We start from the raw sequence: 72,089 nt of genomic DNA, 5'->3' as shown, positions 1-72,089 counted from the left end.
GTTCGTTTTGAGTTTTAAACGGAGATTTACAGCTATTTCTGAAATGCTTGGATTTGGGGTGAAAAATGCGTTTTCTGCTTCTTCACAGAAATAGCTTACAAACTCCTGCAAACACACATCTGTTTAACTCTGTAAGTTGAACGCACACATTGAAGGCCGTTCTGTTATGTCGGTCCGTTTTGGTTTTAGAAGCAGATATTTCTCAATACACCATTTACTCCCATTCACTCGGGAATATCAAAACGCAGCTCCTAGAAGAACCCCGCTTCTCACCCTTTGAATCTCAATGCAGATTCAACTCCCGTAGGTAAGCGAACACACAGCAGAGCAGTCTGAAGGATACGTTCGTTTTGAGTTTTAGACGGAGATTTACTGCTATTTTTGAAATGCTTGGATTTGGCTGGTAAAATGCGTTTTCTGCTTCTTCACAGAAAGGGTTTACAAACTCCTGCAAACACACATGAGTTTAACTCTGTAAGTTTAACGCACGCATGGAAGGCCGTTCTGTTAGGTGCTCCGTTTTGGTTTTAGAAGCAGATATTTCTTAATACAGGGTTTGCTCCCATTCACTCGGGAATATCAAAACGCAGCTCCTAGAAGAAAGGCGCTTCTCACCCTCTGAATCTCAAGGCAGATTCAACTCCCGCAGGTAAGGGAGCACACAGAAGAGCAGTCTGAAGGATACGTTGGTTTTGAGTTTTAGACGGAGATTTACAGCTTTTTCTGAAATGCTTGGATTTGGCTGGAAAAATGCGTTTTCTGATTCTTCACAGAAAGGGTTTACAAACTCCTGCAAACACACATCAGTTTAACTCGGTAAGTTGAACGCACACATTGAAGGCCGTTCTGGTAGGTTGCTCCGTTTTGGTTTCAGAAGCAGATATTTATCAATACAGGGTTTACTCCCATTCACTCTGGAATATCAAAACGCAGCTCCTAGAAGAAACGCGCTTCTCACCCTCTGAATCTCAAGGCAGATTCAACTCCCGTAGGTAAGCGAACACACAGCAGAGCAGTCTGAAAGATACGTTCGTTTTGAGTTTTAGACGGAGATTTACTGGTATTTCTGAAATGCTTGGATTTGGCTGGAAAAATGCGTTTTCTGCTTCTTCACAGAAAGGGTTTACAAACTCCTGCAAACACACATCAGTTTAACTCTGTAAGTTGAACGAACACATTTATGGCCGTTCTGTTAGGTTGCTCCGTTTTGGTTTTAGAAGCAGATATTTCTCAATAGCCAGTTTACTCCCATTCACTCGGGAATATCAAAACGCAGCTCCTAGAAGAAACGCGCTTCTCACTCTCTGAATCTCAAGGCAGATTCAACTCCCGTAGGTAAGCGAACACACAGCAGAGCAGTCTCAAAAATACGTTCGTTTTGAGTTTTAAACGGAGATTTACAGCTATTTCAGAAATGCTTGGATTTGGGGTGAAAAATGCGTTTTCTGCTTCTTCACAGAAAAAGCTTACAAACTCCTGCAAACACACATCAGTTTAACTCTGTAAGTTGAACGCACACATTGAAGGCCGTTCTGTTAGGTCGCTTTGTTTTGGTTTTAGAAGCAGATATTTCTCAATACAGCGTTTACTCCCATTCACTCGGGAATATCAAAACGCAGCTCCTAGAAGAACCGCGCTTCTAACCCTCTGAATCTCAATGCAGATTCAACTCCCGTAGGTAAGCGAACACACAGCAGAGCAGTCTGAAGGATACCTTCGTTTTGAGTTTTAGACGGAGATTTACAGCTATTTCTGAAATGCTTGGATTTGGATGGAAAAATGCGTTTTCTGCTTCTTCACAGAAAGGGTTTGCAAACTCCTGCAAACACACAGCAGTTTAAATCTGTAAGTTGAACGCCCACATTGAAGGCCGTTCTGTTAAGTTGCTCCGTTCTGGTTTTTGAAGCAGATATTTCTATATACAGCGTTCACTCCCATTCACTCTGGAATATAAAAACGCAGCTCCAAGAAGAAACGCGCTTCTCACCCTCTGAATCTCAATGCAGATTTAACTCCCATAGGTAAGCGAACACACAGCAGAGCGGTCTGAAGGATAAGTTCGTTTTGAGTTTTAGACGGAGATTTACAGCTATTTCTGAAATGCTTGGATTTGGCTGGAAACATTCCTTTTCTGCTTCTTCACAGAAAGGGTTTGCAAACTCCTGCAAACTCACATCAGTTTAACTCTGTAAGTTGAACGGACACATTGAAGGCCGTTCTGTTAAGTTGCTCCGTTCTGGCTTTAGAAGCAGATATTTCTCAATACAGCGTTTACCTCCATTCACTCGGGAATATCAAAACGCAGCTCCTAGAAGTAAGGCGCTTCTCACCCTCTGAATCTCAAGGCAGATTCAACACCCTCAGGTAAAAGAACACACAGCAGAGCAGTCTGAAGGATACGTTCGTTTTGAGTTTTAGACGGAGATTTACAGCTATTTCTGAAATGCTTGGATTTGGCTGGAAAAATGCGTTTTCTGCTTCTGCACAGAAAGGGTTTGCAAACTCCTGCAAACACACATCAGTTTCACTTTGTAAGTTAAACGCATACATTGAAGGCCGTTCTGTTAGGTTGTTCCGTTTTGGTTTTAGAAGCAGATATTTCTCAATACAGCGTTTGCTCCCATTCACTCGGGAATATCAAGACGCAGCTCCTAGAAGAAAGGCGCTTCTCACCCTCTGAATCTCAAGGCAGATTCAACTCCCGCAGGTTAGCGAACACACAGCAGAGTAGTCTGAAGGATACGGTCGTTTTGAGTTTTAGACGGAGATTTACAGCTTTTTCTGAAAAGCTTGGATTTGGCTGGAAAAATGCGTTTTCTGCTTCTTCACAGAAAAGGTTTACAAACTCCTGCAAACACACATCAGTTTAACTCTGTAAGTTGAACGCATACATTGAAGGCCGTTCTGGTAGGTTGCTCCGTTTTGGTTTTAGAAGCAGATATTTATCAATACAGGGTTTACTCCCATTCACTCTGGAATATCAAAACGCAGCTCCTAGAAGAAACGCGCTTCTCACTCTCTGAATCGCAAGGCAGATTCTACTCCCGTAGGTAAGGGAACACACAGCAGAGCAGTCTGAAGGATACGTTCGTTTTGAGTTTTAAACGGAGATTTACAGCTATTTCTGAAATGCTTGGATTAGGCTGGAAAAATGCTTTTTCTGCTTCGTCACAGAAAAAGCTTACAAACTCCTGCAAACACACATCAGTTTAACTCTGTAAGTTGAACGCACACATTGAAGGCCGTTCTGTTAGGTCGCTCCGTTTTGGTTTTAAAAGCAGATATTTCTCAATACAGCGTTTACTCCCATTCACTCGAAAATATCAAAACGCAGCTCCTAGAAGAACCGCGCTTATCACCCTCTGAATCTCAATGCAGATTCAACTTCCATAGGTAAGCGAACACACAGCAGAGCAGTCTGAAGGACACGTTCGTTTTGAGTTTTAGACTTAGATTTACAGCTATTTCTGAAATGCTTGGATTTGGCTGAAAAAATGCGTTTTCTGCTTCTTCACAGGAAGGGTTTACAAACTCCTGCAAACACACATCAGTTTAACTCTGTAAGTTGAACGCACACTTTTAAGGCCGTTTTGTTAGGTTGCTCCGTTTTGGTTTAAGAAGCAGATATTTCTCAATACACCGTTTACTCCCATTCACTCGGGAATATCAAAACGCAGCTCCTAGAGGAAACGTGCTTCTCACTCTCTGAATCGCAAGGCAGATTCAACTCCCGTAGGTAAGCGAACACACAGCAGAGCAGTCTGAAGGATACGTTCGTTTTGAGTTTTAAACGGAGATTTACAGCTATTTCTGAAATGCTTGGATTTAAGGTGAAAAATGCGTTTTCTGCTTCTTCACAGAAAAAGCTTACAAACTCCTGCAAACACATATCAGTTTAACTCTGTAAGTTGAACGCACACATTGAAGGCCGATCTGTTAGGTCACTCCGTTTTGGTTTTAGAAGCAGATATTTCTCAATACAGCGTTTACTCCCATTCACTCGGGAATATCAAAACGCAGCTCATAGAAGAACCGCGCTTCTCACCCTCTGAATCTCAATGCAGATTCAACTCCCGTAGGTAAGCGAACACACAGCAGAGCAGTCTGAAGGATACGTTCGTTTTGAGTTTTAGACCGAGATTTACAGCTATTTCTGAAATGCTTTGATTTGCCTGGAAAAATTCGTTTTCTGCTTCTTCACAGAAAGGGTTTACAAACTCCTGCCAACACACATCAGTTTACCTCTGTAAGATGAACGCACACATTGAAGGGCGTTCTGTTAGGTTGCTCCGTTTTTGTTTTAGAAGCAGATATTTCTCAATACAGCGTTTATTCCCATTCACTCGGAAATATCAAAACGCAGCTCCTAGAAGAAACGCGCTTCTCACCCTCTGAATCTCAAGGCAGATTAAACTCCCGTAGGTAAGCGAACACACAGCAGAGCAGTCTGAAGTATACGTTCGTTTTGAGTTTTAGACGGAGATTAACAGCTATTTCTGAAATGCTTGGATTTGGCTGGAAAAATGCGTTTTCTGCTTCTGCACAGAAAGGGTTTGCAAACTCCTGCAAACACACATCAGTTTAACTCTGTAGGTTGAACGCACACATTGAAGGCCGTTCTGTTAGGTCGCTCCGTTTTGGTTTTAGAAGCAGATATTTCTCAATACAGCGTTTACTCCCATTCACTCGGGACTATCAAAACGCAGCTCCTAGAAGAAACGCGCTTCTCACTCTCTGAATCTCAAGGCAGATTCAACTCCCGTATGTAAGCGAACACACAGCAGAGCAGTCTGAAGGATACGTTCGTTTTGGGTTTTAGACGGAGATTTCCATCTATTTCTGAAATGCTTGGATTTGGCTGGAAAAATGCGTTTTTTGATTCTTCACAGAAAGGGTTTACAAACTCCTGCAAACACACATAAGTTTAACTCTGTAAGTTTAACGCACACATGGAAGGCCGTTCTGTTAGGTTGCTCCGTTTTGGTTTTAGAAGCAGATATTTCTTAATACAGGGTTTGCTCCCATTCACACGGGAATATCAAAACGCAGCTCCTAGAAGAAATGCGCTTCTCACCCTCTGAATCTCGAGGCAGATTCAACTCCCGCAGGTAAGGGAGCACACAGAAGAGCAGTCTGAAGGATACGTTGGTTTTGAGTTTTAGACGGAGATTTACAGCTTTTTCTGAAATGCTTGGATTCGGCTGGAAAAATGCGTTTTCTGATTCTTCACAGAAAGGGTTTACAAACTCCTGCAAACACACATCAGTTTAACTCTGTAAGTTGAACGCACACATTGAAGGCCGTTCTGGTAGGTTGCTCCGTTTTGGTTTCAGAAGCAGATATTTATCAATACAGCGTTTACTCCCATTCACTCTGGAATATCAAAACGCAGCTCCTAGAAGAAACGCGCTTCTCACCCTCTGAATCTCAAGGCAGATTCAACTCCCGTAGGTAAGCGAACACACAGCAGAGCAGTCTGAAGGATACGTTCGTTTCGAGTTTTAGACGGAGATTTACTGGTATTTCTGAAATGCTGGGATTTGGCTGGAAAAATGCGTTTTCTGCTTCTTCACAGAAAGGGTTTACAAACTCCTGGAAACACACATCACTTTAACTCTGTAAGTTGAACGCACACATTGAAGGCCGTTCTGTTAGGTCGCTCCGTTTTGGTTTCAGAAGCAGATATTTCTCAATACATCGTTTACTCCCATTCACTCGGGATTATCAAAACGCAGCTCCTAGAAGAAACGCGCTTCTCACTCTCTGAATCTCAAGGCAGATTCAACTCCCGTAGGTAAGCGAACACACAGCAGAGCAGTCTGAAGGATACGTTCTTTTTAAGTTTTAGACGGAGATTTACAGCTTTTTCTGAAATGCTTGGATTCGGCTGGAAAAATGCGTTTTCTGCTTCTTCACAGAAAGGGTTTACAAACTCCTGCAAACACACATCAGTTTAACTCTGTAAGTTGAACGAACACATTTAAGGCCGTTCTGTTAGGTGGCTCCGTTTTGGTTTTAGAAGCAGATATATCTCAATACACCGTTTATTCCCATTCACTCGGGAATATCAAAACGCAGCTCCTAGAAGAAACCCGCTTCTCACTCTCTGAATCTCAAGGCAGATTCAACTCCCGTAGGTAAGCAAACACACAGCAGAGCAGTCTGAAGGATACGTTCGATTTGAGTTTTAAACGGAGATTAACAGCTATTTCTGAAATGCTTGGATTTGGGGTGAAATATGCCTTTTCTGCTCCTTCACAGAAAGGTTTACAAACTCCTGCAAACACACATCAGTTTACCTCTGTAAGTTGAACGCACACATTGAAGGCCGTTCTGTTAGGTCGCTCTGTTTTGGTTTTAGAAGCAGATATTTCTCAATACAGCGTTTTCTCACATTCACTCGGGATTACCAAACACAGCTCATAGAAGAAACGCGCTTCTCACCCTCTGAATCTCAAGGCAGATTCAACTCCCGTAGGTAAGCGAACACATAGCAGAGCAGTCTGAAGGATACGTTCGTTTTGAGTTTTAGACGGAGATTTACAGCTATTTCTGAAATGCTTGGCTTTGGCTGGAAAAATGCGTTTCCTGCTTTTTCACAGAAAGGGTTTACAAACTCCTGCCAACACACATCAGTTTAACTCTGTAAGTTGAACGAACACATTTAAGGCCGTTCTGTTATGTTGCTCCGTTTTGGTTTTAGAAGCAGATATTTCTCAATAAACAGTTTACTCCCATTCACTCAGGAATATCAAAACGCAGCTCCTAGAAGAAACGCGCTTCTCACTCTCTGAATCTCAAGGCAGATTCAACTCCCGTAGGTAAGCGAACACACAGCAGAGCAGTCTGAAGGATACGTTCGTTTTGAGTTTTAAACGGAGATTTACAGCTATTTCTGAAATGCTTGGATTTGGGGTGAAAAATGCGTTTTCTGCTTCTTCACAGAAAAAGCTTAAAAACTCCTGCAAACACACATCCGTTTAACTCTGTAAGTTGAACGCACACATTGAAGGCGGTTCTGTTCGGTCGCTCCGTTTTGGTTTTAGAAGCAGATATTTCTCAATACAGCGTTTACTCCCATTCACTCGGGAATATCAAAACGCAGCTCCTAGAAGAACCGCGCTTCTCACCCTCTGAATCTCAATGCAGATTCAACTTTCGTAGGTAAGCGAACACACAGCAGAACAGTCTGAAGGATACGTTCGTTTTGAGTTTTAGACGTAGATTTACAGCTATTTCTCAAATGCTTGGATTTGGCTGGAAAAATTCGTTTTCTGCTTCTTCACAGAAAGGGTTTGCAAACTCCTGCAAACACACATCAGTTTAACTCTGTAAGTTAAACGCACACATTTAAGGCCGTTCTGTTAAGTTGCTCAGTTCTGGTTTATGAAGCAGATATTTCTCAATACAGCGTTTACTCCCATTCACTCGGGAATATCAAAACGCAGCTCCTAGAAGAAACACGCTTCTCACCCTCTGAATATCAAGGCAGATTCAACTCCCGTAGGTAAGGGAACACACAGCAGAGCAGGCTTTAGGATACGTTCGTTTTGGGTTTTAGACGGAGATTTACATCTATTTCTGAAATGCTTGTATTTAGCTGGAAAAATGCGTTTTCTGATTCTTCACAGAAAGGGTTTACAAACTCCTACAAACACACATCAGTTTAACTCTGTATGTCGAACGGACACATTGAAGGCCGTTCTGATAGATTGCTCGGTTTTGGTTTTAGAAGCAGATATTTCTCAAAACAGGGTTTGCTCCCATTAACTCTGGAATATCAAAACGCAACTCCTAAAAGGAACGCGCTTCTCACCCTCTGAATCTCAAGGTAGATTCAACTCCCGTAGGTAAGCGAACACACAGCAGAGCAGTCTGAAGGATACGTTGGTTTTGAGTTTTAGACGGAGATTTACAGCTTTTTCTGAAATGCTTGGACTTGGCTGGAAAAATGCGTTTTCTGCTTCTTCACAGAAAGGGTTTACAAACTCCTGCAAACACACATCAGTTTAACTCTGTAGGTTGAACGCACACATTGAAGGCCGTTCTGTTAGGTCGCTCCGTTTTGGTTTTTGAAGCAGATATTTCTCAATACAGCGTTTACTCTCATTCACTCGGGAATATCAAAACGCAGCTCCTAGAAGAAACGCGCTTCTCACCCTCTGAATCTCAAGGCAGATTCAACTCCCATAGGTAAGCGAACACACAGCAGAGCAGTATGAAAGATACGTTCGTTTTGGGTTTTAGACGGAGATTTACATCTATTTCTGAAATGCTTGGATTTGGCTGGAAAAATGCGTTTTCTGCTTCTTCACAGAAAGCGTTTACAAACTCCTGCAAACACACGTCAGTTTAACTCTGTAATTTGAACGCATACATTGAAGGCCGTTCTGGTAGGTTGCTCCGTTTTGGTTTCAGAAGCAGATATTTATCAATACAGAGTTTACTTCCATTCACTCTGGAATATCAAAACGCAGCTCCTAGAAAAAACGCGCTTCTCACCCTCTGAATCTCAAGGCAGATTCAACTCCCGTAGGTAAGCGAACACACAGCAGATCAGTCTGAAGGATACGTTCGTTTTGAGTTTTAGACGGAGATTTACAGCTATTTCTGAAATGCTTGGATTTGTCTAGAAAAATGCGTTTTCTGCTTCTTCACAGAAAGGGTTTACAAACTCCTGCAAACACACATCAGTTTCCCTCTGTAAGTTGAACGCACACATTGAAGGCCATTCTGTTAGGTCGCTCTGTTTTGGTTTTAGAAGCAGATATTTCTCAATACAGCGTTTTCTCACATTCACTCGGGATTACCAAACGCAGCTCATAGAAGAAACGCGCTTCTCACCCTCTGAATCTCAAGGCAGATTCAACTCCCGTAGGTAAGCGAACACACAGCAGAGTAGTCTGAAGGATACGTTGGTTTTGAGTTTTAGACGGAGATTTACAGCTATTTCTGAAAAGCTTGAATTTGGCTGGAAAAATGCGTTTTCTGCTTCTTCACAGAAAGGGTTTACAAACTCTTGCAAACACCCATCAGTTTTACTCTGTAAGTTGAACGAACACATTTAAGGCCGTTCTGTTAGGTTGTTCCGTTTTGGTTTTAGAAGCAGATATTTCTCAATACACAGTTTACTCCCTTTCACTCGGGAATATCAAAACGCAGCTCCTAGAAGAAACGCGCTTCTCACTCTCTGAATTTCAAGGCAGATTCAACTCCCATAGGTAAGCGAACACACAGCAGAGCAGTCTGAAGGATACGTTCGTTTTGAGTTTTAAACGGAGATTTACAGCTATTTCTGAAATGCTTGGATTTGGCTGAAAAAGTGCTTTTTCTGCGTCTTCACAGAAAAAGCTTACAAACTCCTGCAAACACACATCAGTTTAACTCTGTAAGTTGAATGCATTCATTGAAGGCCGTTCTGGTAGGTTGCTCCGTTTTGGTTTCAGAAGCAGATATTTATCAATACAGCGTTTACTCCCATTCACTCTGGAATATCAAAACGCAGCTCCTAGAAAAAACGCGCTTCTCACCCTCTGAATCTCAAGGCAGATTCAACTCCCGTAGGAAAGCGAACACACAGCAGAGCAGTCTGAAGGATACGTTCGTTTTGAGTTTTAGACGGAGATTTACAGCTATTTCTGAAATGCTTGGATTTGGCTGGAAAAATTTGTTTTCTGCTTTTTCACAGAAAGGGTTTACAAACTCCTGCAAACACACATCAGTTTAACTCTTAAGTTGAACGCACACATTGAAGGCCGTTCTGTTAAGTGGCTCCGTTCTGGTTTTTGAAGCAGATATTTCTCAATACAGCGTTTACTCCCATTCACTCGGGAATATCAAAACGCAGCTCCTAGAAGTAACGCGCTTCTCACCCTCTGAATCTAAAGGCAAATTCAACTCCCGTAGTTAAGCGAACACACAGCAGAGTAGTCTGAAGGATACGTTCGTTTTGGGTTTTAGACGGAGATTTACATCTATTTCTGAAATGCTTGGATTTGGCTGGAAAAATGCGTTTTCTGATTCTTCACAGAAAGGGTTTACAAACTCCTGCAAACACTCATCAGTTTAACTCTGTAAGTTGAATGCATACATTGAAGGCCGTTCTGGTAGGTTGCTCCGTTTTGGTTTCAGAAGCAGATATTTATCAATACAGTGTTTACTCCCGTTCACTCTGGAATATCAAAACGCAGCTCCAAGAAAAAACACGCTTCTCACCCTCTGAATCTCAAGGCAGATTCAACTCCCGTAGGTAAGCGAACACACAGCAGAGATGTCTGAAGGATACGTTCGTTTTGAGTTTTAGACGGAGATTTACAGCTATTACTGAAGTGCTTGGATTTGGCTGGAAAAATGCGTTTTCTGCTTTTTCACAGAAAGGGTTTAAAAACTCCTGCAAACACTCATCACTTTAACTCTGTAAGTTGAACGCACACATTGAAGGCCATTCTCTTAGGTTTCTCCGGTTTGGTTTTAAAATCAGATATTTCTCAATACAGAGTTTACTCCCATTAACTCTGAAATATCAAAACGCAGCTCCTAGAAGAAACGCACTTCTCAACCTCTGAATTTCAAGGCAGATTTAACTCCCGTAGGTAAGCGAACACACAGCAGAGATGTCTGAAGGATACGTTCGTGTTGAGTTTTAGATGGAGATTTACAGCTATTTCTGAAATGCTTGGATTTGCGGTGAAAAATGCGTTTTCTGCTTCTTCACAGAAAGGGTTTGCAAACTCCGGCAAACACACATCAGTTTAACTCTATAAGTTGAACGCACACATTGAAGGCCGTTCTGTTAGGTTGCTCCGTTCTGGTTTTTGAAGCCGATATTTCTCAATACAGCGTTTACTCCCATTCACTCGGGAATATCAAAACGCAGCTCCTAGAAGAAACGCGCTTCTCACCCTCTGAATCTCAAGGCAGATTCAACTCCCTTAGGTAAGCGAACACACAGCAGAGCAGGCTGAAGGATATGTTCGTTTTGGGTTTTAGACGGAGATTTACATCTATTTCTGAAATGCTTGGATTTGGCTGGAAAAATGCGTTTTCTGATTCTTCACAGAATGGGTTTACAAACTCTTGCAAACACACATCAGTTTAACTCTGTAAGTTGAACGCACACATTGAAGGCCGTTCTGTTAGGTTGCTCCGTTTTGGTTTTAGAAGCAGATATTACTCAATACACCGTTTTCTCCCATTCACTCTGGAATATCAAAACGCAGCTCCTAGAAGAAAGGCGCTTCTCACCCTCTGAATCTCAAGGCAGATTCAACTCCCGCAGGTAAGCGAACACACAGCCGAGCAGTTTGAAGGATACGTTCGTTTTGAGTTTTAAACCGAGATTTACAGCTATTTCTGAAATTCTTGGATTTGGGGTGAAAAATGCGTTTTCTGCTTCTTCACAGAAAAAGCTTACAAACTCCTGCAAACACACATCAGTTAAACTCTGTAAGTTGAACGCACACATTGAAGGCCGTTCTGTTAGGTCGCTCCGTTTTGGTTTTAGAAGCAGATATTTCTCAATACAGCGTTTACTCCCATTCACTCGGGAATATCAAAACGCAGCTCCCAGAAGAACCGCGCTTCTCACCCTCTGAATCTCAAGGCAGATTCAACTCCCGTAGGTAAGCGAACACAAAGCAGAGCAGTCTGAAGGATACGTTCGTTTTGGGTTTTACACGGAGATTTACATCTATTTCTGAAATGCTTGGATTTGGATGGAAAAATGCGTTTTCTTATTCTTCACAGAAACGGTTTACAAACTCCTGCAAACACACATCAGTTTAACTCTGTAAGTTGAATGTATACATTGAAGGCCGTTCTGATAGGTTGCTCCGTTTTGGTTTCAGAAGCAGATATTTATCAATACAGCGTTTACTCCCATTAACTCTGGAATATCAAAACGCAGCTCCTAGAAATAACACGCTTCTCACCCTCTGAATCTCAAGGCAGATTCAACTCCCGTAGGTAAGCGAACACACAGCAGAGAAGTCTGAAGGATACGTTCGTTTTGAGTTTTAGACGGAGATTTACAGCTATTTCTGAAATGCTTGGATTTGGCTGGAAAAATGCGTTTTCTGCTTCTTCACAGAAAGGGTTTACAAACTCCTGCAAACACACATCAGTTTAACTCTGTAAGTTGAACGCACACATTGAAGGCCATTCTCTTAGGTTGCTCCGTTTTGGTTTTAGAAGCTGATATGTCTCAATACAGCGTTTGCTCCCATTCACTGTGGAATATCAAAACGCAGCTCCTAGAAGAAAGGCGCTTCTCACCCTCTGAATCTCAAGGCAGATTCAACTCCCGCAGGTAAGGGAACACACAGCAGAGCAGTCTGAAGGATACGTTGGTTTTGAGTTTTAGACGGAGATTTACAGATTTTTCTGAAATGCTTGGATTGGGCTGGAAAGATGCGTTTTCTGCTTCTTCACAGAAAGGGTTTACAAACTCCTGCAAACACACATCAGTTTAACTCTGTAAGTTGAACGCACACATTGAAGGCCGTTCTCTTAGGTTTCTCCGTTTTGGTTTTAGAATCAGATATTTCTCAATACAGCGTTTACTTCCATTCACTCTGGAATATCAAAACGCAGCTCCTAGAAGAAACGCACTTCTCACCCTCTGAATCTCAAGGCAGATTCATCTCCCGTAGGTAAGCGAACACACAGCAGAGATGTCTGAAGGATACGTTCGTTTTGAGTTTTAGACGGAGATTTACAACTATTTCTTAAATGCTTGGATTTGGCTGGAAACATTCGTTTTCTGCTTCTTCACAGAAAGGGTTTGCGAACTCCTGCAAACACATATCAGTTTAACTCTGTAAGTTGAACGGACACATTGAAGGCCGTACTGTTAAGTTGCTCCCTTCTGGTTTTAGAAGCAGATATTTCTCAATACAGCGTTTACTACCATTCACTCGGGAATATCAAAACGCAGCTCCTAGAAGAAACGCGGTTCTCATCCTCTGAATCTCAAGGCAGATTCAACTCCCGTAGGTAAGCGAACACACAGCAGAGCAGTCTGAAGTATACGTTCGTTTTGGGTTTTTGACGGAGATTTACATCTATTTCTGAAATGCTTGGATTTGGCTGGAAAAATGCGTTCTATGATTCTTCACAGAAATGGTTTACAAACTCCTGCAAACACACATCAGTTTATCTCTGTAAGTTGAACGCATACATTGAAGGCCGTTCTGGTAGGTTGCTCCGTTTTGGTTTCAGAAGCAGATATTTATCAATACAGCGTTTACTCCCATTCACTCTGGAATATCAAAACGCAGCTCCTAGAAAAAACGCGGTTCTCACCCTCTGAATCTCAAGGCAGATTCAACTCCCGTAGGTAAGCGAACACACAGCAGAGCAGTCTGAAGGATACGTTCGTTTTGAGTTTTAGACGGAGATTTACAGCTATTTCTGAAATGCTTGGATTTGGCTGGAAACATGCGTTTTCTGCTTCTTCACAGAAAGGGTTTACAAACTCCTGCAAACACACATCAGTTTACCTCTGTAAGTTGAACGCACACATTGAAGGCCGTCCTGTTAGTTTGCTCCGTTTCGGTTTTAGAAGCAGATATTTCTCAATACAGCGTTTACTCCCATTCACTCGGGATTATCAAAACGCAGCTCCTAGAAGAAACGCGGTTCTCATCCTCTGAATCTCAAGGCAGATTCAACTCCCGTAGGTAAGCGAACACACAGCAGAGCAGTCTGAAGAATACGTTCGTTTTGGGTTTTTGACGGAGATTTACATCTATTTCTGAAATGCTTGGATTTGGCTGGAAAAATGCGTTCTCTGATTCTTCACAGAAATGGTTTACAAACTCCTGCAAACACACATCAGTTTATCTCTGTAAGTTGAATGCATACATTGAAGGCCGTTCTGGTAGGTTGCTCCGTTTTGGTTTCAGAAACAGATATTTATCAATACAGCGTTTACTCCCATTCACTCTGGAATATCAAAACGCAGCTCCTAGAAGAAACGCACTTCTCACACTCTGAATCTCAATGCAGATTCAACTGCCATAGGTAAGCGAACACACAGCAGAGATGTCTGAAGGATATGTTCGTTTTGAGTTTTAGACGGAGATTTACAGCTATTTCTGAAATGCTTGGATTTGGCTGGAAAACTGCGTTTTCTGCTTCTTCACAGAAAAGGGTTACAAACTCCTACAAACACACATCAGTTTTACTTTGTAAGTTGAACGAACATATTGAAGGCCGTTCTGGTAGGTTGCTCCGTTTTGGTTTCAGAAGCAGATATTTATCAATACAGCGTTTACTCCCATTCACTCTGGAATATCAAAACGCAGCTCCTAGAAAAAACGCGGTTCTCACCCTCTGAATCTCAAGGCAGATTCAACTCCCGTAGGTAAGCGAACACACAGCAGAGCAGTCTGAAGGATACGTTCGTTTTGAGTTTTAGACGGAGATTTACAGCTATTTCTGAAATGCTTGGATTTGGCTGGAAACATGCGTTTTCTGATTCTTCACAGAAAGGGTTTACAAACTCCTGCAAACACACATCAGTTTACCTCTGTAAGTTGAACGCACACATTGAAGGCCGTCCTGTTAGTTTGCTCCGTTTCGGTTTTAGAAGCAGATATTTCTCAATACAGCGTTTACTCCCATTCACTCGGGATTATCAAAACGCAGCTCCTAGAAGAAATACGCTTCTCACTCTCTGAATCTCAAGTCAGATTCAACTCCCGTAGGTAAGCGAACACACAGCAGAGCAGTCTGAAGGATACGTTCTTTTTGAGTTTTAGACGGAGATTTACAGCTTTTTTGAAATGCTTGGATTCGGCTAAAAAAATGCGTTTTCTGCTTCTTCACAGAAAGGGTTTACAAACTCCTGCAAACACACATCAGTTTAACTCTGTAAGATGAACGCACATATTGAAGGCCGTTCTGTTAGGTTGCTCCGTTTTGATTTTAGAAGCAGATATTTCTCAATATAGAGTTCACTCCGATTCACTCTTGAATATCAAAACGCAGCTCCTAGAAAAAACGCACTTCTAATTCTCTGAATCTCAATGCAGATTCAACTGCCGTAGGTAAGCGAACACACAGCAGAGATGTCTGAAGGATACGTTCGTTTTGAGTTTTAGACGGAGATTTACAGCTATTTATGAAATGCTTGGATTTGGCTGGAAAAATGCGTTTTCTACTTCTTCACAGAAAGGGGTTACAAACTCCTACAAACACACATCAGTTTAAATCTGTAAGTTGAACGAACACATTTAAGGCCGTTCTGGTACGTTGCTCCGTTTTGGTTTTAGAAGCAGATATTTCTAAATACACAGTTTACTCCCATTCACTCGGGAATATCAAAACGCAGCTCCTAGAAGAAACGCGCTTCTCACTCTCTGAATCTCAAGGCAGATTCAACTCCCGTAGGTAAGCGAACACACAGCAGAGCAGTCTGAAGGATACGTTCGTTTTGAGTTTTAAACGGAGATTTACAGCTATTTCTGAAATGCTTGGATTTGGGGTGAAAAATGCGTTTTCTGCTTCTTCACAGAAAAAGCTTACAAACTCCTGCAAACACACATCAGTTTAACTCTATAAGTTGAACGCATACTTTGAAGGCCGTTCTTGTAGGTTGCTCCGATTTTGTTTCAGATGCAGATATTTATCAATACAGCGTTTACTCCCATTCACTCTGGAATATCAACACGCAGGTCCTAGAAGAAACGCGCTTCTCACCCTCTGAATCTCAAGGCAAATTCAACTCCCTTAGGTAAGCGAACACACAGCAGAGCAGTCTGAAGGATACGTTCCTTTTGAGTTTTAGACGGAGATTTACAGCTATTTCTGAAATGCTTGGATTTTGCTGGAAAAATGCGTTTTCTGCTTCTTCACAGAAAGGGTTTAAAAACTCCTTCAAACACACATCAGTTTAACTCTGTAAGTTGAACGCACACATTGAAGGGCGTTCTGTTAGGTTGCTCCGTTTTGGTTTTAGAAGCAGATATTTCTCAATACAGCGTTTGCTCCCATTCACTCTGGAATATCAAAACGCAGCTCCTAGAAGAAAAACTCTTTTCACCCTCTGAATCTCAAAGCAGATTCAAATCCCGCAGGTAAGCGAACACACAGCAGAGCAGTCTGAAGGATACGTTCGTTTTGGGTTTTAGACGGAGATTTCCATCTATTTCTGAAATGCTTGGATTTGGCTGGAAAAATGCGTTTTTTGATTCTTCACAGAAAGGGTTTACAAACTCCTGCAAACACACATCAGTTGAACTCTGTAAGCTGAACGCATACATTGAAGGCCGTTCTGGTAGGTTGCTCCGTTTTGGTTTCAGAAGCAGATATTTATCAATACAGCGATTACTCCCATTCACTCTGGAATATCAAAACGCAGGTCCTAGAATAAACGCGCTTCTCACTCTCTGAATCTCAAGGCAGATTCAACTCCCGTAGATCAGCAAACACACAGCAGAGTAGTCTGAAGGATACGTTCGTTTTGAGTTTTAGACCGAGATTTACTGCTATTTCTGAATTGCTTGGATTTGACTGAAAAAATGCGTTTTCTGCTTCTTCACAGAAAGGGTTTACAAACTCCTGCAAACACACTTCAGTTTAACTCTGTAAGTTGAACGCACACATTGAAGGCCGTTCTGTTAGGTTGCTCCGTTTTGGTTTTAGAAGCAGATATTTCTCAATACAGCGTTTATTCCCACTCACTCAGAAATATCAAAACGCAGCTCCTAGAAGAAACGCGCTTCTCACCCTCTGAATCTCAAGCCAGATTCAACTCCCGTAGGTAAGCGAACACACAGCAGAGCAGTCTGAAGGATACGTTGGTTTTGAGTTTTAGACGGAGATTTACAGCTTTTTCTGAAATGCTTGGATTTGGCTGGAATAATGCGTTTTCTGCTTCTTAACAGAAAGGGTTTACAAACTCCTGCAAACACACATCAGTTTAACTCTGTAAGTTGAACGCACACATTGAAGGCCGTTCTGTTAGGTCGCTCCATTTTGGTTTTAGAAGCAGATATTTCTCAATACAGCGTTTACTCCCATTCACTCGGGACTATCAAAACGCAGCTGCTAGAAGAAACGCGCTTCTCACTCTCTGAATCTCAAGGCAGATTCAACTCCCGTAGGTAAGCGAACACACAGCAGAGCAGTCTGAAGGATACGTTCTTTTTGAGTTTTAGACGGAGATTTACAGCTTCTTCTGAAATGCTTGGATTCGGCTGGAAAAATGCGTTTTCTGCTTCTTCACAGAAAGGGTTTACAAACTCCTGCAAACACACATCAGTTTAACTCTGTAAGTTGAACGAACACATTTAAGGCCGTTCTGTTAGGTGGCTCCGTTTTGGTTTTAGAAGCAGATATTTCTCAATACACCGTTTATTCCCATTCACTCGGGAATATCAAAACGCAGCTCCTAGAAAAAACGCGCTTCTCACTCTCTGAATCTCAAGGCAGATTCAACCCCCGTAGGTAAGCGAACACACAGCAGAGCAGTCTGAAGGATGCGTTCGTTTTGAGTTTTAAACGGAGATTTACTGCTATTTCTGAAATGCTTGGATTTGGGGTGAAAAATGCGTTTTCTGCCTCTTCACAGAAAAAGCTTACAAACTCCTGCAAACACACATCAGTTTAACTCTGTACGTTGAACGCACACATTGAAGGCCGTTCTGTTAGGTCGCTCCGTTTTGGTTTTAGAAGCAGATATTTCTCAATACAGCGTTTACTCCCATTCACTCAGGATTATCAAAACGCAGCTCCTAGAAGAAACGCGCTTCTCACCCTCTGAATCTCAAGGCAGATTCAACTCCCGCAGGTAAGCGAACACACAGCAGAGCAGTCTGAAGGATACGTTTTTTTTGAGTTTTAGACGGAGATTTACACATATTTTTGAAATGCTTGGATTTGGCTGGAAAAATGCGTTTTCTGCTTCTTCACAGAAAGGGTTTACAAACTCCTGCAAACACACGTCAGTTTAAATCTGTAAATTGAACGCAGACATTGAAGGCCGTTCTGTTAGGTTGCTCCGTTTTGGTTTTAGAAGCAGATATTTCTCAATACAGCGTTTACTCCCATTCACTCTGGAATATCAAAACGCAGCTCCTAGAAGAAACGCGCTTCTCACCCTCTGAATCTCAAGGCAGATTCAACTCCCGTAGGTAAGCGAACACACAGCAGAGATGTCTGAATGATACGTTCGTTTTGAGTTTTACACGGAGATTTACAGCTTTTTCTGAAATGCTTGGATTTGGCTGGAAAAATTCGTTTCCTGCTTCTTCACAGAAAGGGTTTGCAAACTCCTTCAAACACACATCAGTTTAACTCTGTAAGTTGAACGCACACATTGAAGGCCGTTCTGTTAAGTTGCTCCGTTTTGGTTTTAGAATCAGATATTTCTCAATACAGCGTTTACTCCCATTCACTCTGGAATATCAAAACGCAGCTCCTAGAAGAAACGCACTTCTCACACTCTGAATGTCAAAGCAGATTCAACTCCCGCAGGTAAGCGAACACACAGCACAACAGTCTGAAGGATATGTTCGTTTTGAGTTTTAAACGGAGATTTACAGCTATTTCTGAAATGCTTGGATTTAGGGTGAAAAATGCGTTTTCTGCTTCTTCACAGAAATAGCTTACAAACTCCTGCAAACACACATCTGTTTAACTCTGTAAGTTTAACGCACACATGGAAGGCCGTTCTGTTAGGTGCTCCGTTTTGGTTTTAGAAGCAGATATTTCTTAATACAGGGTTTGCTCCCATTCACTCGGGAATATCAAAACGCAGCTCCTAGAAGAAAGGCGCTTCTCACCCTCTGAATCTCAAGGCAGATTCAACTCCCGCAGGTAAGGGAGCACACAGAAGAGCAGTCTGAAGGATACGTTGGTTTTGAGTTTTAGACGGAGATTTACAGCTTTTTCTGAAATGCTTGGATTTGGCTGGAAAAATGCGTTTTCTGATTCTTCACAGAAAGGGTTTACAAACTCCTGCAAACACACATCAGTTTAACTCGGTAAGTTGAACGCACACATTGAAGGCCGTTCTGGTAGGTTGCTCCGTTTTGGTTTCAGAAGCAGATATTTATCAATACAGCGTTTACTCCCATTCACTCTGGAATATCAAAACGCAGCTCCTAGAAGAAACGCGCTTCTCACCCTCTGAATCTCAAGGCAGATTCAACTCCCGTAGGTAAGCGAACACACAGCAGAGCAGTCTGAAAGATACGTTCGTTTTGAGTTTTAGACGGAGATTTACTGGTATTTCTGAAATGCTTTGATTTGGCTGGAAAAATGCGTTTTCTGCTTCTTCACAGAAAGGGTTTACAAACTCCTGCAAACACACATCAGTTTAACTCTGTAAGTTGAACGAACACATTTATGGCCGTTCTGTTAGGTTGCTCCGTTTTGGTTTTAGAAGCAGATATTTCTCAATAGCCAGTTTACTCCCATTCACTCGGGAATATCAAAACGCAGCTCCTAGAAGAAACGCGCTTCTCACTCTCTGAATCTCAAGGCAGATTCAACTCCCGTAGGTAAGCGAACACACAGCAGAGCAGTCTCAAAAATACGTTCGTTTTGAGTTTTAAACGGAGATTTACAGCTATTTCAGAAATGCTTGGATTTGGGGTGAAAAATGCGTTTTCTGCTTCTTCACAGAAAAAGCTTACAAACTCCTGCAAACACACATCAGTTTAACTCTGTAAGTTGAACGCACACATTGAAGGCCGTTCTGTTAGGTCGCTTTGTTTTGGTTTTAGAAGCAGATATTTCTCAATACAGCGTTTACTCCCATTCACTCGGGAATATCAAAACGCAGCTCCTAGAAGAACCGCGCTTCTAACCCTCTGAATCTCAATGCAGATTCAACTCCCGTAGGTAAGCGAACACACAGCAGAGCAGTCTGAAGGATACCTTCGTTTTGAGTTTTAGACGGAGATTTACAGCTATTTCTGAAATGCTTGGATTTGGATGGAAAAATGCGTTTTCTGCTTCTTCACAGAAAGGGTTTGCAAACTCCTGCAAACACACAGCAGTTTAAATCTGTAAGTTGAACGCCCACATTGAAGGCCGTTCTGTTAAGTTGCTCCGTTCTGGATTTTGAAGCAGATATTTCTATATACAGCGTTCACTCCCATTCACTCTGGAATATAAAAACGCAGCTCCAAGAAGAAACGCGCTTCTCACCCTCTGAATCTCAAGGCAGATTCAACTCCCGTAGGTAAGCGAACACACAGCAGAGCAGTCTGAAGGATACGTTCGTTTCGGTTTTAGACGGAGACTTACATCTATTTCTGAAATGCTTGGATTTGGCTGGAAAAATGCGTTTTCTGCTTCTTCACAGAAAGAGTTTACAAACTCCTGCAAACACACATCAGTTTAACTCTGTACGTTGAACGCATACATTGAAGGCCGTTCTGGTAGGTTGCTCCGTTTTGGTTTCAGAAGCAGATATTTATCAATACAGCGTTTACTCCCATTCACTCTGGAATATCAAAACGCAGGTCCTAGAAAAAAAGCGCTTCTCACCCTCTGAATCTCAAGGCAGATTCAACTCCCGTAGGTAAGCGAACACACAGCAGAGCAGTCTGAAGGATACGTTCTTTTTGAGTTTTAGACGGAGATTTACAGCTATTTCTGAAATGCTTGGATTTGGCTGGAAAAATGCGTTTTCTGCTGTTTCACAGAAAGGGTTTACAAACTCCTGCAAACACACGTCAGTTTAAATCTGTAAATTGAACGCAGACATTGAAGGCCGTTCTGTTAGGTTGCTCCGTTTTGGTTTTAGAAGCAGATATTTCTCAATACAGCGTTTACTCCCATTCACTCTGGAATATCAAAACGCAGCTCCTAGAAGAAACGCGCTTCTCACCCTCTGAATCTCAAGGCAGATTCAACTCCCGTAGGTAAGCGAACACACAGCAGAGATGTCTGAATGATACGTTCGTTTTGAGTTTTACACGGAGATTTACAGCTATTTCTGAAATGCTTGGATTTGGCTGGAAAAATTCGTTTCCTGCTTCTTCACAGAAAGGGTTTGCAAACTCCTTCAAACACACATCAGTTTAACTCTGTAAGTTGAACGCACACATTGAAGGCCGTTCTGTTAAGTTGCTCCGTTTTGGTTTTAGAAGCAGATATTTCTCAATACAGCGTTTACTCCCATTCACTCGGGAATATCAAAACGCAGCTCCTAGAAGAAACGCACTTCTCACACTCTGAATGTCAAAGCAGATTCAACTCCCGCAGGTAAGCGAACACACAGCACAACAGTCTGAAGGATATGTTCGTTTTGAGTTTTAAACGGAGATTTACAGCTATTTCTGAAATGCTTGGATTTGGGGTGAAAAATGCGTTTTCTGCTTCTTCACAGAAATAGCTTACAAACTCCTGCAAACACACATCTGTTTAACTCTGTAAGTTGAACGCACACATTGAAGGCCATTCTGTTAGGTCGGTCCGTTTTGGTTTTAGAAGCAGATATTTCTGAATACACCATTTACTCCCATTCACTCGGGAATATCAAAACGCAGCTCCTAGAAGAAACCCGCTTCTCACTCTCTGAATCTCAAGGCAGATTCAACTCCCGTAGGTAAGCGAACACACAGCAGAGCAGTCTGAAAAATACGTTCGTTTTGAGTTTTAAACGGAGATTTACAGCTATTTCTGAAATGCTTGGATTTGGGGTGAAAAATGCGTTTTCTGCTTCTTCACAGAAAAAGCTTACAAACTCCTTCAAAAACACATCAGTTTAACTCTGTAAGTTGAACGCACACATTGAAGGCCGTTCTGTTAAGTTGCTCCGTTTTGGTTTTAGAAGCAGATATTTCTCAATACAGCGTTTACTCCCATTCACTCGGGAATATCAAAACGCAGCTCCTAGAAGAAACGCACTTCTCACACTCTGAATGTCAAAGCAGATTCAACTCCCGCAGGTAAGCGAACACACAGCACAACAGTCTGAAGGATATGTTCGTTTTGAGTTTTAGACGGAGATTTACAGCTATTTCTGAAATGCTTGGATTTGGCTGGAAAAATGCGTTTTCTGCTTCTTCACAGAAATAGCTTACAAACTCCTGCAAACACACATCTGTTTAACTCTGTAAGTTGAACGCACACATTGAAGGCCGTTCTGTTAGGTCGGTCCGTTTTGGTTTTAGAAGCAGATATTTCTGAATAAACCGTTTACTCCCATTCACTCGGGAATATCAAAACGCAGCTCCTAGAAGAAACCCGCTTCTCACTCTCTGAATCTCAAGGCAGATTCAACTCCCGTAGGTAAGCGAACACACAGCAGAGCAGTCTGAAAAATACGTTCGTTTTGAGTTTTAGACGGAGATTTACAGCTATTTCAGAAATGCTTGGATTTGGGGTGAAAAATTCGTTTTCTGCTTCTTCACAGAAAAAGCTTACAAACTCCTGCAAACACACATCAGTTTAACTCTGTAAGTTGAACGCACACATTGAAGGCCGTTCTGTTAAGTTGCTCCGTTCTTGTTTTTGAAGCAGATATTTCTATATACAGCGTTTACTCCCATTCACTCTGGAATATAAAAACGCAGCTCCTAGAAGAACCGCGCTTCTAACCCTCTGAATCTCAATGCAGATTCAACTCCCGTAGGTAAGCGAACACACAGCAGAGCAGTCTGAAGGATACCTTCGTTTTGAGTTTTAGACGGAGATTTACAGCTATTTCTGAAATGCTTGGATTTGGCTGGAAAAATTCGTTTTCTGCTTCTTCACAGAAAGGGTTTGCAAACTCCTGCAAACACACAGCAGTTTAACTCTGTAAGTTGAACGAACACATTTAAGGCCGTTCTGTTAAGTTGCTCCGTTCTTGTTTTTGAAGCAGATATTTCTATATACAGCGTTTACTCCCATTCACTCTGGAATATAAAAACGCAGCTCCAAGAAGAAACGCGCTTCTCACCCTCTGAATCTCAAGGCAGATTCAACTCCCGTAGGTAAGCGAACACACAGCAGAGCAGTCTGAAGGATACGATCGTTTTGGGTTTTAGACGGAGACTTACATCTATTTCTGAAATGCTTGGATTTGGCTGGAAAAATGCGTTTTCTGATTCTTCACAGAAAGGGTTTACAAACTCCTGCAAACACACATCAGTTTAACTCTGTACGTTGAACGCATACATTGAAGGCCGTTCTGGTAGGTTGCTCCGTTTTGGTTTCAGAAGCAGATATTTATCAATACAGCGTTTACTCCCATTCACTCTGGAATATCAAAACGCAGGTCCTAGAAAAAAAGCGCTTCTCACCCTCTGAATCTCAAGGCAGATTCAACTCACTTAGGTAAGCGAACACACAGCAGAGCAGTCTGAAGGATACGTTCGTTTTGAGTTTTAGACGGAGATTTACAGCTATTTCTGAAATGCTTGGATTTGGCTGGAAACATGCGTTTTCTGCTTCTTCACAGAAAGGGTTTACAAACTCCTGCAAACACACATCAGTTTACCTCTGTAAGTTGAACGCACACATTGAAGGCCGTCCTGTTAGTTTGCTCCGTTTCGGTTTTAGAAGCAGATATTTCTCAATACAGCGTTTACTCCCATTCACTCGGGATTATCAAAACGCAGCTCCTAGAAGAAATACGCTTCTCACTCTCTGAATCTCAAGGCAGATTCAACTCCCGTAGGTAAGCGAACACACAGCAGAGCAGTCTGAAGGATACGTTCTTTTTGAGTTTTAGACGAAGATTTACAGCTTTTTTGAAATGCTTGGATTCGGCTAAAAAAATGCGTTTTCTGCTTCTTCACAGAAAGGGTTTACCAACTCCTGCAAACACACATCAGTTTAACTCTGTAAGTTGAACGACCAGATTTAAGGCCGTTCTGTTAGTTTGCTCCGTTTTAATTTTAGAAGCACATATTTCTCAATACACCGTTTATTCCCATTCACTCGGGAATATCAAAACGCAGCTCCTAGAAGAAACCCGCTTCTCACTCTCTGAATCTCAAGGCAGATTCAACTCCCGTAGGTAAGCAAACACACAGCAGAGCAGTCTGAAGGATACGTTCGATTTGAGTTTTAAACGGAGATTAACAGCTATTTCTGAAATGCTTGGATTTGGGGTGAAATATGCCTTTTCTGCTTCTTCACAGAAAGGGTTTACAAACTCCTGCAAACACACATCAGTTTAACTCTGTAAGTTGAACGCACACATTGAAGGCCGTTCTGTTAGGTCGCTCCGTTTTGGTTTTAGAAGCAGATATTTCTCAATACAGCGTTTACTCCCATTCACTTTGGAATATCAAAACGCAGCTCCTAGAAGAAACGCGCTTCTCACTCTCTGAATCTGAAGGCAGATTCAACTCCCGTAGGTAAGCGAACACACAGCAGAGCAGTCTGAAGGATACGTTCGTTTTGGGTTTTAGACGGAGATTTCCATCTATTTCTGAAATGCTTGGATTTGGCTGGAAAAATGCGTTTTTTGATTCTTCACAGAAAGGGTTTACAAACTCCTGCAAACACACATCAGTTGAACTCTGTAAGCTGAACGCATACATTGAAGGCCGTTCTGGTAGGTTGCTCCGTTTTGGTTTCAGAAGCAGATATTTATCAATACAGCGATTACTCCCATTCACTCTGGAATATCAAAACGCAGGTCCTAGAATAAACGCGCTTCTCACTCTCTGAATCTCAAGGCAGATTCAACTCCCGTAGATCAGCAAACACACAGCAGAGCAGTCTGAAGGATACGTTCGTTTTGAGTTTTAGACCGAGATTTACTGCTATTTCTGAATTGCTTGCATTTGACTGAAAAAATGCGTTTTCTGCTTCTTCACAGAAAGGGTTTACAAACTCCTGCAAACACACTTCAGTTTAACTCTGTAAGTTGAACGCACACATTGAAGGTTGTTCTGTTAGGTTGCTCCGTTTTGGTTTTAGAAGCAGATATTTCTCAATACAGCGTTTATTCCCACTCACTCAGAAATATCAAAACGCAGCTCCTAGAAGAAACGCGCTTCTCACCCTCTGAATCTCAAGCCAGATTCAACTCCCGTAGGTAAGCGAACACACAGCAGAGCAGTCTGAAGGATACGTTGGTTTTGAGTTCTAGACGGAGATTTACAGCTTTTTCTGAAATGCTTGGATTTGGCTGGAATAATGCGTTTTCTGCTTCTTAACAGAAAGGGTTTACAAACTCCTGCAAACACACATCAGTTTAACTCTGTAAGTTGAACGCACACATTGAAGGCCGTCCTGTTAGTTTACTCCGTTTTGGTTTTAGAAGCAGATATTTCTCAAAACAGCGTTTATTCCCATTCACTCGGAAATATCAAAACGCAGCTCCTAGAAGAAACGCGCTTCTCACTCTCTGAATCTCAAGGCAGATTCAACTCCCGTAGGTAAGCGAACACACAGCAGAGCAGTCTGAAGGATACGTTCGTTTTGAGTTTTAGACGGAGATTAACAGCTATTTCTGAAATGCTTGGATTTGGCTGGAAAAATGCGTTTTCTTCTTCTGCACAGAAAGGGTTTGCAAACTCCAGCAAACACACATCAGTTTAACTCTGTAGGTTGAACGCACACATTGAAGGCCGTTCTGGTAGGTTGCTCCGTTTTGGTTTTAGAAGCAGATATTTCTCAATAAAGCGTTTACTCACATTCACTCGGGATTATCAAAACGCAGCTCCTAGAATAAATGCGCTTCTCACTCTCTGAATCTCAAGGCAAATTCAACTCCCATAGGTAAGCGGACACACAGCAGAGCAGTCTGAAGGATACGTTCATTTTTAGTTTTAGACGGAGATTTACAGCTATTTCTGAAAAGCCTGAATTTGCCTGGAAAAATGCGTTTTCTGCTTCTTCACAGAAAGGGTTTACAAACTCCTGCAAACACACATCAGTTTAACTCTGTAAGTTGAACGAACACATTGAAGGCCGTTCTGTTAGGTCGCTCCGTTTTGGTTTTAGAAGCAGATATTTCTCAATACAGCGTTTACTCCCATTCACTCGGGACTATCAAAACGCAGCTCCTAGAAAAAACGCGCTTCTCACTCTCTGAATCTCAAGGCAGATTCAACTCCCGTAGGTAAGCGAACACACAGCAGAGCAGTCTGAAGGATACGTTCGTTTTGGGTTTTAGACGGAGATTTCCATCTATTTCTGAAATGCTTGGATTTGGCTGGAAAAATGCGTTTTTTGATTCTTCACAGAAAGGGTTTACAAACTCCTGCAAACACATGAGTTTAACTCTGTAAGTTTAACGCACACATGGAAGGCCGTTCTGTTAGGTTGCTCCGTTTTGGTTTTAGAAGCAGATATTTCTTAATACAGGGTTTGCTCCCATTCACACGGGAATATCAAAACGCAGCTCCTAGAAGAAAGGCGCTTCTCACCCTCTGAAACTCAAGGCAGATTCAACTTCCTCAGGTAAGGGAGTACACAGAAGAGCAGTCTAAAGGATACGTTGGTTTTGAGTTTTAGACGGAGATTTACAGCTTTTTCTGAAATGCTTGGATTTGGCTGGAAGAATGCGTTTTCTGATTCTTCACAGAAAGGGTTTACAAACTCCTGCAAACACACATCAGTTTAACTCTGTAAGTTGAACGCACACATTGAAGGCCGTTCTGGTACGTTGCTCCGTTTTGGTTTCAGAAGCAGATATTTATCAATACAGCGTTTACTCCCATTCACTCGGGAATATCAAAACGCAGCTCCTAGAAGAAACGCGCTTCTCACCCTCTGAATCTCAAGGCAGATTCAACTCCCGTAGGTAAGCGAACACACAGCAGAGCAGTCTGAAGGATACGTTCGTTTTGAGTTTTAGACGGAGATTTACTGGTATTTCTGAAATGCTGGGATTTGGCTGGAAAAATGCGTTTTCTGCTTCTTCAGAGAAAGGTTTTGCAAACTCCTGCAAACACACATCAGTTTAACTCTGTAAGTTGAACGCACACATTGAAGGCCGTTCTGTTAAGTTGCTCCGTTCTGGTTTTTGAAGCAGATATTTCTCAATACAGCGTTTACTCCCATTCACTCGGGAATATCAAAACGCAGCTCCTAGAAGAAACGCGCTTCTCACACTCTGAATCTCAAGGCAGATTCAACTCCCGTAGGTAAGCGAACACACAACAGAGCAGTCTGAAGGATACGTTCGTTTTTGGTTTTAGACGGAGATTTACATCTATTTCTGAAATGCTTGGATTTGGCTGGAAAATGCGTTTTCTGATTCTTCACAGAAAGGGTTTACAAACTCCTGCAAACACACATCAGTTTAACTCTGTACGTTGAACGCATACATTGAAGGCCGTTCTGGTAGGTTGCTCCGTTTTGGTTTCAGAAGCAGATATTTATCAATACAGCGTTTACTCCCATTCACTCTGGAATATCAAAACGCAGGTCCTAGAAAAAAAGCGCTTCTCACCCTCTGAATCTCAAGGCAGATTCAACTCCCGTAGGTAAGCGAACACACAGCAGAGCAGTCTGAAGGATACGTTCGTTTTGAGTTTTAGACGGAGATTTACAGCTATTTCTGAAATGCTTGGATTTGGCTGGAAAAATGCGTTTTCTGCTTCTTCACAGAAAGGGTTTACAAACTCCTGGAAACACACATCACTTTAACTCTGTAAGTTGAACGCACACATTGAAGGCCGTTCTGTTAGGTCGCTCCGTTTTGGTTTCAGAAGCAGATATTTCTCAATACATCGTTTACTCCCATTCACTCGGGATTATCAAAACGCAGCTCCTAGAAGAAACGCGCTTCTCACTCTCTCAATCTCAAGGCAGATTCAACTCCCGTAGGTAAGCGAACACACAGCAGAGCAGTCTGAAGGATACGTTCTTTTTGAGTTTTAGACGGAGATTTACAGCTTCTTCTGAAATGCTTGGATTCGGCTGGAAAAATGCGTTTTCTGCTTCTTCACAGAAAGGGTTTACAAACTCCTGCAAACACACATCAGTTTAACTCTGTAAGTTGAACGAACACATTTAAGGCCGTTCTGTTAGGTGGCTCCGTTTTGGTTTTAGAAGCAGATATTTCTCAATACACCGTTTATTCCCATTCACTCGGGAATATCAAAACGCAGCTCCTAGAAAAAACGCGCTTCTCACTCTCTGAATCTCAAGGCAGATTCAACCCCCGTAGGTAAGCGAACACACAGCAGAGCAGTCTGAAGGATGCGTTCGTTTTGAGTTTTAAACGGAGATTTACTGCTATTTCTGAAATGCTGGGATTTGGGGTGAAAAATGCGTTTTCTGCCTCTTCACAGAAAAAGCTTACAAACTCCTGCAAACACATATCAGTTTAACTCTGTACGTTGAACGCACACATTGAAGGCCGTTCTGTTAGGTCGCTCCGTTTTGGTTTTAGAAGCAGATATTTCTCAATACAGCGTTTACTCCCATTCACTCAGGATTATCAAAACGCAGCTCCTAGAAGAAACGCGCTTCTCACCCTCTGAATCTCAAGGCAGATTCAACTCCCGCAGGTAAGCGAACACACAGCAGAGCAGTCTGAAGGATACGTTTTTTTTGAGTTTTAGACGGAGATTTACACATGTTTTTGAAATGCTTGGATTTGGCTGGAAAAATGCGTTTTCTGCTTCTTCACAGAAAGGGTTTACAAACTCCTGCAAACACACATCAGTTTAACTCTGTAAGTTGAACGCACACATTGAAGGCCGTTCTGTTAGGTCGCTTTGTTTTGGTATTAGAAGCAGATATTTCTCAATACAGCGTTTACTCCCATTCACTCGGGAATATCAAAACGCAGCTCCTAGAAGAACCGCGCTTCTAACCCTCTGAATCTCAATGCAGATTCAACTCCCGTAGGTAAGCGAACACACAGCAGAGCAGTCTGAAGGATACCTTCGTTTTGAGTTTTAGACGGAGATTTACAGCTATTTCTGAAATGCTTGGATTTGGCTGGAAAAATTCGTTTTCTGCTTCTTCACAGAAAGGGTTTGCAAACTCCTGCAAACACACAGCAGTTTAAATCTGTAAGTTGAACGCCCACATTGAAGGCCGTTCTGTTAAGTTGCTCCGTTCTGGTTTTTGAAGCAGATATTTCTATATACAGCGTTTACTCCCATTCACTCTGGAATATAAAAACGCAGCTCCAAGAAGAAACGCGCTTCTCACCCTCTGAATCTCAAGGCAGATTCAACTCCCGTAGGTAAGCGAACACACAGCAGAGCAGTCTGAAGGATACGATCGTTTTGGGTTTTAGACGGAGACTTACATCTATTTCTGAAATGCTTGGATTTGGCTGGAAAAATGCCTTTTCTGCTTCTTCACAGAAAAAGGTTACAAACTCCTGCAAACACACATCAGTTTAACTCTGTAAGTTGAACGCACACATTGAAGGCCGTTCTGTTAGGTCGCTCCGTTTTGGTTTTAGAAGCAGATATTTCTCAATACAGCGTTTACTCCCATTCACTCTGGAATATCAAAACGCAGCTCCTAGAAGAAACGCGCTTCTCACACTCTGAATGTCAAGGCAGATTCAACTCCCGCAGGTAAGCGAACACACAGCACAACAGTCTGAAGGATATGTTCGTTTTGAGTTTTAGACGGAGATTTACAGCTTTTTCTGAAATGCTTGGATTCGGCTGTAAAAATGCGTTTTCTGCTTCTTCACAGAAAGGGTTTACAAACTCCTGCAAACACACATCAGTTTAACTTTGTAAGTTGAATGCACACATTGAAGGCCGTTCTGTTAGGTCGCTCCGTTTTGGTTTTAGAAGCAGATATTTCTCAATACAGCGTTTACTCCCATTCACTCGGGATTATCAAAACGCAGCTCCAAGAAGAAACGCGCTTCTCACCCTCTGAATCTCAAGGCAGATTCAACTCCCGTACGTAAGCGAACACACAGCAGAGGAGTCTGAAGGATACGTTCGTTTTGAATTTTAAACGGAGATTTACAGCTATTTCTGAAATGCTTGGATTTGGGGTGAAAAATGCGTTTTCTGCTTCTTCACAGAAAAAGCCTACAAACTCCTGCAAACACACATCAGTTTAACTCTGTAAGTTGAACGCACACATTTAAGGCCGTTCTGTTAGGTCGCTCCGTTTTGGTTTTAGAAGCAGATATTTCTCAATACAGCGTTTACTCCCATTCACTCAGGATTATCAAAACGCAGCTCCTAGAAGAAACCCGCTTCTCACCCTCTGAATCTCAAGGCAGATACAAGTCCCGTAGGTAAGCAAACACACAGCAGAGCAGTCTGAATGATACGTTCTTCTTGAGTTTTAGACGGAGATATACAGCTATTTCTGAAATGCTTGGATTTTTCTGGAAAAATGCGATTTCTGCTTCTTCACAGAAAGGGTTTACAAACTCCTGCAAACACACATCAGTTTACCTCTGTAAGTCGAACGCACACATTGAAGGCCGTTCTGTTAGGTTGCTCCGTTTTGGTATTAGAAGCAGATATTTCTCAATACAGCGTTTACTCCCATTCACTCTAGAATATCAAAACGCAGCTCCTAGAAGAAACGCGCTTCTCACCCTCTGAATCTCAAGGCAGATTCAACTCCCGTAGGTAAGCGAACACACAGCAGAGCAGTCTGAATGATACGTACATTTTGAGGTTTAGACGGAGATTTACAGCTGTTTCTGAAATGCTTGGATTTGGCTGGAAAAATGCGTTTTCTGCTTCTTTACAGAAAGGGTTTACAAACTCCTGCAAACACACATCAGTTTAACTCTGTAAGTTGAACGCACATATTGAAGGCCGTTCTGTTAGGTTGCTCCGTTTTGATTTTAGAAGCAGATATTTCTCAATATAGAGTTCACTCCGATTCACTCTTGAATATCAAAACGCAGCTCCTAGAAAAAACGCACTTCTAATTCTCTGAATCTCAATGCAGATTCAGCTGCCGTAGGTAAGCGAACACACAGCAGAGATGTCTGAAGGATACGTTCGTTTTGAGTTTTAGACGGAGATTTACAGCTATTTATGAAATGCTTGGATTTGGCTGGAAAAATGCGTTTTATACTTCTTCACAGAAAGGGGTTACAAACTCCTACAAACACACATCAGTTTAAATCTGTAAGTTGAACGAACACATTAAAGGCCGTTCTGGTACGTTGCTCCGTTTTGGTTTTAGAAGCAGATATTTCTCAATACACAGTTTACTCCCATTCACTCGGGAATATCAAAACGGAGCTCCTAGAAGAAACGCGCTTCTCACTCTCTGAATCTCAAGGCAGATTCAACTCCCGTAGGTAAGCGAACACACAGCAGAGCAGTCTGAAGGATACGTTCGTTTTGAGTTTTAAACGGAGATTTACAGCTATTTCTGAAATGCTTGGATTTGGGGTGAAAAATGCGTTTTCTGCTTCTTCACAGAAAAAGCTTACAAACTGCTGCAAACACACATCAGTTTAACTCTGCAAGTTGAACGCACACATTGAAGGCCGTTCTGTTAAGTCGCTCCGTTTTGGTTTTAGAAGCAGATATTTATCAATACAGCGTTTACTCCCATTCACTCGGGAATATCAAAACGCAACTCCAAGAAGAACCACGCTTCTCACCCTCTGAATCTCAATGCAGATTCAACTCCCGTAGGTAAGCGAACACACAGCAGAGCGGTCTGACGGATACGTTCGTTTTGAGTTTTAGACGGAGATTTACAGCTATTTCTGAAATGCCTGGATTTGGCTGGAAACATTCGTTTTCTGCTTCTTCACAGAAAGGGTTTGCAAACTCCTGCAAACACACATCAGTTTAACTCTGTAAGTTGAACCGACACATTGAAGGCCGTTCTGTTAAGTTGCTCCGTTCTGGTTTTAGAAGCAGATATTTCTCAATACACCGTTTACTCCCATTCACTCGGGAATATCAAAACGCAGGTCCTAGAATAAACGCGCTTCTCACCCTCTGAATCTCAAGGCAGAATCAACTCCCGTAGGTAAGCGAACACACAGCAGAGCAGTCTGAAGGATACGTTCGTTTTGGGTTTTAGACGGAGATTTACATCTATTTCTGGAATGCTTGGATTTGGCTGGAAAAATGCGTTTTCTGATTCTTCACAGAAAGGGTTTGAAAACTCCTGCAAACACACATCAGTTTAACTGTGTAAGTTGAATGCATACATTGAAGGCCGTTCTCTTAGGTTGCTCCGTTTTGGTTTTAGAATCAGATATTTCTCAATACAGCGTTTACTTCCATTCACTCTGGAATATCAAAACGCAGCTCCTAGAAGAAACGCACTTCTCACCCTCTGAATCTCAAGGCAGATTCATCTCCCGTAGGTAAGCGAACACACAGCAGAGATGTCTGAAGGATACGTTCGTTTTGAGTTTTAGACGGAGATTTACAACTATTTCTTAAATGCTTGGATTTGGCTGGAAACATTCGTTTTCTGCTTCTTCACAGAAAGGGTTTGCGAACTCCTGCAAACACATATCAGTTTAACTCTGTAAGTTGAACGGACACATTGAAGGCCGTACTGTTAAGTTGCTCCGTTCTGGTTTTAGAAGCAGATATTTCTCAATACAGCGTTTACTACCATTCACTCGGGAATATCAAAACGCAGCTCCTAGAAGAAACGCGGTTCTCATCCTCTGAATCTCAAGGCAGATTCAACTCCCGTAGGTAAGCGAACACACAGCAGAGCAGTCTGAAGAATACGTTCGTTTTGGGTTTTTGACGGAGATTTACATCTATTTCTGAAATGCTTGGATTTGGCTGGAAAAATGCGTTCTCTGATTCTTCACAGAAATGGTTTACAAACTCCTGCAAACACACATCAGTTTATCTCTGTAAGTTGAATGCATACATTGAAGGCCGTTCTGGTAGGTTGCTCCGTTTTGGTTTCAGAAACAGATATTTATCAATACAGCGTTTACTCCCATTCACTCTGGAATATCAAAACGCAGCTCCTAGAAGAAACGCACTTCTCACACTCTGAATCTCAATGCAGATTCAACTGCCATAGGTAAGCGAACACACAGCAGAGATGTCTGAAGGATACGTTCGTTTTGAGTTTTAGACGGAGATTTACAGCTATTTCTGAAATGCTTGGATTTGGCTGGAAAACTGCGTTTTCTGCTTCTTCACAGAAAAGGGTTACAAACTCCTACAAACACACATCAGTTTTACTTTGTAAGTTGAACGAACATATTGAAGGCCGTTCTGGTAGGTTGCTCCGTTTTGGTTTCAGAAGCAGATATTTATCAATACAGCGTTTACTCCCATTCACTCTGGAATATCAAAACGCAGCTCCTAGAAAAAACGCGGTTCTCACCCTCTGAATCTCAAGGCAGATTCAACTCCCGTAGGTAAGCGAACACACAGCAGAGCAGTCTGAAGGATACGTTCGTTTTGAGTTTTAGACGGAGATTTACAGCTATTTCTGAAATGCTTGGATTTGGCTGGAAACATGCGTTTTCTGATTCTTCACAGAAAGGGTTTACAAACTCCTGCAAACACACATCAGTTTACCTCTGTAAGTTGAACGCACACATTGAAGGCCGTCCTGTTAGTTTGCTCCGTTTCGGTTTTAGAAGCAGATATTTCTCAATACAGCGTTTACTCCCATTCACTCGGGATTATCAAAACGCAGCTCCTAGAAGAAATACGCTTCTCACTCTCTGAATCTCAAGTCAGATTCAACTCCCGTAGGTAAGCGAACACACAGCAGAGCAGTCTGAAGGATACGTTCTTTTTGAGTTTTAGACGGAGATTTACAGCTTTTTTGAAATGCTTGGATTCGGCTAAAAAAATGCGTTTTCTGCTTCTTCACAGAAAGGGTTTACAAACTCCTGCAAACACACATCAGTTTAACTCTGTAAGATGAACGCACATATTGAAGGCCGTTCTGTTAGGTTGCTCCGTTTTGATTTTAGAAGCAGATATTTCTCAATATAGAGTTCACTCCGATTCACTCTTGAATATCAAAACGCAGCTCCTAGAAAAAACGCACTTCTAATTCTCTGAATCTCAATGCAGATTCAACTGCCGTAGGTAAGCGAACACACAGCAGAGATGTCTGAAGGATACGTTCGTTTTGAGTTTTAGACGGAGATTTACAGCTATTTATGAAATGCTTGGATTTGGCTGGAAAAATGCGTTTTCTACTTCTTCACAGAAAGGGGTTACAAACTCCTACAAACACACATCAGTTTAAATCTGTAAGTTGAACGAACACATTTAAGGCCGTTCTGGTACGTTGCTCCGTTTTGGTTTTAGAAGCAGATATTTCTAAATACACAGTTTACTCCCATTCACTCGGGAATATCAAAACGCAGCTCCTAGAAGAAACGCGCTTCTCACTCTCTGAATCTCAAGGCAGATTCAACTCCCGTAGGTAAGCGAACACACAGCAGAGCAGTCTGAAGGATACGTTCGTTTTGAGTTTTAAACGGAGATTTACAGCTATTTCTGAAATGCTTGGATTTGGGGTGAAAAATGCGTTTTCTGCTTCTTCACAGAAAAAGCTTACAAACTCCTGCAAACACACATCAGTTTAACTCTATAAGTTGAACGCATACATTGAAGGCCGTTCTTGTAGGTTGCTCCGATTTTGTTTCAGATGCAGATATTTATCAATACAGCGTTTACTCCCATTCACTCTGGAATATCAACACGCAGGTCCTAGAAGAAACGCGCTTCTCACCCTCTGAATCTCAAGGCAAATTCAACTCCCTTAGGTAAGCGAACACACAGCAGAGCAGTCTGAAGGATACGTTCCTTTTGAGTTTTAGACGGAGATTTACAGCTATTTCTGAAATGCTTGGATTTTGCTGGAAAAATGCGTTTTCTGCTTCTTCACAGAAAGGGTTTAAAAACTCCTTCAAACACACATCAGTTTAACTCTGTAAGTTGAACGCACACATTGAAGGGCGTTCTGTTAGGTTGCTCCGTTTTGGTTTTAGAAGCAGATATTTCTCAATACAGCGTTTGCTCCCATTCACTCTGGAATATCAAAACGCAGCTCCTAGAAGAAAAACTCTTTTCACCCTCTGAATCTCAAAGCAGATTCAAATCCCGCAGGTAAGCGAACACACAGCAGAGCAGTCTGAAGGATACGTTCGTTTTGGGTTTTAGACGGAGATTTCCATCTATTTCTGAAATGCTTGGATTTGGCTGGAAAAATGCGTTTTTTGATTCTTCACAGAAAGGGTTTACAAACTCCTGCAAACACACATCAGTTGAACTCTGTAAGCTGAACGCATACATTGAAGGCCGTTCTGGTAGGTTGCTCCGTTTTGGTTTCAGAAGCAGATATTTATCAATACAGCGATTACTCCCATTCACTCTGGAATATCAAAACGCAGGTCCTAGAATAAACGCGCTTCTCACTCTCTGAATCTCAAGGCAGATTCAACTCCCGTAGATCAGCAAACACACAGCAGAGTAGTCTGAAGGATACGTTCGTTTTGAGTTTTAGACCGAGATTTACTGCTATTTCTGAATTGCTTGGATTTGACTGAAAAAATGCGTTTTCTGCTTCTTCACAGAAAGGGTTTACAAACTCCTGCAAACACACTTCAGTTTAACTCTGTAAGTTGAACGCACACATTGAAGGCCGTTCTGTTAGGTTGCTCCGTTTTGGTTTTAGAAGCAGATATTTCTCAATACAGCGTTTATTCCCACTCACTCAGAAATATCAAAACGCAGCTCCTAGAAGAAACGCGCTTCTCACCCTCTGAATCTCAAGCCAGATTCAACTCCCGTAGGTAAGCGAACACACAGCAGAGCAGTCTGAAGGATACGTTGGTTTTGAGTTTTAGACGGAGATTTACAGCTTTTTCTGAAATGCTTGGATTTGGCTGGAATAATGCGTTTTCTGCTTCTTAACAGAAAGGGTTTACAAACTCCTGCAAACACACATCAGTTTAACTCTGTAAGTTGAACGCACACATTGAAGGCCGTCCTGTTAGTTTACTCCGTTTTGGTTTTAGAAGCAGATATTTCTCAAAACAGCGTTTATTCCCATTCACTCGGAAATATCAAAACGCAGCTCCTAGAAGAAACGCGCTTCTCACTCTCTGAATCTCAAGGCAGATTGAACTCCCGTAGGTAAGCGAACACACAGCAGAGCAGTCTGAAGGATACGTTCGTTTTGAGTTTTAGACGGAGATTAACAACTATTTCTGAAATGCTTGGATTTGGCTGGAAAAATGCGTTTTCTTCTTCTGCACAGAAAGGGTTTGCAAACTCCAGCAAACACACATCAGTTTAACTCTGTAGGTTGAACGCACACATTGAAGGCCGTTCTGGTAGGTTGCTCCGTTTTGGTTTTAGAAGCAGATATTTCTCAATAAAGCGTTTACTCACATTCACTCGGGATTATCAAAACGCAGCTCCTAGAATAAATGCGCTTCTCACTCTCTGAATCTCAAGGCAAATTCAACTCCCATAGGTAAGCGGACACACAGCAGAGCAGTCTGAAGGATACGTTCATTTTTAGTTTCAGACGGAGATTTACAGCTATTTCTGAAAAGCCTGGATTTGGCTGGAAAAATGCGTATTCTGCTTCTTCACAGAAAGGGTTTACAAACTCCTGCAAACACACATCAGTTTAACTCTGTAAGTTGAACGAACACATTTAAGGCCGTTCTGTTAGGTTGCTCCGTTTTGGTTTTAGAAGCAGATATTTCTCAATACACCGTTTACTCCCATTCACTCGGAAATATCAAAACGCAGCTCGTAGAAAAAACGCGCTTCTCACCCTCTGAATCTCAAGGCAGATTCAACTCCCGTAGGTAAGCGAACACACAGCAGAGATGTCTGAAGGATACGTTCGTTTTGAATTTTAGACGGAGATTTACAGCTATTTCTGAAATGCTTGGATTTGGCTGGAAAAATGGGTTTTCTGCTTCTTCACAGAAAGGGTTTACAAACTCCTGCAAACACATATCAGTTTAACTCTGTAAGTTGAACGCACACATTGAAGGCCGTTCTGTTAGGTCGCTCCATTTTGGTTTTAGAAGCAGATATTTCTCAATACAGCGTTTACTCCCATTCACTCGGGACTATCAAAACGCAGCTCCTAGAAGAAACGCGCTTCTCACTCTCTGAATCTCAAGGCAGATTCAACCCCCGTAGGTAAGCGAACACACAGCAGAGCAGTCTGAAGGATGCGTTCGTTTTGAGTTTTAAACGGAGATTTACTGCTATTTCTGAAATGCTTGGATTTGGGGTGAAAAATGCGTTTTCTGCCTCTTCACAGAAAAAGCTTACAAACTCCTGCAAACACACATCAGTTTAACTCTGTACGTTGAACGCACACATTGAAGGCCGTTCTGTTAGGTCGCTCCGTTTTGGTTTTAGAAGCAGATATTTCTCAATACAGCGTTTACTCCCATTCACTCAGGATTATCAAAACGCAGCTCCTAGAAGAAACGCGCTTCTCACCCTCTGAATCTCAAGGCAGATTCAACTCCCGCAGGTAAGCGAACACACAGCAGAGCAGTCTGAAGGATACGTTTTTTTTGAGTTTTAGACGGAGATTTACACATATTTTTGAAATGCTTGGATTTGGCTGGAAAAATGCGTTTTCTGCTTCTTCACAGAAAGGGTTTACAAACTCCTGCAAAGACACATCAGTTTAACTCTGTAAGTTGAACGCACACAACGAAGGCCGTTCTGTTAAGTTGCTCCGTTTTGGTTTTAGAATCAGATATTTCTCAATACAGCGTTTACTCCCATTCACTCTGGAATATCAAAACGCAACTCCTAGAAGAAACGCGCTTCTCACACTCTGAATGTCAAGGCAGATTCAACTCCCGCAGGTAAGCGAACACACAGCACAACAGTCTGAAGGATATGTTCGTTTGGAGTTTTAGACGGAGATTTACAGCTTTTTCTGAAATGCTTAGATTCGGCTAAAAAAATCCGTTTACTGCTTCTTCACAGAAAGGGTTTACAAACTCCTGCAAACACACATCAGTTTAACTCTGTAAGTTGAACGCACATATTGAAGGCCGTTCTGTTAAGTTGCTAGGTTTTTTGTATAGAAGCAGATATTTCTCAATACAGCGTTTTCTTTCATTCACTCTGGAATATCAAAACGCAGCTCCTAGAGGAAACGCACTTCTCACCCTCTGAATCTCAATGCAGATTCAACTGCCGTAGGTTAGCGAACACACAGCAGAACAGTCTGAAGGATACGTTCGTTTTGAGTTTTAGACGGAGATTTACAGCTATTTCTGAAATGCTTGGATTTGGCTGGAAAAATGCGATTTCTGCTGCTTCACAGAAAGGGTTTACAAACTCCTGCAAACACACATCACTTTAACTCTGTAAGTTGAACGCACACATTGAAGGTCGTTCTGTTAGGTCGTTCCGTTTTCGTTTTAGAAGCAGATATTTCTCAATACAGCGTTTACTCCCATTTACTCGGGATTATCAAAACGCAGCTCCTAGTAGAAACGCGCTTCTCACTCTCTGAATCTCAAGGCAGATTCAACTCCCGTAGGTAAGCGAACACACAGCAGAGCAGTCTGAAGGATACGTTCTTTTTGAGTTTTAGACGGAGATTTACACCTTTTTCTGAAATGCTTGGATTCGGCTGGAAAAATGCGTTTTCTGCTCCTTCACAGAAAGGGTTTACCAACTCCTGCAAACACACATCAGTTTAACACTGTAAGTTGAACGAACAGATTTAAGGCCGTTCTGTTAGGTTGCTCCGTTTTGGTTTTAGAAGCAGATATTTCTCAATACACCGTTTATTCCCATTCACTCGGGAATATCAAAACGCAGCTCCTAGAAAAAACGCGCTTCTCACTCTCTGAATCTCAAGGCAGATTCAACTCCCGTAGGTAAGCGAACACACAGCAGAGCAGTCTGAAGGATACGTTCGTTTTGAGTTTTAAACGGAGATTTACAGCTATTTCTGAAATGCTTGGATTTGGGGTGACAAATGCGTTTTCTGCTTCTTCACAGAAAAAGCTTACAAACTCCTGCAAACACACATCAGTTTAACTCTGTATGTTGAACGCACACATTGAAGGCCGTTCTGTTAGGTCGCTCCGTTTTGGTTTTAGAAGCAGATATTTCTCAATACAGCGTTTACTCCCACTCAGGATTATCAAAACGCAGCTCCTAGAAGAAACGCGCTTCTCACCCTCTGAATCTCAAGGCAGATTCAACTCCCGTAGGTAAGCGAACACACAGCAGAGCAGTCTGAAGGATACGTTCTTTTTGAGTTTTAGACGGAGATTTACAGCTATTTCTGAAATGCTTGGATTTGGCTGGAAAAATGCGTTTTCTGCTGTTTCACAGAAAGGGTTTACAAACTCCTGCAAACACACGTCAGTTTAAATCTGTAAATTGAACGCAGACATTGAAGGCCGTTCTGTTAGGTTGCTCCGTTTTGGTTTTAGAAGCAGATATTTCTCAATACAGCGTTTACTCCCATTCACTCTGGAATATCAAAACGCAGCTCCTAGAAGAAACGCGCTTCTCACCCTCTGAATCTCAAGGCAGATTCAACTCCCGTAGGTAAGCGAACACACAGCAGAGATGTCTGAATGATACGTTCGTTTTGAGTTTTACACGGAGATTTACAGCTTTTTCTGAAATGCTTGGATTTGGCTGGAAAAATTCGTTTCCTGCTTCTTCACAGAAAGGGTTTGCAAACTCCTTCAAACACACATCAGTTTAACTCTGTAAGTTGAACGCACACATTGAAGGCCGTTCTGTTAAGTTGCTCCGTTTTGGTTTTAGAATCAGATATTTCTCAATACAGCGTTTACTCCCATTCACTCTGGAATATCAAAACGCAGCTCCTAGAAGAAACGCACTTCTCACACTCTGAATGTCAAAGCAGATTCAACTCCCGCAGGTAAGCGAACACACAGCACAACAGTCTGAAGGATATGTTCGTTTTGAGTTTTAAACGGAGATTTACAGCTATTTCTGAAATGCTTGGATTTAGGGTGAAAAATGCGTTTTCTGCTTCTTCACAGAAATAGCTTACAAACTCCTGCAAACACACATCTGTTTAACTCTGTAAGTTGAACGCACACATTGAAGGCCGTTCTGTTATGTCGGTCCGTTTTGGTTTTAGAAGCAGATATTTCTCAATACACCATTTACTCCCATTCACTCGGGAATATCAAAACGCAGCTCCTAGAAGAACCCCGCTTCTCACCCTTTGAATCTCAATGCAGATTCAACTCCCGTAGGTAAGCGAACACACAGCAGAGCAGTCTGAAGGATACGTTCGTTTTGAGTTTTAGACGGAGATTTACTGCTATTTTTGAAATGCTTGGATTTGGCTGGTAAAATGCGTTTTCTGCTTCTTCACAGAAAGGGTTTACAAACTCCTGCAAACACACATGAGTTTAACTCTGTAAGTTTAACGCACACATGGAAGGCCGTTCTGTTAGGTGCTCCGTTTTGGTTTTAGAAGCAGATATTTCTTAATACAGGGTTTGCTCCCATTCACTCGGGAATATCAAAACGCAGCTCCTAGAAGAAAGGCGCTTCTCACCCTCTGAATCTCAAGGCAGATTCAACTCCCGCAGGTAAGGGAGCACACAGAAGAGCAGTCTGAAGGATACGTTGGTTTTGAGTTTTAGACGGAGATTTACAGCTTTTTCTGAAATGCTTGGATTTGGCTGGAAAAATGCGTTTTCTGATTCTTCACAGAAAGGGTTTACAAACTCCTGCAAACACACATCAGTTTAACTCGGTAAGTTGAACGCACACATTGAAGGCCGTTCTGGTAGGTTGCTCCGTTTTGGTTTCAGAAGCAGATATTTATCAATACAGCGTTTACTCCCATTCACTCTGGAATATCAAAACGCAGCTCCTAGAAGAAACGCGCTTCTCACCCTCTGAATCTCAAGGCAGATTCAACTCCCGTAGGTAAGCGAACACACAGCAGAGCAGTCTGAAAGATACGTTCGTTTTGAGTTTTAGACGGAGATTTACTGGTATTTCTGAAATGCTTTGATTTGGCTGGAAAAATGCGTTTTCTGCTTCTTCACAGAAAGGGTTTACAAACTCCTGCAAACACACATCAGTTTAACTCTGTAAGTTGAACGAACACATTTATGGCCGTTCTGTTAGGTTGCTCCGTTTTGGTTTTAGAAGCAGATATTTCTCAATAGCCAGTTTACTCCCATTCACTCGGGAATATCAAAACGCAGCTCCTAGAAGAAACGCGCTTCTCACTCTCTGAATCTCAAGGCAGATTCAACTCCCGTAGGTAAGCGAACACACAGCAGAGCAGTCTCAAAAATACGTTCGTTTTGAGTTTTAAACGGAGATTTACAGCTATTTCAGAAATGCTTGGATTTGGGGTGAAAAATGCGTTTTCTGCTTCTTCACAGAAAAAGCTTACAAACTCCTGCAAACACACATCAGTTCAACTCTGTAAGTTGAACGCACACATTGAAGGCCGTTCTGTTAGGTCGCTTTGTTTTGGTTTTAGAAGCAGATATTTCTCAATACAGCGTTTACTCCCATTCACTCGGGAATATCAAAACGCAGCTCCTAGAAGAACCGCGCTTCTAACCCTCTGAATCTCAATGCAGATTCAACTCCCGTAGGTAAGCGAACACACAGCAGAGCAGTCTGAAGGATACCTTCGTTTTGAGTTTTAGACGGAGATTTACAGCTATTTCTGAAATGCTTGGATTTGGATGGAAAAATGCGTTTTCTGCTTCTTCACAGAAAGGGTTTGCAAACTCCTGCAAACACACAGCAGTTTAAAACTGTAAGTTGAACGCCCACATTGAAGGCCGTTCTGTTAAGTTGCTCCGTTCTGGATTTTGAAGCAGATATTTCTATATACAGCGTTCACTCCCATTCACTCTGGAATATAAAAACGCAGCTCCAAGAAGAAACGCGCTTCTCACCCTCTGAATCTCAAGGCAGATTCAACTCCCGTAGGTAAGCGAACACACAGCAGAGCAGTCTGAAGGATACGTTCGTTTCGGTTTTAGACGGAGACTTACATCTATTTCTGAAATGCTTGGATTTGGCTGGAAAAATGCGTTTTCTGCTTCTTCACAGAAAGAGTTTACAAACTCCTGCAAACACACATCAGTTTAACTCTGTACGTTGAACGCATACATTGAAGGCCGTTCTGGTAGGTTGCTCCGTTTTGGTTTCAGAAGCAGATATTTATCAATACAGCGTTTACTCCCATTCACTCTGGAATATCAAAACGCAGGTCCTAGAAAAAAAGCGCTTCTCACCCTCTGAATCTCAAGGCAGATTCAACTCCCGTAGGTAAGCGAACACACAGCAGAGCAGTCTGAAGGATACGTTCTTTTTGAGTTTTAGACGGAGATTTACAGCTATTTCTGAAATGCTTGGATTTGGCTGGAAAAATGCGTTTTCTGCTGTTTCACAGAAAGGGTTTACAAACTCCTGCAAACACACGTCAGTTTAAATCTGTAAATTGAACGCAGACATTGAAGGCCGTTCTGTTAGGTTGCTCCGTTTTGGTTTTAGAAGCAGATATTTCTCAATACAGCGTTTACTCCCATTCACTCTGGAATATCAAAACGCAGCTCCTAGAAGAAACGCGCTTCTCACCCTCTGAATCTCAAGGCAGATTCAACTCCCGTAGGTAAGCGAACACACAGCAGAGATGTCTGAATGATACGTTCGTTTTGAGTTTTACACGGAGATTTACAGCTATTTCTGAAATGCTTGGATTTGGCTGGAAAAATTCGTTTCCTGCTTCTTCACAGAAAGGGTTTGCAAACTCCTTCAAACACACATCAGTTTAACTCTGTAAGTTGAACGCACACATTGAAGGCCGTTCTGTTAAGTTGCTCCGTTTTGGTTTTAGAAGCAGATATTTCTCAATACAGCGTTTACTCCCATTCACTCGGGAATATCAAAACGCAGCTCCTAGAAGAAACGCACTTCTCACACTCTGAATGTCAAAGCAGATTCAACTCCCGCAGGTAAGCGAACACACAGCACAACAGTCTGAAGGATATGTTCGTTTTGAGTTTTAAACGGAGATTTACAGCTATTTCTGAAATGCTTGGATTTGGGGTGAAAAATGCGTTTTCTGCTTCTTCACAGAAATAGCTTACAAACTCCTGCAAACACACATCTGTTTAACTCTGTAAGTTGAACGCACACATTGAAGGCCATTCTGTTAGGTCGGTCCGTTTTGGTTTTAGAAGCAGATATTTCTGAATACACCATTTACTCCCATTCACTCGGGAATATCAAAACGCAGCTCCTAGAAGAAACCCGCTTCTCACTCTCTGAATCTCAAGGCAGATTCAACTCCCGTAGGTAAGCGAACACACAGCAGACCAGTCTGAAAAATACGTTCGTTTTGAGTTTTAAACGGAGATTTACAGCTATTTCTGAAATGCTTGGATTTGGCTGGAAAAATGCGTTTTCTGCTTCTTCACAGAAATAGCTTACAAACTCCTGCAAACACACATCTGTTTAACTCTGTAAGTTGAACGCACACATTGAAGGCCGTTCTGTTAGGTCGGTCCGTTTTGGTTTTAGAAGCAGATATTTCTGAATAAACCGTTTACTCCCATTCACTCGGGAATATCAAAACGCAGCTCCTAGAAGAAACCCGCTTCTCACTCTCTGAATCTCAAGGCAGATTCAACTCCCGTAGGTAAGCGAACACACAGCAGAGCAGTCTGAAAAATACGTTCGTTTTGAGTTTTAGACGGAGATTTACAGCTATTTCAGAAATGCTTGGATTTGGGGTGAAAAATGCGTTTTCTGCTTCTTCACAGAAAAAGCTTACAAACTCCTGCAAACACACATCAGTTTAACTCTGTAAGTTGAACGCACACATTGAAGGCCGTTCTGTTAAGTTGCTCCGTTCTTGTTTTTGAAGCAGATATTTCTATATACAGCGTTTACTCCCATTCACTCTGGAATATAAAAACGCAGCTCCTAGAAGAACCGCGCTTCTAACCCTCTGAATCTCAATGCAGATTCAACTCCCGTAGGTAAGCGAACACACAGCAGAGCAGTCTGAAGGATACCTTCGTTTTGAGTTTTAGACGGAGATTTACAGCTATTTCTGAAATGCTTGGATTTGGCTGGAAAAATTCGTTTTCTGCTTCTTCACAGAAAGGGTTTGCAAACTCCTGCAAACACACAGCAGTTTAAATCTGTAAGTTGAACGCCCACATTAAAGGCCGTTCTGTTAAGTTGCTCCGTTCTTGTTTTTGAAGCAGATATTTCTATATACAGCGTTTACTCCCATTCACTCTGGAATATAAAAACGCAGCTCCAAGAAGAAACGCGCTTCTCACCCTCTGAATCTCAAGGCAGATTCAACTCCCGTAGGTAAGCGAACACACAGCAGAGCAGTCTGAAGGATACGATCGTTTTGGGTTTTAGACGGAGACCTACATCTATTTCTGAAATGCTTGGATTTGGCTGGAAAAATGCGTTTTCTGATTCTTCACAGAAAGGGTTTACAAACTCCTGCAAACACACATCAGTTTAACTCTGTACGTTGAACGCATACATTGAAGGCCGTTCTGGTAGGTTGCTCCGTTTTGGTTTCAGAAGCAGATATTTATCAATACAGCGTTTACTCCCATTCACTCTGGAATATCAAAACGCAGGTCCTAGAAAAAAAGCGCTTCTCACCCTCTGAATCTCAAGGCAGATTCATCTCACTTAGGTAAGCGAACACACAGCAGAGCAGTCTGAAGGATACGTTCGTTTTGAGTTTTAGACGGAGATTTACAGCTATTTCTGAAATGCTTGGATTTGGCTGGAAACATGCGTTTTCTGCTTCTTCACAGAAAGGGTTTACAAACTCCTGCAAACACACATCAGTTTACCTCTGTAAGTTGAACGCACACATTGAAGGCCGTCCTGTTAGTTTGCTCCGTTTCGGTTTTAGAAGCAGATATTTCTCAATACAGCGTTTACTCCCATTCACTCGGGATTATCAAAACGCAGCTCCTAGAAGAAATACGCTTCTCACTCTCTGAATCTCAAGGCAGATTCAACTCCCGTAGGTAAGCGAACACACAGCAGAGCAGTCTGAAGGATACGTTCTTTTTGAGTTTTAGACGAAGATTTACAGCTTTTTTGAAATGCTTGGATTCGGCTAAAAAAATGCGTTTTCTGCTTCTTCACAGAAAGGGTTTACCAACTCCTGCAAACACACATCAGTTTAACTCTGTAAGTTGAACGACCAGATTTAAGGCCGTTCTGTTAGTTTGCTCCGTTTTAATTTTAGAAGCACATATTTCTCAATACACCGTTTATTCCCATTCACTCGGGAATATCAAAACGCAGCTCCTAGAAGAAACCCGCTTCTCACTCTCTGAATCTCAAGGCAGATTCAACTCCCGTAGGTAAGCAAACACACAGCAGAGCAGTCTGAAGGATACGTTCGATTTTAGTTTTAAACGGAGATTAACAGCTATTTCTGAAATGCTTGGATTTGGGGTGAAATATGCCTTTTCTGCTTCTTCACAGAAAAAGGTTACAAACTCCTGCAAACACACATCAGTTTAACTCTGTAAGTTGAACGCACACATTGAAGGCCGTTCTGTTAGGTCGCTCCGTTTTGGTTTTAGAAGCAGATATTTCTCAATACAGCGTTTACTCCCATTCACTTTGGAATATCAAAACGCAGCTCCTAGAAGAAACGCGCTTCTCACTCTCTGAATCTGAAGGCAGATTCAACTCCCGTAGGTAAGCGAACACACAGCAGAGCAGTCTGAAGGATACGTTCGTTTTGGGTTTTAGACGGAGATTTCCATCTATTTCTGAAATGCTTGGATTTGGCTGGAAAAATGCGTTTTTTGATTCTTCACAGAAAGGGTTTACAAACTCCTGCAAACACACATCAGTTGAACTCTGTAAGCTGAACGCATACATTGAAGGCCGTTCTGGTAGGTTGCTCGGTTTTGGTTTCAGAAGCAGATATTTATCAATACAGCGATTACTCCCATTCACTCTGGAATATCAAAACGCAGGTCCTAGAATAAACGCGCTTCTCACTCTCTGAATCTCAAGGCAGATTCAACTCCCGTAGATCAGCAAACACACAGCAGAGCAGTCTGAAGGATACGTTCGTTTTGAGTTTTAGACCGAGATTTACTGCTATTTCTGAATTGCTTGCATTTGACTGAAAAAATGCGTTTTCTGCTTCTTCACAGAAAGGGTTTACAAACTCCTGCAAACACACTTCAGTTTAACTCTGTAAGTTGAACGCACACATTGAAGGCCGTTCTGTTAGGTTGCTCCGTTTTGGTTTTAGAAGCAGATATTTCTCAATACAGCGTTTATTCCCACTCACTCAGAAATATCAAAACGCAGCTCCTAGAAGAAACGCGCTTCTCACCCTCTGAATCTCAAGCCAGATTCAACTCCCGTAGGTAAGCGAACACACAGCAGAGCAGTCTGAAGGATACGTTGGTTTTGAGTTCTAGACGGAGATTTACAGCTTTTTCTGAAATGCTTGGATTTGGCTGGAATAATGCGTTTTCTGCTTCTTAACAGAAAGGGTTTACAAACTCCTGCAAACACACATCAGTTTAACTCTGTAAGTTGAACGCACACATTGAAGGCCGTCCTGTTAGTTTACTCCGTTTTGGTTTTAGAAGCAGATATTTCTCAAAACAGCGTTTATTCCCATTCACTCGGAAATATCAAAACGCAGCTCCTAGAAGAAACGCGCTTCTCACTCTCTGAATCTCAAGGCAGATTCAACTCCCGTAGGTAAGCGAACACACAGCAGAGCAGTCTGAAGGATACGTTCGTTTTGAGTTTTAGACGGAGATTAACAGCTATTTCTGAAATGCTTGGATTTGGCTGGAAAAATGCGTTTTCTTCTTCTGCACAGAAAGGGTTTGCAAACTCCAGCAAACACACATCAGTTTAACTCTGTAGGTTGAACGCACACATTGAAGGCCGTTCTGGTAGGTTGCTCCGTTTTGGTTTTAGAAGCAGATATTTCTCAATAAAGCGTTTACTCACATTCACTCGGGATTATCAAAACGCAGCTCCTAGAATAAATGCGCTTCTCACTCTCTGAATCTCAAGGCAAATTCAACTCCCATAGGTAAGCGGACACACAGCAGAGCAGTCTGAAGGATACGTTCATTTTTAGTTTTAGACGGAGATTTACAGCTATTTCTGAAAAGCCTGAATTTGGCTGGAAAAATGCGTTTTCTGCTTCTTCACAGAAAGGGTTTACAAACTCCTGCAAACACACATCAGTTTAACTCTGTAAGTTGAACGAACACATTTAAGGCCGTTCTGTTAGGTTGCTCCGTTTTGGTTTTAGAAGCAGATATTTCTCAATACACCGTTTACTCCCATTCACTCGGAAATATCAAAACGCAGCTCCTAGAAAAAACGCGCTTCTCACCCTCTGAATCTCAAGGCAGATTCAACTCCCGTAGGTAAGCGAACACACAGCAGAGATGTCTGAAGGATACGTTCGTTTTGAATTTTAGACGGAGATTTACAGCTATTTTTGAAATGCTTGGATTTGGCTGGAAAAATGGGTTTTCTGCTTCTTCACAGAAAGGGTTTACAAACTCCTGCAAACACATATCAGTTTAACTCTGTAAGTTGAACGCACACATTGAAGGCCGTTCTGTTAGGTCGCTCCGTTTTGGTTTTAGAAGCAGATATTTCTCAATACAGCGTTTACTCCCATTCACTCGGGACTATCAAAACGCAGCTCCTAGAAAAAACGCGCTTCTCACTCTCTGAATCTCAAGGCAGATTCAACTCCCGTAGGTAAGCGAACACACAGCAGAGCAGTCTGAAGGATACGTTCGTTTTGGGTTTTAGACGGAGATTTCCATCTATTTCTGAAATGCTTGGATTTGGCTGGAAAAATGCGTTTTTTGATTCTTCACAGAAAGGGTTTACAAACTCCTGCAAACACATGAGTTTAACTCTGTAAGTTTAACGCACACATGGAAGGCCGTTCTGTTAGGTTGCTCCGTTTTGGTTTTAGAAGCAGATATTTCTTAATACAGGGTTTGCTCCCATTCACACGGGAATATCAAAACGCAGCTCCGAGAAGAAAGGCGCTTCTCACCCTCTGAAGCTCAAGGCAGATTCAACTTCCTCAGGTAAGGGAGTACACAGAAGAGCAGTCTGAAGGATACGTTGGTTTTGAGTTTTAGACGGAGATTTACAGCTTTTTCTGAAATGCTTGGATTTGGCTGGAAGAATGCGTTTTCTGATTCTTCACAGAAAGGGTTTACAAACTCCTGCAAACACACATCAGTTTAACTCTGTAAGTTGAACGCACACATTGAAGGCCGTTCTGGTAGGTTGCTCCGTTTTGGTTTCAGAAGCAGATATTTATCAATACAGCGTTTACTCCCATTCACTCTGGAATATCAAAACGCAGCTCCTAGAAGAAACGCGCTTCTCACCCTCTGAATCTCAAGGCAGATTCAACTCCCGTAGGTAAGCGAACACACAGCAGAGCAGTCTGAAGGATACGTTCGTTTTGAGTTTTAGACGGAGATTTACTGGTATTTCTGAAATGCTGGGATTTGGCTGGAAAAATGCGTTTTCTGCTTCTTCAGAGAAAGGTTTTGCAAACTCCTGCAAACACACATCAGTTTAACTCTGTAAGTTGAACGCACACATTGAAGGCCGTTCTGTTAAGTTGCTCCGTTCTGGTTTTTGAAGCAGATATTTCTCAATACAGCGTTTACTCCCATTCACTCGGGAATATCAAAACGCAGCTCCTAGAAGAAACGCGCTTCTCACACTCTGAATGTCAAGGCAGATTCAACTCCCGCAGGTAAGCGAACACACAGCACAACAGTCTGAAGGATATGTTCGTTTGGAGTTTTAGACGGAGATTTACAGCTTTTTCTGAAATGCTTGGATTCGGCTAAAAAAACCCGTTTACTGCTTCTTCACAGAAAGGGTTTACAAACTCCTGCAAACACACATGAGTTTAACTCTGTAAGTTGAACGCACATATTGAAGGCCGTTCTGTTAAGTTGCTAGGTTTTTTGTATAGAAGCAGATATTTCTCAATACAGCGTTTTCTTTCATTCACTCTGGAATATCAAAACGCAGCTCCTAGAGGAAACGCACTTCTCACCCTCTGAATCTCAATGCAGATTCAACTGCCGTAGGTTAGCGAACACACAGCAGAGCAGTCTGAAGGATACGTTCGTTTTGAGTTTTAGACGGAGATTTACAGCTATTTCTGAAATGCTTGGATTTGGCTGGAAAAATGCGATTTCTGCTGCTTCACAGAAAGGGTTTACAAACTCCTGCACACACACATCACTTTAACTCTGTAAGTTGAACGCACACATTGAAGGTCGTTCTGTTAGGTCGTTCCGTTTTCGTTTTAGAAGCAGATATTTCTCAATACAGCGTTTACTCCCATTTACTCGGGATTATCAAAACGCAGCTCGTAGTAGAAACGCGCTTCTCACTCTCTGAATCTCAAGGCAGATTCAACTCCCGTAGGTAAGCGAACACACAGCAGAGCAGTCTGAAGGATACGTTCTTTTTGAGTTTTAGACGGAGATTTACACCTTTTTCTGAAATGCTTGGATTCGGCTGGAAAAATGCGTTTTCTGCTTCTTCACAGAAAGGGTTTACCAACTCCTGCAAACACACATCAGTTTAACACTGTAAGTTGAACGAACAGATTTAAGGCCGTTCTGTTAGGTTGCTCCGTTTTGGTTTTAGAAGCAGATATTTCTCAATACACCGTTTATTCCCATTCACTCGGGAATATCAAAACGCAGCTCCTAGAAAAAACGCGCTTCTCACTCTCTGAATCTCAAGGCAGATTCAACTCCCGTAGGTAAGCGAACACACAGCAGAGCAGTCTGAAGGATACGTTCGTTTTGAGTTTTAAACGGAGATTTACAGCTATTTCTGAAATGCTTGGATTTGGGGTGACAAATGCGTTTTCTGCTTCTTCACAGAAAAAGCTTACAAACTCCTGCAAACACACATCAGTTTAACTCTGTATGTTGAACGCACACATTGAAGGCCGTTCTGTTAGGTCGCTCCGTTTTGGTTTTAGAAGCAGATATTTCTCAATACAGCGTTTACTCCCATTCACTCAGGATTATCAAAACGCAGCTCCTAGAAGAAACGCGCTTCTCACCCTCTGAATCTCAAGGCAGATTCAACTCCCGTAGGCAAGCGAACACACAGCAGAGCAGTCTGAAGGATACGTTCTTTTTGAGTTTTAGACGGAGATTTACAGCTATTTCTGAAATGCTTGGATTTGGCTGGAAAAATGCGTTTTCTGCTGTTTCACAGAAAGGGTTTACAAACTCCTGCAAACACACGTCAGTTTAAATCTGTAAATTGAACGCAGACATTGAAGGCCGTTCTGTTAGGTTGCTCCGTTTTGGTTTTAGAAGCAGATATTTCTCAATACAGCGTTTACTCCCATTCACTCTGGAATATCAAAACGCAGCTCCTAGAAGAAACGCGCTTCTCACCCTCTGAATCTCAAGGCAGATTCAACTCCCGTAGGTAAGCGAACACACAGCAGAGATGTCTGAATGATACGTTCGTTTTGAGTTTTACACGGAGATTTACAGCTTTTTCTGAAATGCTTGGATTTGGCTGGAAAAATTCGTTTCCTGCTTCTTCACAGAAAGGGTTTGCAAACTCCTTCAAACACACATCAGTTTAACTCTGTAAGTTGAACGCACACATTGAAGGCCGTTCTGTTAAGTTGCTCCGTTTTGGTTTTAGAATCAGATATTTCTCAATACAGCGTTTACTCCCATTCACTCTGGAATATCAAAACGCAGCTCCTAGAAGAAACGCACTTCTCACACTCTGAATGTCAAAGCAGATTCAACTCCCGCAGTTAAGCGAACACACAGCACAACAGTCTGAAGGATATGTTCGTTTTGAGTTTTAAACGGAGATTTACAGCTATTTCTGAAATGCTTGGATTTGGGGTGAAAAATGCGTTTTCTGCTTCTTCACAGAAATAGCTTACAAACTCCTGCAAACACACATCTGTTTAACTCTGTAAGTTGAACGCACACATTGAAGGCCGTTCTGTTATGTCGGTCCGTTTTGGTTTTAGAAGCAGATATTTCTCAATACACCATTTACTCCCATTCACTCGGGAATATCAAAACGCAGCTCCTAGAAGAACCCCGCTTCTCACCCTTTGAATCTCAATGCAGATTCAACTCCCGTAGGTAAGCGAACACACAGCAGAGCAGTCTGAAGGATACGTTCGTTTTGAGTTTTAGACGGAGATTTACTGCTATTTTTGAAATGCTTGGATTTGGCTGGTAAAATGCGTTTTCTGCTTCTTCACAGAAAGGGTTTACAAACTCCTGCAAACACACATGAGTTTAACTCTGTAAGTTTAACGCACGCATGGAAGGCCGTTCTGTTAGGTGCTCCGTTTTGGTTTTAGAAGCAGATATTTCTTAATACAGGGTTTGCTCCCATTCACTCGGGAATATCAAAACGCAGCTCCTAGAAGAAAGGCGCTTCTCACCCTCTGAATCTCAAGGCATATTCAACTCCCGCAGGTAAGGGAGCACACAGAAGAGCAGTCTGAAGGATACGTTGGTTTTGAGTTTTAGACGGAGATTTACAGCTTTTTCTGAAATGCTTGGATTTGGCTGGAAAAATGCGTTTTCTGATTCTTCACAGAAAGGGTTTACAAACTCCTGCAAACACACATCAGTTTAACTCGGTAAGTTGAACGCACACATTGAAGGCCGTTCTGGTAGGTTGCTCCGTTTTGGTTTCAGAAGCAGATATTTATCAATACAGGGTTTACTCCCATTCACTCTGGAATATCAAAACGCAGCTCCTAGAAGAAACGCGCTTCTCACCCTCTGAATCTCAAGGCAGATTCAACTCCCGTAGGTAAGCGAACACACAGCAGAGCAGTCTGAAGGATACGTTCTTTTTGAGTTTTAGACGGAGATTTACAGCTATTTCTGAAATGCTTGGATTTGGCTGGAAAAATGCGTTTTCTGCTTCTTCACAGAAATAGCTTACAAACTCCTGCAAACACACATCTGTTTAACTCTGTAAGTTGAACGCACACATTGAAGGCCGTTCTGTTAGGTCGGTCCGTTTTGGTTTTAGAAGCAGATATTTCTGAATAAACCGTTTACTCCCATTCACTCGGGAATATCAAAACGCAGCTCCTAGAAGAAACCCGCTTCTCACTCTCTGAATCTCAAGGCAGATTCAACTCCCGTAGGTAAGCGAACACACAGCAGAGCAGTCTGAAAAATACGTTCGTTTTGAGTTTTAGACGGAGATTTACAGCTATTTCAGAAATGCTTGGATTTGGGGTGAAAAATGCGTTTTCTGCTTCTTCACAGAAAAAGCTTACAAACTCCTGCAAACACACATCAGTTTAACTCTGTAAGTTGAACGCACACATTGAAGGCCGTTCTGTTAAGTTGCTCCGTTCTTGTTTTTGAAGCAGATATTTCTATATACAGCGTTTACTCCCATTCACTCTGGAATATAAAAACGCAGCTCCTAGAAGAACCGCGCTTCTAACCCTCTGAATCTCAATGCAGATTCAACTCCCGTAGGTAAGCGAACACACAGCAGAGCAGTCTGAAGGATACCTTCGTTTTGAGTTTTAGACGGAGATTTACAGCTATTTCTGAAATGCTTGGATTTGGCTGGAAAAATTCGTTTTCTGCTTCTTCACAGAAAGGGTTTGCAAACTCCTGCAAACACACAGCAGTTTAAATCTGTAAGTTGAACGCCCACATTAAAGGCCGTTCTGTTAAGTTGCTCCGTTCTTGTTTTTGAAGCAGATATTTCTATATACAGCGTTTACTCCCATTCACTCTGGAATATAAAAACGCAGCTCCAAGAAGAAACGCGCTTCTCACCCTCTGAATCTCAAGGCAGATTCAACTCCCGTAGGTAAGCGAACACACAGCAGAGCAGTCTGAAGGATACGATCGTTTTGGGTTTTAGACGGAGACCTACATCTATTTCTGAAATGCTTGGATTTGGCTGGAAAAATGCGTTTTCTGATTCTTCACAGAAAGGGTTTACAAACTCCTGCAAACACACATCAGTTTAACTCTGTACGTTGAACGCATACATTGAAGGCCGTTCTGGTAGGTTGCTCCGTTTTGGTTTCAGAAGCAGATATTTATCAATACAGCGTTTACTCCCATTCACTCTGGAATATCAAAACGCAGGTCCTAGAAAAAAAGCGCTTCTCACCCTCTGAATCTCAAGGCAGATTCATCTCACTTAGGTAAGCGAACACACAGCAGAGCAGTCTGAAGGATACGTTCGTTTTGAGTTTTAGACGGAGATTTACAGCTATTTCTGAAATGCTTGGATTTGGCTGGAAACATGCGTTTTCTGCTTCTTCACAGAAAGGGTTTACAAACTCCTGCAAACACACATCAGTTTACCTCTGTAAGTTGAACGCACACATTGAAGGCCGTCCTGTTAGTTTGCTCCGTTTCGGTTTTAGAAGCAGATATTTCTCAATACAGCGTTTACTCCCATTCACTCGGGATTATCAAAACGCAGCTCCTAGAAGAAATACGCTTCTCACTCTCTGAATCTCAAGGCAGATTCAACTCCCGTAGGTAAGCGAACACACAGCAGAGCAGTCTGAAGGATACGTTCTTTTTGAGTTTTAGACGAAGATTTACAGCTTTTTTGAAATGCTTGGATTCGGCTAAAAAAATGCGTTTTCTGCTTCTTCACAGAAAGGGTTTACCAACTCCTGCAAACACACATCAGTTTAACTCTGTAAGTTGAACGACCAGATTTAAGGCCGTTCTGTTAGTTTGCTCCGTTTTAATTTTAGAAGCACATATTTCTCAATACACCGTTTATTCCCATTCACTCGGGAATATCAAAACGCAGCTCCTAGAAGAAACCCGCTTCTCACTCTCTGAATCTCAAGGCAGATTCAACTCCCGTAGGTAAGCAAACACACAGCAGAGCAGTCTGAAGGATACGTTCGATTTTAGTTTTAAACGGAGATTAACAGCTATTTCTGAAATGCTTGGATTTGGGGTGAAATATGCCTTTTCTGCTTCTTCACAGAAAAAGGTTACAAACTCCTGCAAACACACATCAGTTTAACTCTGTAAGTTGAACGCACACATTGAAGGCCGTTCTGTTAGGTCGCTCCGTTTTGGTTTTAGAAGCAGATATTTCTCAATACAGCGTTTACTCCCATTCACTTTGGAATATCAAAACGCAGCTCCTAGAAGAAACGCGCTTCTCACTCTCTGAATCTGAAGGCAGATTCAACTCCCGTAGGTAAGCGAACACACAGCAGAGCAGTCTGAAGGATACGTTCGTTTTGGGTTTTAGACGGAGATTTCCATCTATTTCTGAAATGCTTGGATTTGGCTGGAAAAATGCGTTTTTTGATTCTTCACAGAAAGGGTTTACAAACTCCTGCAAACACACATCAGTTGAACTCTGTAAGCTGAACGCATACATTGAAGGCCGTTCTGGTAGGTTGCTCGGTTTTGGTTTCAGAAGCAGATATTTATCAATACAGCGATTACTCCCATTCACTCTGGAATATCAAAACGCAGGTCCTAGAATAAACGCGCTTCTCACTCTCTGAATCTCAAGGCAGATTCAACTCCCGTAGATCAGCAAACACACAGCAGAGCAGTCTGAAGGATACGTTCGTTTTGAGTTTTAGACCGAGATTTACTGCTATTTCTGAATTGCTTGCATTTGACTGAAAAAATGCGTTTTCTGCTTCTTCACAGAAAGGGTTTACAAACTCCTGCAAACACACTTCAGTTTAACTCTGTAAGTTGAACGCACACATTGAAGGCCGTTCTGTTAGGTTGCTCCGTTTTGGTTTTAGAAGCAGATATTTCTCAATACAGCGTTTATTCCCACTCACTCAGAAATATCAAAACGCAGCTCCTAGAAGAAACGCGCTTCTCACCCTCTGAATCTCAAGCCAGATTCAACTCCCGTAGGTAAGCGAACACACAGCAGAGCAGTCTGAAGGATACGTTGGTTTTGAGTTCTAGACGGAGATTTACAGCTTTTTCTGAAATGCTTGGATTTGGCTGGAATAATGCGTTTTCTGCTTCTTAACAGAAAGGGTTTACAAACTCCTGCAAACACACATCAGTTTAACTCTGTAAGTTGAACGCACACATTGAAGGCCGTCCTGTTAGTTTACTCCGTTTTGGTTTTAGAAGCAGATATTTCTCAAAACAGCGTTTATTCCCATTCACTCGGAAATATCAAAACGCAGCTCCTAGAAGAAACGCGCTTCTCACTCTCTGAATCTCAAGGCAGATTCAACTCCCGTAGGTAAGCGAACACACAGCAGAGCAGTCTGAAGGATACGTTCGTTTTGAGTTTTAGACGGAGATTAACAGCTATTTCTGAAATGCTTGGATTTGGCTGGAAAAATGCGTTTTCTTCTTCTGCACAGAAAGGGTTTGCAAACTCCAGCAAACACACATCAGTTTAACTCTGTAGGTTGAACGCACACATTGAAGGCCGTTCTGGTAGGTTGCTCCGTTTTGGTTTTAGAAGCAGATATTTCTCAATAAAGCGTTTACTCACATTCACTCGGGATTATCAAAACGCAGCTCCTAGAATAAATGCGCTTCTCACTCTCTGAATCTCAAGGCAAATTCAACTCCCATAGGTAAGCGGACACACAGCAGAGCAGTCTGAAGGATACGTTCATTTTTAGTTTTAGACGGAGATTTACAGCTATTTCTGAAAAGCCTGAATTTGGCTGGAAAAATGCGTTTTCTGCTTCTTCACAGAAAGGGTTTACAAACTCCTGCAAACACACATCAGTTTAACTCTGTAAGTTGAACGAACACATTTAAGGCCGTTCTGTTAGGTTGCTCCGTTTTGGTTTTAGAAGCAGATATTTCTCAATACACCGTTTACTCCCATTCACTCGGAAATATCAAAACGCAGCTCCTAGAAAAAACGCGCTTCTCACCCTCTGAATCTCAAGGCAGATTCAACTCCCGTAGGTAAGCGAACACACAGCAGAGATGTCTGAAGGATACGTTCGTTTTGAATTTTAGACGGAGATTTACAGCTATTTTTGAAATGCTTGGATTTGGCTGGAAAAATGGGTTTTCTGCTTCTTCACAGAAAGGGTTTACAAACTCCTGCAAACACATATCAGTTTAACTCTGTAAGTTGAACGCACACATTGAAGGCCGTTCTGTTAGGTCGCTCCGTTTTGGTTTTAGAAGCAGATATTTCTCAATACAGCGTTTACTCCCATTCACTCGGGACTATCAAAACGCAGCTCCTAGAAAAAACGCGCTTCTCACTCTCTGAATCTCAAGGCAGATTCAACTCCCGTAGGTAAGCGAACACACAGCAGAGCAGTCTGAAGGATACGTTCGTTTTGGGTTTTAGACGGAGATTTCCATCTATTTCTGAAATGCTTGGATTTGGCTGGAAAAATGCGTTTTTTGATTCTTCACAGAAAGGGTTTACAAACTCCTGCAAACACATGAGTTTAACTCTGTAAGTTTAACGCACACATGGAAGGCCGTTCTGTTAGGTTGCTCCGTTTTGGTTTTAGAAGCAGATATTTCTTAATACAGGGTTTGCTCCCATTCACACGGGAATATCAAAACGCAGCTCCGAGAAGAAAGGCGCTTCTCACCCTCTGAAGCTCAAGGCAGATTCAACTTCCTCAGGTAAGGGAGTACACAGAAGAGCAGTCTGAAGGATACGTTGGTTTTGAGTTTTAGACGGAGATTTACAGCTTTTTCTGAAATGCTTGGATTTGGCTGGAAGAATGCGTTTTCTGATTCTTCACAGAAAGGGTTTACAAACTCCTGCAAACACACATCAGTTTAACTCTGTAAGTTGAACGCACACATTGAAGGCCGTTCTGGTAGGTTGCTCCGTTTTGGTTTCAGAAGCAGATATTTATCAATACAGCGTTTACTCCCATTCACTCTGGAATATCAAAACGCAGCTCCTAGAAGAAACGCGCTTCTCACCCTCTGAATCTCAAGGCAGATTCAACTCCCGTAGGTAAGCGAACACACAGCAGAGCAGTCTGAAGGATACGTTCGTTTTGAGTTTTAGACGGAGATTTACTGGTATTTCTGAAATGCTGGGATTTGGCTGGAAAAATGCGTTTTCTGCTTCTTCAGAGAAAGGTTTTGCAAACTCCTGCAAACACACATCAGTTTAACTCTGTAAGTTGAACGCACACATTGAAGGCCGTTCTGTTAAGTTGCTCCGTTCTGGTTTTTGAAGCAGATATTTCTCAATACAGCGTTTACTCCCATTCACTCGGGAATATCAAAACGCAGCTCCTAGAAGAAACGCGCTTCTCACACTCTGAATGTCAAGGCAGATTCAACTCCCGCAGGTAAGCGAACACACAGCACAACAGTCTGAAGGATATGTTCGTTTGGAGTTTTAGACGGAGATTTACAGCTTTTTCTGAAATGCTTGGATTCGGCTAAAAAAACCCGTTTACTGCTTCTTCACAGAAAGGGTTTACAAACTCCTGCAAACACACATGAGTTTAACTCTGTAAGTTGAACGCACATATTGAAGGCCGTTCTGTTAAGTTGCTAGGTTTTTTGTATAGAAGCAGATATTTCTCAATACAGCGTTTTCTTTCATTCACTCTGGAATATCAAAACGCAGCTCCTAGAGGAAACGCACTTCTCACCCTCTGAATCTCAATGCAGATTCAACTGCCGTAGGTTAGCGAACACACAGCAGAGCAGTCTGAAGGATACGTTCGTTTTGAGTTTTAGACGGAGATTTACAGCTATTTCTGAAATGCTTGGATTTGGCTGGAAAAATGCGATTTCTGCTGCTTCACAGAAAGGGTTTACAAACTCCTGCACACACACATCACTTTAACTCTGTAAGTTGAACGCACACATTGAAGGTCGTTCTGTTAGGTCGTTCCGTTTTCGTTTTAGAAGCAGATATTTCTCAATACAGCGTTTACTCCCATTTACTCGGGATTATCAAAACGCAGCTCGTAGTAGAAACGCGCTTCTCACTCTCTGAATCTCAAGGCAGATTCAACTCCCGTAGGTAAGCGAACACACAGCAGAGCAGTCTGAAGGATACGTTCTTTTTGAGTTTTAGACGGAGATTTACACCTTTTTCTGAAATGCTTGGATTCGGCTGGAAAAATGCGTTTTCTGCTTCTTCACAGAAAGGGTTTACCAACTCCTGCAAACACACATCAGTTTAACACTGTAAGTTGAACGAACAGATTTAAGGCCGTTCTGTTAGGTTGCTCCGTTTTGGTTTTAGAAGCAGATATTTCTCAATACACCGTTTATTCCCATTCACTCGGGAATATCAAAACGCAGCTCCTAGAAAAAACGCGCTTCTCACTCTCTGAATCTCAAGGCAGATTCAACTCCCGTAGGTAAGCGAACACACAGCAGAGCAGTCTGAAGGATACGTTCGTTTTGAGTTTTAAACGGAGATTTACAGCTATTTCTGAAATGCTTGGATTTGGGGTGACAAATGCGTTTTCTGCTTCTTCACAGAAAAAGCTTACAAACTCCTGCAAACACACATCAGTTTAACTCTGTATGTTGAACGCACACATTGAAGGCCGTTCTGTTAGGTCGCTCCGTTTTGGTTTTAGAAGCAGATATTTCTCAATACAGCGTTTACTCCCATTCACTCAGGATTATCAAAACGCAGCTCCTAGAAGAAACGCGCTTCTCACCCTCTGAATCTCAAGGCAGATTCAACTCCCGTAGGCAAGCGAACACACAGCAGAGCAGTCTGAAGGATACGTTCTTTTTGAGTTTTAGACGGAGATTTACAGCTATTTCTGAAATGCTTGGATTTGGCTGGAAAAATGCGTTTTCTGCTGTTTCACAGAAAGGGTTTACAAACTCCTGCAAACACACGTCAGTTTAAATCTGTAAATTGAACGCAGACATTGAAGGCCGTTCTGTTAGGTTGCTCCGTTTTGGTTTTAGAAGCAGATATTTCTCAATACAGCGTTTACTCCCATTCACTCTGGAATATCAAAACGCAGCTCCTAGAAGAAACGCGCTTCTCACCCTCTGAATCTCAAGGCAGATTCAACTCCCGTAGGTAAGCGAACACACAGCAGAGATGTCTGAATGATACGTTCGTTTTGAGTTTTACACGGAGATTTACAGCTTTTTCTGAAATGCTTGGATTTGGCTGGAAAAATTCGTTTCCTGCTTCTTCACAGAAAGGGTTTGCAAACTCCTTCAAACACACATCAGTTTAACTCTGTAAGTTGAACGCACACATTGAAGGCCGTTCTGTTAAGTTGCTCCGTTTTGGTTTTAGAATCAGATATTTCTCAATACAGCGTTTACTCCCATTCACTCTGGAATATCAAAACGCAGCTCCTAGAAGAAACGCACTTCTCACACTCTGAATGTCAAAGCAGATTCAACTCCCGCAGTTAAGCGAACACACAGCACAACAGTCTGAAGGATATGTTCGTTTTGAGTTTTAAACGGAGATTTACAGCTATTTCTGAAATGCTTGGATTTGGGGTGAAAAATGCGTTTTCTGCTTCTTCACAGAAATAGCTTACAAACTCCTGCAAACACACATCTGTTTAACTCTGTAAGTTGAACGCACACATTGAAGGCCGTTCTGTTATGTCGGTCCGTTTTGGTTTTAGAAGCAGATATTTCTCAATACACCATTTACTCCCATTCACTCGGGAATATCAAAACGCAGCTCCTAGAAGAACCCCGCTTCTCACCCTTTGAATCTCAATGCAGATTCAACTCCCGTAGGTAAGCGAACACACAGCAGAGCAGTCTGAAGGATACGTTCGTTTTGAGTTTTAGACGGAGATTTACTGCTATTTTTGAAATGCTTGGATTTGGCTGGTAAAATGCGTTTTCTGCTTCTTCACAGAAAGGGTTTACAAACTCCTGCAAACACACATGAGTTTAACTCTGTAAGTTTAACGCACGCATGGAAGGCCGTTCTGTTAGGTGCTCCGTTTTGGTTTTAGAAGCAGATATTTCTTAATACAGGGTTTGCTCCCATTCACTCGGGAATATCAAAACGCAGCTCCTAGAAGAAAGGCGCTTCTCACCCTCTGAATCTCAAGGCAGATTCAACTCCCGCAGGTAAGGGAGCACACAGAAGAGCAGTCTGAAGGATACGTTGGTTTTGAGTTTTAGACGGAGATTTACAGCTTTTTCTGAAATGCTTGGATTTGGCTGGAAAAATGCGTTTTCTGATTCTTCACAGAAAGGGTTTACAAACTCCTGCAAACACACATCAGTTTAACTCGGTAAGTTGAACGCACACATTGAAGGCCGTTCTGGTAGGTTGCTCCGTTTTGGTTTCAGAAGCAGATATTTATCAATACAGGGTTTACTCCCATTCACTCTGGAATATCAAAACGCAGCTCCTAGAAGAAACGCGCTTCTCACCCTCTGAATCTCAAGGCAGATTCAACTCCCGTAGGTAAGCGAACACACAGCAGAGCAGTCTGAAAGATACGTTCGTTTTGAGTTTTAGACGGAGATTTACTGGTATTTCTGAAATGCTTGGATTTGGCTGGAAAAATGCGTTTTCTGCTTCTTCACAGAAAGGGTTTACAAACTCCTGCAAACACACATCAGTTTAACTCTGTAAGTTGAACGAACACATTTATGGCCGTTCTGTTAGGTTGCTCCGTTTTGGTTTTAGAAGCAGATATTTCTCAATAGCCAGTTTACTCCCATTCACTCGGGAATATCAAAACGCAGCTCCTAGAAGAAACGCGCTTCTCACTCTCTGAATCTCAAGGCAGATTCAACTCCCGTAGGTAAGCGAACACACAGCAGAGCAGTCTCAAAAATACGTTCGTTTTGAGTTTTAAACGGAGATTTACAGCTATTTCAGAAATGCTTGGATTTGGGGTGAAAAATGCGTTTTCTGCTTCTTCACAGAAAAAGCTTACAAACTCCTGCAAACACACATCAGTTTAACTCTGTAAGTTGAACGCACACATTGAAGGCCGTTCTGTTAGGTCGCTTTGTTTTGGTTTTAGAAGCAGATATTTCTCAATACAGCGTTTACTCCCATTCACTCGGGAATATCAAAACGCAGCTCCTAGAAGAACCGCGCTTCTAACCCTCTGAATCTCAATGCAGATTCAACTCCCGTAGGTAAGCGAACACACAGCAGAGCAGTCTGAAGGATACCTTCGTTTTGAGTTTTAGACGGAGATTTACAGCTATTTCTGAAATGCTTGGATTTGGATGGAAAAATGCGTTTTCTGCTTCTTCACAGAAAGGGTTTGCAAACTCCTGCAAACACACAGCAGTTTAAATCTGTAAGTTGAACGCCCACATTGAAGGCCGTTCTGTTAAGTTGCTCCGTTCTGGTTTTTGAAGCAGATATTTCTATATACAGCGTTCACTCCCATTCACTCTGGAATATAAAAACGCAGCTCCAAGAAGAAACGCGCTTCTCACCCTCTGAATCTCAATGCAGATTTAACTCCCATAGGTAAGCGAACACACAGCAGAGCGGTCTGAAGGATAAGTTCGTTTTGAGTTTTAGACGGAGATTTACAGCTATTTCTGAAATGCTTGGATTTGGCTGGAAACATTCCTTTTCTGCTTCTTCACAGAAAGGGTTTGCAAACTCCTGCAAACTCACATCAGTTTAACTCTGTAAGTTGAACGGACACATTGAAGGCCGTTCTGTTAAGTTGCTCCGTTCTGGCTTTAGAAGCAGATATTTCTCAATACAGCGTTTACCTCCATTCACTCGGGAATATCAAAACGCAGCTCCTAGAAGTAAGGCGCTTCTCACCCTCTGAATCTCAAGGCAGATTCAACACCCTCAGGTAAAAGAACACACAGCAGAGCAGTCTGAAGGATACGTTCGTTTTGAGTTTTAGACGGAGATTTACAGCTATTTCTGAAATGCTTGGATTTGGCTGGAAAAATGCGTTTTCTGCTTCTGCACAGAAAGGGTTTGCAAACTCCTGCAAACACACATCAGTTTCACTTTGTAAGTTAAACGCATACATTGAAGGCCGTTCTGTTAGGTTGTTCCGTTTTGGTTTTAGAAGCAGATATTTCTCAATACAGCGTTTGCTCCCATTCACTCGGGAATATCAAGACGCAGCTCCTAGAAGAAAGGCGCTTCTCACCCTCTGAATCTCAAGGCAGATTCAACTCCCGCAGGTTAGCGAACACACAGCAGAGTAGTCTGAAGGATACGGTCGTTTTGAGTTTTAGACGGAGATTTACAGCTTTTTCTGAAAAGCTTGGATTTGGCTGGAAAAATGCGTTTTCTGCTTCTTCACAGAAAAGGTTTACAAACTCCTGCAAACACACATCAGTTTAACTCTGTAAGTTGAACGCATACATTGAAGGCCGTTCTGGTAGGTTGCTCCGTTTTGGTTTTAGAAGCAGATATTTATCAATACAGGGTTTACTCCCATTCACTCTGGAATATCAAAACGCAGCTCCTAGAAGAAACGCGCTTCTCACTCTCTGAATCGCAAGGCAGATTCTACTCCCGTAGGTAAGGGAACACACAGCAGAGCAGTCTGAAGGATACGTTCGTTTTGAGTTTTAAACGGAGATTTACAGCTATTTCTGAAATGCTTGGATTAGGCTGGAAAAATGCTTTTTCTGCTTCGTCACAGAAAAAGCTTACAAACTCCTGCAAACACACATCAGTTTAACTCTGTAAGTTGAACGCACACATTGAAGGCCGTTCTGTTAGGTCGCTCCGTTTTGGTTTTAAAAGCAGATATTTCTCAATACAGCGTTTACTCCCATTCACTCGAAAATATCAAAACGCAGCTCCTAGAAGAACCGCGCTTATCACCCTCTGAATCTCAATGCAGATTCAACTTCCATAGGTAAGCGAACACACAGCAGAGCAGTCTGAAGGACACGTTCGTTTTGAGTTTTAGACTTAGATTTACAGCTATTTCTGAAATGCTTGGATTTGGCTGAAAAAATGCGTTTTCTGCTTCTTCACAGGAAGGGTTTACAAACTCCTGCAAACACACATCAGTTTAACTCTGTAAGTTGAACGCACACTTTTAAGGCCGTTTTGTTAGGTTGCTCCGTTTTGGTTTAAGAAGCAGATATTTCTCAATACACCGTTTACTCCCATTCACTCGGGAATATCAAAACGCAGCTCCTAGAGGAAACGTGCTTCTCACTCTCTGAATCGCAAGGCAGATTCAACTCCCGTAGGTAAGCGAACACACAGCAGAGCAGTCTGAAGGATACGTTCGTTTTGAGTTTTAAACGGAGATTTACAGCTATTTCTGAAATGCTTGGATTTAAGGTGAAAAATGCGTTTTCTGCTTCTTCACAGAAAAAGCTTACAAACTCCTGCAAACACATATCAGTTTAACTCTGTAAGTTGAACGCACACATTGAAGGCCGATCTGTTAGGTCACTCCGTTTTGGTTTTAGAAGCAGATATTTCTCAATACAGCGTTTACTCCCATTCACTCGGGAATATCAAAACGCAGCTCATAGAAGAACCGCGCTTCTCACCCTCTGAATCTCAATGCAGATTCAACTCCCGTAGGTAAGCGAACACACAGCAGAGCAGTCTGAAGGATACGTTCGTTTTGAGTTTTAGACCGAGATTTACAGCTATTTCTGAAATGCTTTGATTTGCCTGGAAAAATTCGTTTTCTGCTTCTTCACAGAAAGGGTTTACAAACTCCTGCCAACACACATCAGTTTACCTCTGTAAGATGAACGCACACATTGAAGGGCGTTCTGTTAGGTTGCTCCGTTTTTGTTTTAGAAGCAGATATTTCTCAATACAGCGTTTATTCCCATTCACTCGGAAATATCAAAACGCAGCTCCTAGAAGAAACGCGCTTCTCACCCTCTGAATCTCAAGGCAGATTAAACTCCCGTAGGTAAGCGAACACACAGCAGAGCAGTCTGAAGTATACGTTCGTTTTGAGTTTTAGACGGAGATTAACAGCTATTTCTGAAATGCTTGGATTTGGCTGGAAAAATGCGTTTTCTGCTTCTGCACAGAAAGGGTTTGCAAACTCCTGCAAACACACATCAGTTTAACTCTGTAGGTTGAACGCACACATTGAAGGCCGTTCTGGTAGGTTGCTCCGTTTTGGTTTTAGAAGCAGATATTTCTCAATAGAGCGTTTATTCACATTCACTCGGGATTATCAAAACGCAGCTCCTAGAAGAAACGCGCTTCTCACTCTCTGAATCTCAAGGCAGATTCAACTCCCATAGGTAAGCGAACACACAGCAGAGCAGTATGAAGGATACGTTCATTTGTAGTTTTAGACGGAGATTTACAGCTATTTCTGAAATGCCTGGATTTGGCTGGAAAAATGCGTTTTCTGCTTCTTCACAGAAAGGGTTTACAAACTCCTGGAAACACAAATCAGTTTAACTCTGTAAGTTGAACGAACACATTTAAGGCCGTTCTGTTAGGTTGCTCCGTTTTGGTTTTAGAAGCAGATATTTCTCAATACACCGTTTACTCCCATTCACTCGGGAATATCAAAACGCAGCTCCTAGAAGAACCGCGCTTCTCACCCTCTGAATCTCAATGCAGATTCAACTCCCGTAGGTAAGCGAACACACAGCAGAGCAGTCTGAAGGATACGTTCGTTTTGAGTTTTCGACGGAGATTTACAGCTATTTCTGAAATGCTTGGATTTGGCTGGAAAAATTCGTTTTCTGCTTCTTCACAGAAAGGGTTTGCAAACTCCTGCAAACACACAGCAGTTTAAATCTGTAAGTTGAACGCACACATTGAAGGCCGTTCTGTTAAGTTGCTCCGTTCTGGTTTTTGAAGCAGATATTTCTCAATACAGCGTTTACTCCCATTCACTGGGGAATTTCAAAACGCAGCTTTTAGAAGAAACGCGCTTCTCACCCTCTGAATCTCAAGGCAGATTCAACTCCCGTAGGTAAGCGAACACACAGCAGAGCAGTCTGAAGGATACGTTCGTTTTGGGTTTTAGACGGAGATTTACAGCTATTTCTGAAATGCTTGGATTTGCCTGGAAAAATGCGTTTTCTACTTCTTCACAAAAAAAGTTTACAAACTCCTGCAAACACACATCTGTTTAACTCTGTAAGTTGAACGCACACATTGAAGGCCGTTCTGTTAGGTTGCTCCGTTTTGGTTTCAGAAGCAGATATTTCTCAATACACGGTTTACTCCCATTCACTCGGGAATATCAAAACGCAGCTCCTAGAAGAAACGTGCTTCTCATTCTCTGAATCTCAAGGCAGATTAAACTCCCGTAGGTAAGTGAACACACAGCAGAGCAGTCTGAAGGATACGTTCGTTTTGAGTTTTAAACGGAGATTTACAGCTATTTCTGAAATGCTTGGATTTGGGGTGAAAAATGCGTTTTCTGCATCTTCACAGAAAAAGCTTACAAACTCCTGCAAACACACATCAGTTTACCTCTGTAAGTTGAACGCACACATTGAAGGCCGTTCTGTTAGGTTGCTCCGTTTTGGTGTTAGAAGCAGATATTTCTCAATACAGCGTTTACTCCCATTCACTCGGGAATATCAAAACGCAGCTCCTAGAAGAACCGCGCTTCTCACCCTCTGAATCTCAATGCAGATTCAACTCCCGTAGGTAAGCGAACACACAGCAGAGCAGTCTGAAGGATACGTTCGTTTTGAGTTTTAGACGGAGATTTACTGCTATTTCTGAAATGCTTGGATTTGGCTGGAAAAATGCGTTTTCTGCTTCTTCACAGAAATGGTTTACAAACTCTTGCACACACACATCAGTTTAACTCTGTAAGTTGAACGCACACATTGAAGGTTGTTCTGTTAGGTTGCTCCATTTTGGTTTTAGAAGCAGATATTTCTCAATACAGCGTTTACTCCCATTCACTCGGGAATATCAAAACGCAGCTCCTAGAAGAACCGCGCTTCTCACCCTCTGAATCTCAAGGCAGATTCAACTCCCGCAGGTAAGGGAACACACAGCAGAGCAGTCTGAAGAATACGTTGGTTTTGAGTTTTAGACGGAGATTTACTGCTATTTCTGAAATGCTTGGATTTCGCTGGAAAAATGCGTTTTCTGCTTCTTCACAGAAAGGGTTTACAAACTCCTGCAAACACACATCAGTTTAACTCTGTAAGTTCAACGCACACATTGAAGGCCGTCCTGTTAGTTTGCTCCGTTTTGGTTTTAGAAGCAGATAATTCTCAATACAGCGTTTGCTCCCATTCACTCTGGAATATCAAAACGCAGCTCCTAGAAGAAATGCGCTTCTCACCCTCTGAATCTCAAGCCAGATTAAACTCCCGTAGGTGAGCGAACACACAGCAGAGCAGTCTGAACGATACGTTGGTTTTGAGTTTTAGACGGAGATTTACAGCTATTTCTGAAATGCTTGGATTTGGCTGGAAAAATGCGTTTTCTGCTTCTTCACAGAAAGGGTTTACAAACTCCTGCAAACACACATCAGTTTAACTCTGTAAGTTGAACGCAAACATTGAAGGCCGTCCTGTTAGTTTGCTCCCTTTTGGTTTTAGAAACAGATATTTCTCAATACAGCGTTTATTCCCACTCACTCGGAAATATCAAAACGCAGCTCCTAGACGAAACGCGATTCTCACCCTCTGAATCTCAAGGCAGATTCAACTCCCGTAGGTAAGCGAACACACAGCAGAGCAGTCTGAAGGATACGTTCGTTTTGAGTTGTAGACGGAGATTAACAGCTATTTCTGAAATTCTTGGATTTGGCTGGAAAAATGCGTTTTCTGCTTCTGCACAGAAAGGGTTTAAAAACTCCTGCAAACACTTCAGTTTAACTCTGTAAGTTCAACGTACACATTGAAGGCCGTTCTGTTACGTTGCTCCGTTTTGGTTTTAGAAGCAGATATTTCTCAATAAAGCGTTTACTCACATTCACTCGGGATTATCAAAACGCAGCTCCTAGAAGAAACGCGCTTCTCACTCTCTGAATCTCAAGGCAGATTCAACTCCCATAGGTAAGCGAACACACAGCAGAGCAATATGAAGGATACGTTCATTTCTAGTTTTAGACGGAGATTTACAGCTATTCCTGAAATGCCTGGATTTGGCTGGAAAAATGCGTTTTCTGCTTCTGCACAGAAAGGGTTTGCAAACTCCTGCAAACACACCTCAGTTTATCTCTGTAAGTTGAACGCACACATTGAAGGCCGTTCTGTTAGGTGGCTCCGTTTTGGTTTTAGAAACAGATATTTCTCAATACACCGTTTACTCCCATTCACTCGGGAATATCAAAACGCAGCTCCTAGAAAATAACGCGCTTCTCACCCTCTGAATCTCAAGGCAGATTCAACTCCCGTAGGTAAGCGAACACACAGCAGAGCAGTCTGAAGAATACGTTCTTTTTGAGTTTTAGACGGAGATTTACAGCTATTTCTGAAATGCTTGGATTTGGCTGGAAAAATGCGTTTTCTGCTGTTTCACAGAAAGGGTTTACAAACTCCTGCAAACACACGTCAGTTTAAATCTGTAAATTGAACGCAGACATTGAAGGCCGTTCTGTTAGGTTGCTCCGTTTTGGTTTTAGAAGCAGATATTTCTCAATACAGCGTTTACTCCCATTCACTCTGGAATATCAAAACGCAGCTCCTAGAAGAAACGCGCTTCTCACCCTCTGAATCTCAAGGCAGATTCAACTCCCGTAGGTAAGCGAACACACAGCAGAGATGTCTGAATGATACGTTCGTTTTGAGTTTTACACGGAGATTTACAGCTTTTTCTGAAATGCTTGGATTTGGCTGGAAAAATTCGTTTCCTGCTTCTTCACAGAAAGGGTTTGCAAACTCCTTCAAACACACATCAGTTTAACTCTGTAAGTTGAACGCACACATTGAAGGCCGTTCTGTTAAGTTGCTCCGTTTTGGTTTTAGAATCAGATATTTCTCAATACAGCGTTTACTCCCATTCACTCTGGAATATCAAAACGCAGCTCCTAGAAGAAACGCACTTCTCACACTCTGAATGTCAAAGCAGATTCAACTCCCGCAGTTAAGCGAACACACAGCACAACAGTCTGAAGGATATGTTCGTTTTGAGTTTTAAACGGAGATTTACAGCTATTTCTGAAATGCTTGGATTTGGGGTGAAAAATGCGTTTTCTGCTTCTTCACAGAAATAGCTTACAAACTCCTGCAAACACACATCTGTTTAACTCTGTAAGTTGAACGCACACATTGAAGGCCGTTCTGTTATGTCGGTCCGTTTTGGTTTTAGAAGCAGATATTTCTCAATACACCATTTACTCCCATTCACTCGGGAATATCAAAACGCAGCTCCTAGAAGAACCCCGCTTCTCACCCTTTGAATCTCAATGCAGATTCAACTCCCGTAGGTAAGCGAACACACAGCAGAGCAGTCTGAAGGATACGTTCGTTTTGAGTTTTAGACGGAGATTTACTGCTATTTTTGAAATGCTTGGATTTGGCTGGTAAAATGCGTTTTCTGCTTCTTCACAGAAAGGGTTTACAAACTCCTGCAAACACACATGAGTTTAACTCTGTAAGTTTAACGCACGCATGGAAGGCCGTTCTGTTAGGTGCTCCGTTTTGGTTTTAGAAGCAGATATTTCTTAATACAGGGTTTGCTCCCATTCACTCGGGAATATCAAAACGCAGCTCCTAGAAGAAAGGCGCTTCTCACCCTCTGAATCTCAAGGCAGATTCAACTCCCGCAGGTAAGGGAGCACACAGAAGAGCAGTCTGAAGGATACGTTGGTTTTGAGTTTTAGACGGAGATTTACAGCTTTTTCTGAAATGCTTGGATTTGGCTGGAAAAATGCGTTTTCTGATTCTTCACAGAAAGGGTTTACAAACTCCTGCAAACACACATCAGTTTAACTCGGTAAGTTGAACGCACACATTGAAGGCCGTTCTGGTAGGTTGCTCCGTTTTGGTTTCAGAAGCAGATATTTATCAATACAGGGTTTACTCCCATTCACTCTGGAATATCAAAACGCAGCTCCTAGAAGAAACGCGCTTCTCACCCTCTGAATCTCAAGGCAGATTCAACTCCCGTAGGTAAGCGAACACACAGCAGAGCAGTCTGAAAGATACGTTCGTTTTGAGTTTTAGACGGAGATTTACTGGTATTTCTGAAATGCTTGGATTTGGCTGGAAAAATGCGTTTTCTGCTTCTTCACAGAAAGGGTTTACAAACTCCTGCAAACACACATCAGTTTAACTCTGTAAGTTGAACGAACACATTTATGGCCGTTCTGTTAGGTTGCTCCGTTTTGGTTTTAGAAGCAGATATTTCTCAATAGCCAGTTTACTCCCATTCACTCGGGAATATCAAAACGCAGCTCCTAGAAGAAACGCGCTTCTCACTCTCTGAATCTCAAGGCAGATTCAACTCCCGTAGGTAAGCGAACACACAGCAGAGCAGTCTCAAAAATACGTTCGTTTTGAGTTTTAAACGGAGATTTACAGCTATTTCAGAAATGCTTGGATTTGGGGTGAAAAATGCGTTTTCTGCTTCTTCACAGAAAAAGCTTACAAACTCCTGCAAACACACATCAGTTTAACTCTGTAAGTTGAACGCACACATTGAAGGCCGTTCTGTTAGGTCGCTTTGTTTTGGTTTTAGAAGCAGATATTTCTCAATACAGCGTTTACTCCCATTCACTCGGGAATATCAAAACGCAGCTCCTAGAAGAACCGCGCTTCTAACCCTCTGAATCTCAATGCAGATTCAACTCCCGTAGGTAAGCGAACACACAGCAGAGCAGTCTGAAGGATACCTTCGTTTTGAGTTTTAGACGGAGATTTACAGCTATTTCTGAAATGCTTGGATTTGGATGGAAAAATGCGTTTTCTGCTTCTTCACAGAAAGGGTTTGCAAACTCCTGCAAACACACAGCAGTTTAAATCTGTAAGTTGAACGCCCACATTGAAGGCCGTTCTGTTAAGTTGCTCCGTTCTGGTTTTTGAAGCAGATATTTCTATATACAGCGTTCACTCCCATTCACTCTGGAATATAAAAACGCAGCTCCAAGAAGAAACGCGCTTCTCACCCTCTGAATCTCAATGCAGATTTAACTCCCATAGGTAAGCGAACACACAGCAGAGCGGTCTGAAGGATAAGTTCGTTTTGAGTTTTAGACGGAGATTTACAGCTATTTCTGAAATGCTTGGATTTGGCTGGAAACATTCCTTTTCTGCTTCTTCACAGAAAGGGTTTGCAAACTCCTGCAAACTCACATCAGTTTAACTCTGTAAGTTGAACGGACACATTGAAGGCCGTTCTGTTAAGTTGCTCCGTTCTGGCTTTAGAAGCAGATATTTCTCAATACAGCGTTTACCTCCATTCACTCGGGAATATCAAAACGCAGCTCCTAGAAGTAAGGCGCTTCTCACCCTCTGAATCTCAAGGCAGATTCAACACCCTCAGGTAAAAGAACACACAGCAGAGCAGTCTGAAGGATACGTTCGTTTTGAGTTTTAGACGGAGATTTACAGCTATTTCTGAAATGCTTGGATTTGGCTGGAAAAATGCGTTTTCTGCTTCTGCACAGAAAGGGTTTGCAAACTCCTGCAAACACACATCAGTTTCACTTTGTAAGTTAAACGCATACATTGAAGGCCGTTCTGTTAGGTTGTTCCGTTTTGGTTTTAGAAGCAGATATTTCTCAATACAGCGTTTGCTCCCATTCACTCGGGAATATCAAGACGCAGCTCCTAGAAGAAAGGCGCTTCTCACCCTCTGAATCTCAAGGCAGATTCAACTCCCGCAGGTTAGCGAACACACAGCAGAGTAGTCTGAAGGATACGGTCGTTTTGAGTTTTAGACGGAGATTTACAGCTTTTTCTGAAAAGCTTGGATTTGGCTGGAAAAATGCGTTTTCTGCTTCTTCACAGAAAAGGTTTACAAACTCCTGCAAACACACATCAGTTTAACTCTGTAAGTTGAACGCATACATTGAAGGCCGTTCTGGTAGGTTGCTCCGTTTTGGTTTTAGAAGCAGATATTTATCAATACAGGGTTTACTCCCATTCACTCTGGAATATCAAAACGCAGCTCCTAGAAGAAACGCGCTTCTCACTCTCTGAATCGCAAGGCAGATTCTACTCCCGTAGGTAAGGGAACACACAGCAGAGCAGTCTGAAGGATACGTTCGTTTTGAGTTTTAAACGGAGATTTACAGCTATTTCTGAAATGCTTGGATTAGGCTGGAAAAATGCTTTTTCTGCTTCGTCACAGAAAAAGCTTACAAACTCCTGCAAACACACATCAGTTTAACTCTGTAAGTTGAACGCACACATTGAAGGCCGTTCTGTTAGGTCGCTCCGTTTTGGTTTTAAAAGCAGATATTTCTCAATACAGCGTTTACTCCCATTCACTCGAAAATATCAAAACGCAGCTCCTAGAAGAACCGCGCTTATCACCCTCTGAATCTCAATGCAGATTCAACTTCCATAGGTAAGCGAACACACAGCAGAGCAGTCTGAAGGACACGTTCGTTTTGAGTTTTAGACTTAGATTTACAGCTATTTCTGAAATGCTTGGATTTGGCTGAAAAAATGCGTTTTCTGCTTCTTCACAGGAAGGGTTTACAAACTCCTGCAAACACACATCAGTTTAACTCTGTAAGTTGAACGCACACTTTTAAGGCCGTTTTGTTAGGTTGCTCCGTTTTGGTTTAAGAAGCAGATATTTCTCAATACACCGTTTACTCCCATTCACTCGGGAATATCAAAACGCAGCTCCTAGAGGAAACGTGCTTCTCACTCTCTGAATCGCAAGGCAGATTCAACTCCCGTAGGTAAGCGAACACACAGCAGAGCAGTCTGAAGGATACGTTCGTTTTGAGTTTTAAACGGAGATTTACAGCTATTTCTGAAATGCTTGGATTTAAGGTGAAAAATGCGTTTTCTGCTTCTTCACAGAAAAAGCTTACAAACTCCTGCAAACACATATCAGTTTAACTCTGTAAGTTGAACGCACACATTGAAGGCCGATCTGTTAGGTCACTCCGTTTTGGTTTTAGAAGCAGATATTTCTCAATACAGCGTTTACTCCCATTCACTCGGGAATATCAAAACGCAGCTCATAGAAGAACCGCGCTTCTCACCCTCTGAATCTCAATGCAGATTCAACTCCCGTAGGTAAGCGAACACACAGCAGAGCAGTCTGAAGGATACGTTCGTTTTGAGTTTTAGACCGAGATTTACAGCTATTTCTGAAATGCTTTGATTTGCCTGGAAAAATTCGTTTTCTGCTTCTTCACAG

The sequence above is a fragment of the Callithrix jacchus genome, chromosome 10 (genome assembly GCF_049354715.1).
Source record: "Callithrix jacchus isolate 240 chromosome 10, calJac240_pri, whole genome shotgun sequence".
In the NCBI taxonomy this organism is placed as follows: domain Eukaryota; kingdom Metazoa; phylum Chordata; class Mammalia; order Primates; family Cebidae; genus Callithrix; species Callithrix jacchus.
This window is presented reverse-complemented; position numbering follows the sequence as displayed.